Here is a 71,829-nt window from a genome sequence, read left to right as displayed (position 1 = left end):
TATATAGGAAGTCATATTCCAAGTTTGGAAATGATCCGGTGCATTTATGGAAGGTTCTAGAAGGTTCTAGAAAAGTCCGGAAGAAAGGCACTATGGAAGGAGGGACTCCACAAGCTTGGCCGGCCAAACCCTAAGGGGAGGAGTCCCAGGTGGGATCCACCTAGGGTGGCCGGCTACCCCACCTCAAGGAAAGGTGGGAGTCCCACCTTGAGTAGGACTGCCCCCTTTAGTAGGTTTCCCACTTTTGGGAAGTTTTGGTGTTGGGGTCTTATTCGAAGACTTGGACTACAACTCTTGGGGCTTCCACCTATATAATGAGGAGCAAGGGGAGGGGGCCGGCCAACCCAAGACCCATAGTTGGCCGCACCCCTGAGGCCGGCGCCCCAAACCCTAGCCTCTCCCCAAACCCTAGCCACCTCCTCCTCCACATACAACTCCCGCATCGCATAGGCGAGGCCCTGCCGGAGTTCTCCATCACCACCGCCACCACGCCGTCGTGCTGCCGGGATTCCGAGGAGGATCTACTACTTCCGCTGCCCGCTGGAACGGGGAGAAGGGCGTCGTCTTCATCAACACCGTACATGTGACCGAGTACGGAGGTGCTGCCCGATTGTGGCACCGTCAAGATCTTCTACGTGCTTTTGCAAGCGGCAAGTGATCGACTACATCCACCCCGAGATCTAATCTCGTTAAGCTTTGCGAATCTTCGAGGGTTAGTCTCTTCATCTCCTCGTTGCTACCGTCTACTAGATTAGATCTTGGCTGGTGTTTCGTTCTTGCGGTAGGAATTTTTTTGTTTTCTATGCTACGAATCCCATCACTCGGGACATCACGTATGAGAAAAGAAAAGCAATAAAGTCGCAAATCTTACCAGACTTTGTCACAGAGTGGATGGAGCTGCAAAATACCGGACCCCCAGATCTGTCGATAACCTCGACTATGAACTTTGACGGGTCCAAAAGGCTAGAAGGAGCTGGAGCAGGCGTGATATTAGTATCACCTCAAGGAGATAAGATGAAATATGTGTTGCGGATGACGTTCCCTAACGCGTCTAACAATGAGGCGGAGTATGAAGCACTCATACACGGGATGAAGATGGCGAAAGCCTGTGGTGCAACCCGATTAAAAATCTTTGGCGACTCCCAATTGGTGGCTCAACAGGTGATGAACCAATGTGACGCAGTCAGTGACAGTATGATAGCATACAAGGAGGTATACAATGAACTCGAGAAGCTCTTTGAGGGGTGTGAAGTGAATCATATTAGCAGACTCAGCAACGATGAAGCCGATGTTCTGGCAAACATCGTGTCGCAATGCTTAGCAATACCACCCGGTGTATTTTGGGAGGAGATAAATGAAAGATCAACTAAGGCGAAGAAACAACCAAAGAAAAAGGAGAAACTCGAGAAAGACTCGGGGGCTCCAGCAATATCAGAAGCAAACATATCGGGAGATGAAGAGGAATCACATGAGGTGATGGTGGTGCAAGTTCCTTGGATGCAGGTTTACATCGCATATATCTTAAGGAAAGAAATACCCGAAGAGCCGATAGAAGCAAGGCGAGTTATTCGACGGTCCAAGGCCTTTACTGTGGTCAAAGGAGAGCTGTATAAGCGGAGTATATCGGGAGTATTGCAGCGATGCGTTACACCAGAAGAAGGAAGAGTAATCCTAAAGGATGTGCACGAAGGAGTGTGTGGACACCACGCAAGCAGTCGAGCTATAGCAGCAAAGGTCTTCAGAGCAGGGTTCTACTGGTTAACTACAATAGAAGATGCAAAGGACATAGTGCGTACTTGCGATGCGTGCCAGAGATTTGCGGCAAAACCCCACTCCCCGGCAGCAGAGCTGATGCCAATACCCTTGTCGTGGCCTTTTGCACAATGGGGTCTCGATATGGTGGGGAAATTACACAAGGCGTGGCCAGGAGGATACATGTATATGCTCGTGGTTGTCGACAAGTTTACCAAGTGGATCGAGGCAAAACCAATAACCTCGCCAGATGCAGCATCGGCAATAAGTTTTGTTAAAGGCATCGTCTTTCGATTCGGTGTCCCGCACAGTATCATCACGGATAACGACATCAATTTCACCTCCAAGGAATTCAAGGCATATTGCGCAGAGGTAGGCATCAAACTTCAGTTTGCGTTAGTCGCGCACCCTCATACCAATGGTCAAGTCGAGAAAGTGAACGGTATCATATGCACTGGCATCAAGAAACGTCTGCTAACACCATTTGAAAAAGCTCGACACACCTGGCCAGAAGAGCTGCCTAGCGTGCTATGGAGTATACAGACGACACCCAATACAACGACACAAGAAACTCCGTTTTTCTGGTTCATGGAGCTGAGGCAGTGCTCCCGATAGAAATAGAACACAATTCTCCGAGAGTGGTGGAATTTGATGAAGAAACCTCGAGAAAGGCACTGGAGGATGATGTCGATGCACTCGACAAAGCTCGAGATGAAGTGCTGTCAAGGGTCACCAAGTACCAGCAAGATCTGAAAAATTACCACAGTCGACGTCTGCGACCAAGGTCTTTCCAAGTTGGCGATCTGGTTCTTCGGCTTACGCAAGATAGCCATGAAAAATTCGAGTCGTCATGGATAGGCCCGTACATCGTCACCGAAGTAATCGAAGGAGAAGCATACAGAATAAAGGACAAGAAGACAGGGATCGCAGAGCCAAACCCCTGGAACGTGGTGCAGCTTAGGCGTTTTTTACGCATAAGTCAAAAATAGTCATACATGTAAACATACAATGTACTGAAAAGCCCGCGAGTTTTCAGACGCACTCTTTTCCTTTCAGGGCATCGAGTGGGGCTGAAAGGTTTTTAATGAGGCGGACTCGCGATGCTGCAATATAGTAAAGATAGTGGTGATATATATCTTTTTCTTCGACAGGCTCGGGGGCTTGCAACCCGCGGATTCAATATACACACAAATCTTCACAATATACAACTTACAAATTATTTGCCTTGGTTCAAGCACCTCGCAAAGCAATAAAAACATAAAAATACAGCGACCGAAATACTTGGGGGCTAAAAAATATATAGTCTCAACTATATACAGTCTTCGCAATATACAAGATGTTCTTTTTCAGGAAACAAGCTCGGCAGCAGAGATAAGTCTTCAGTCAATTCTCATATATATCATCTATGTTATTCTATCACCTTCCGCAGAGGCACCCATGAAATCAGCATAATGGCCTTCCAAGAAGAAATCAGCATCCATCCGAAGTAAATAATCAATCATGTCCTCGGCTACGGGTGTCACCACATCGTTGATTTTGTCGACATTTCTTCTTCGCCTCCTTAGTTTAACGTGGCAAGCTTCCACAATGTTGGTCATATCCAACTTCAGATAGCGGATCTGCAGCATGATCATGGCAAACCTAGCACCAACCATTAATTGAGCCTTCACAAATCCATAAACTTGATGGGCACTTTTAAATTTTCCATCAAGTCGGGAAGCGTTTTGGGCTGAAGATTCCGAGGAAACATAGCATTATAGACCATAGCCAACGCCTTGGTACAGAACTCGAGATACTCTCGAACCTGACCCGCACTGTCTTGAAATCTGACAATCTGTCGGGTTCGATCCAGAGAAGACCAAAAGCTAGAATCATTTTCCAAGGCAAGTTTAATGAGAAGGTTGGATCTCGCATCAACCCGTTGATCTTCAGCAGCAGCATCCAAAAAAGAGCCTATTCAGGGGACAGGGTACAATAAGATGAAAAGATAGTGAAGGAAAAAAGAAGAAGATTCATAATTGCGAAACATGCCCGCCATATCCAGACTTGCGTCAGCCATCAAGTCAAACATATAATTTTCTCGGGATACAACTTGTGCAGCTTCGGCAGTCGCAGTTTCTTTCAATGCTAAGGCTTCTTGGGACTGTTGGAGAGATATTTTCTCCCGCTCAGACGATTTGCGGGACTGTTCCATGACGATAAGGGATTGTTTCTTCATGGCTTGGAGCTGTTGACGAAGTTCAGTTAATTCCAATTGATCCGAGACAGCACACGAAGAATCGTCGGGGAAAACGTCGTCAGGTATCTGGTTCGAGCGAGACGTAGCAGGGAAAGCAGACGATGGTCCAGCAGTCTTAGAGTGATTGTCAAACACCAACTGGAAGAAAGGAAAGGGCGACATCAATTACCAAACAAGGATCTTTTCCTTTTTCCATTCATAAATTGAAATATTTACATAGGCGAAGGTTCAGTACAAAAGATCGACTCCTAGTGAGTCAGCAGAAGCAGTCGCACATCATAAGGATATCGACATCTAACAAAAGAGAACAAATGGAAGAGTGGTTTGGTCTACTCGACCTCCGTCTTGGCGGAACTGGAGGAAGCAGCTGGTTTGTAGCCAAGGAAGGAGAGAATCTTCTTCGAGTGCGGCTTGGCAACCTTAATCAAAGACTTCCACTTCTCCTTTTGTATCCCCTTTGTTTCACCAGCTTTCGCCCAGTCGACATTCTGCTGGCTTTCGGCAACCAGGGCTATGGTACCTTCAACGCCAACCTTTAAGTTTTCTTGCCGAAAGGCCAGCCCAAGATCCTCCTCAGGAACGAAGTGCTTGGCAAGGTCGGAGAAGGTATCTGGTTGTTTTTGCTTTGGGAAGAAGTAGGGGAAAAGGCGCGTAAATGCGGTCTGCGCATCGACAATACAGCGGCGCGCCAGATCCCCATGAATTTCAAGGAGGGAGAGGGTGTCGAGAAGACGATCTTCCTCAGCTTCCTGAAGCTCAAAATCTTGACCCATTTTTCCTGCTGAAACAAAATTCGGGTTATCAACAAGTAGGAGTAGAGCTGATCCTGAAAGAAACTTGAGCAGAGTGGTCAATGAACTTACTGACAAAATGCTGGTCGCGCACCCGATAAAGATGGAAGTATTAGAAAAAGTTGACAATATAGCGACAAAGATACTAAAAAGGTGAGCCTACAACCAAGTACAAGCACTTGGTTGTAGCCTCGGGGGCTACTCCCATCGGGAACACTGTTCACGTACCCGATGAAATTGAAGAAGTCATGGTGAGCATATTTCGAGTTATGATATAACTCTTCATATACTCCCATCGGGAGGACAAGATAAAAAATATAAAAGTCATCATATGACTCGAACAAATGTGCTATTCCAGTAGCCGAAAAAGGCACTCAACAATATATTCTCAGAGCGCCTCAGTCGCGACTTAATCTCTGAATGCCGCAATACTTTGCGAAGGTCGTAAGACCCCATGATCCGTCCTGCGTGGCGTGGCATCGCACCCGAATGCGCTCTGCTACTTTTTTCCGTATCAACAGATGCAAAAAAAAAAATCCTAATGGACGCGTTAGGTACCCGATAAAATATGACTGGAGTTCGGCATATGGTAAGACCTTAAGCGGCACATGTCGAATTACGCCAGTATACCGAGGTCATGTCCAGGGACTTGATCTTGAAGTAGGTTTTTGCGGGATTGCCACGAGAGCAGTTAACTGATACCTCATCCATCAGATGAACCAGCCCCAACTACCATTATCCCTGTACAATATATGGTTGTTTTATGAAAGTCATAAAGTGACTCAAAGAAATCAGGTGTTAATTGTAATGATGGAGATTTTCCTTGATTCTTCGATTCAAGCAAAATCTCGGGGGCTACTGACATATGCATCCCCAATGGGCCTGCCGAAGTTGGTACCCGGGTTTTACTGAAGGCCCACGACCCGAAGTTTATGAACCCCGGAAGCCTAGTTAAGAGATAGTTTGGAAATATATAGTTGTATTAGGAATAATGACTTGTAACTATTACGGGACGAACTCAAAGAGTCTCCCGATCTTTGTAACTTGTACATCACGAAACCCTCGACTCCGCCTCCTATATAAGGGGGAGTCGAGGGAGAAAGAGAGGATCGATTTCATTGTCAACACAACCCTAGTTTTCTAGGAGTCGAGTAATTTTCCGGCTGAACCCTCGAGATCTACTTGCCCTCTACTTCCCTGAAAACCCTAGTCTACAATCTGTAGGCATTGACAAGTCGATACCTTGTCAGGAAGCTTCCGAAGCTTTGGCTCCCGCAACAACTCCTGCAACTCAAGTTTTGATAGCTTCTTCCCTTTCTAAAGGGAAGGAGATTCCTTCGACTGCTGTTATCACAACTTCTCCCCTTCCTGAAAATCCTGTAAGCTTTCTTATTAACACACCTACTGTTGACAGCTTCTGAGTCTTTATAAACTTTTTGAGAAGAATCCCATTGCTATTAACAACTACTTCTATTCGTTCCTTCAGGATATTCGATCAGTCATTTCCTCCTTGGAGGCCTTCGCCTCTCAATTTAATTCACTCGAAGCTGACAAGGTTCGGCTTCAGAAGGAAACTGAATCTACTTCCTCAAAGCTCGATAATGCAGTTAAAATGGCTGCCGACGCTTGTCAAAATGCCAATTCTCTGAAGGGAGAACTTGAGCAACTGAGGAAGAAGCTGAAGGATGAAGAAGTTTTGAAGGCCACTTATGAAGCTCAAAGGAATGAAAAGGACACTCTTCTTCGCCAATCCATTTTGGCCCTGCTCAGTAATTCTCGTCGGCTCACCTTTTTTTTTAATTTCTCCTTTCCTGACTTAATTGTAACTTAACAAATTTTTCCTTTTCGTTCTTCGCAGAGGCTGCCGATATCCCTGTTGACGCCTTAGAGAAGCTCCCAGATAATTCTCCTGTCGATGCTTTGTCATTGACCCTTGAATCTAACAAACTCATTCAAGCTCTTCTCCAGAAGAATAAAGGGGTCATGCTGAAGATGCACTCGATGATTTTTCCCAAGGCCGACAAAAAAAAAACTCTGGAGCAGCTAACAGATGCTTTTGCCGTTGATACGAAGGAAGTTATCGAGGTATTCAAACACACTTCACGCACCTACGGCGCTCTCCTAGCTTTTCAACTTATGATGGGTCATGGCTTCAAAGCCGATATTGAACAAATGTCCAAGGAACTGCCAAAGGAACAAGATGGGAAACTTATTGACTTAAGTGTCCATAAAAATTCAACGCTCAAGTGTGCTCGTCAGCTTCTTGAATTGGTTTCAGCAAACAAATCAGCTACTGGCCCAAGCTTATCAACTCAGACTCAAGCCCCTTGACTTCTTTGTTGGATTGTAATCTTGTTCGTTTTAAAACAATTTCTTGTCATAAGACCTTTTTATTGTAACGAATTCCGTATTGGCAATGTTGCCAATACCCTCTTGCTGTAATGCTTTCAACACTTTTAATTGCGCGCTCCCGATGGGAGTGAATCCAACTGATAAGCTCACATATTCCATTATGTTTCTTAATGGTATAACTTTGCAGGTAGTTCCTGTACCCTCCTTTACCGAAGGTCCTTCGGATGGCTCTTCTGAAAATGATCGCCTCCAACGGATGAAGTCTCGGATCGCCCAGATGGAAAAAGATATGTGTGGTATTCATGCTATGGCCGCTATTATAAAGAAGAAGGGCGAACTAGCCACCGACGCAGAAAGATATGCCCTTACTGAGTCGCACAAGGCAACATAAAGTTTGAATTGTAAGTATCATAACTTTTTTCCTTAGCCTCTTGAATAATATTAAAGATAATCTCTTGACTTTACTTCCTTCATTGCTTCTTATAGTCATAGCTCTGAACTTATCAGAAGATAACAAGCGTGTTCATGAACGCGTAAATGTCTTGGCCCATCTTCATATTTGGATGAGGTTTTCTGGAGAAATCAATCAAAAGCTTCCACTGTCGTGAAGTTTCAAGATCAGGTGCAACAAGTGCACCAATTTTTCACCAAGTGCTATACTATCTTGAGAGTAATGTGGAAGATAATGTTCCCCCTGGATGAGGTTCCTCGTACGTTACTGACTTTGATGTCACAATTTAGTAACGTCAGGAAGATCCGAGGCTTGGTTCGTGCACAACTTGTTGCTGGAGCTCAATCTGCCTTCGCCCTTCTTCTGTCAAAACACCCATCCGAAGACCTGATGGCCATCGCAAATGCCGATGGTGATGTAGGACATCTTTTTTACCATTGTAGTCGAGAGGCTGGAACATAGTTCAAAGGTTATCGAAGAAGCAAGGGTTCTAGAAGAAGAGTCCTAGAAGATAATTATGCTCCTGTAAAGAAAATACTTCAATGCTTGCTGCAGCCGATTGTTCGGATGCATTGATTCGATGGAAGGTGTATATATGTACTTTCCTTTTGCTTCTAATTGCGTTTAAGTGTTGTTGGCAAGAATTAGTATGAATAGAGTAAATCTTAATTACTCGTGTTACATCCGTATTATGATGTATATGTAAGTTTATCGGGAGCAAATTCTTTGAGTGATCAGCTCATGTTGCAGGTTTGTGAAACCTGTCGTAAGTGCAACTTTGCTTTCAACCGACGATGTATGTCTTGACAGCAGATCCCGAACGAATCGATGGAACTAAGCCTGCTGATGACTTCGTCGCTCTTTAGTACTTCTGTAGTTTAAAGTACTGGTCATGGGTCTTTTTGTAAGTATGTGTTTATTATCCTTGCTATCTGGAGCACTCGCGTATTCTTGAGGCTTTTTTTAGCAAAGGATAAAAGCAGGATTCGCACCAATTTTGCATCGTAGCACTCGTATTTTCAGAGGCTTTAGAGTGCAATCTTGGGTATATTCTCAAGTAAACCAATGTTCGCTATAGTATACGAAAAACCATCTTGATAAACTTGTTCGGGTGTCTTCGGCAGAGGCCTTGCTATCAGCTGCCGAAGGCCCAACTATTGAAGCTTTCAGAGCAAGGTCATCCGGTTTCTTCTTTAATTTATTGATGTTCTCGTCTTCCTTATCTTCAAGTGCCAATGATTTGGAAGGGAAGTCGACAGGTTCTTGTTTTATCCCAAACTTAGCAACAATCCTCTAAAACTCGCGATCACAATTATCTGAGCATGAAAAACTTCCATAGACTGTGATGTCTGTTCCATTGTTCCCTGGCATCTGGAGCTTGAGATACGCATAATGTGGCACAACCATGATCTTGGCGTAAGCTGGTCTCCCGAGTATACCATGGTACTGTGATTCCCAATTTACTACCTCGAATTCGATCTTTTCCTTCCTGAAATTATCAGGTTTCCCGAAGACAGCATTCAGATAAACTTTGCCAAGAGAATACGCTGGTAAGGTGGGGAGGATTCCATGGAAACATGTATCCGTTTCTTCCAACATCCTCATTGCAATTCCCATATTTTTGACTGTGTTCAGGAATATCAGATTTAATCCACTTCCACCATCCATGAAGACCTTGCTCATATTGAATCCTCCTATTTGCGCTTCAACTACCAAGGCAACATGACCTGGCTTTGTGATTGTCATCGGGTGGTCCGCTCTGCTGAACAGAATGCTCTGAGATGACCAATCGATGTATTCTGGAATATTGGCCATAATACTCTCTGCCAGGTTGATTTCTTGAGTGAGCTTCTTCATCTCCCTTCTCGAAAAACCATTTTTGTGGATCATGCTCATCTGTTCCCGTGGTGGAGGGAAGGACTCATTAGAGTTGCGAGGCTGCACTTGCTGAAAGTGGTGTTGAGGTGGTGGTGGTGGTGGTGGCGGACTCGGCTGCTGCTGCTGCTGGATAAACTTCTGCATCTCAATGAACTGTCGACAGTCCCTGAGTAGGTGACTCGACTTTTTATTGTCATCCTTAGGGTCAATGTACGCATGTAAGTAACAAGGAGCGTTTATCTGTTCAGCAAAAGGCAATTCAGGGATCCTTGAAGGTCGTGGTTTGTAGTTGTCACGATTCCTTGAGTTACTGCGATTGTTATCCTGCCGATCATCTCGCCTGTCGTCGTACCGATCATCCCGACGATCAGAATATCCTGCGGCTACCATATTAGTATCATCGTATCGATGGTCCTTCCTTTTCTTACGGCGATCTCTTCGACCGCCCGAGTCATGCCTCGGCTGGTCGTCGTCTTCGTCGTCACTGCGTGGACGAGGCTTTCGTACGTTATCCTCGCCATCAACCCAACTATTGGCGTTTTCCATTAACTTGGTTATGGTCTTCGGCTTCTTACGCCCAAGCTCCTCTATTTAAGATTCGCGTCGAATACCATCGCTGAAGGCGTCGATTGCTCTGTCGACAGAGACATCTTCAGCAGCGTTCAGGAGTTTGGTGAACCTTCTGATGTACGTACGCATCGACTCCTTCGGCTTCTGCTGACAATGACGCAATTCATCGATTCCAACAGGCCTTTTATATGTTGCCTGGAATTTTTTGACAAAAGCGTCTACCAGGTCGTCCCATGATTTGATAGATCCCTTCGGCAGGCCTCTCAACCAGGCTCGTGTCGAGTCCTTCAGGTAGAACTGCAAGCACTGCATCGCCGCTATTTGGTTTCCCTTGTGTAAGATTACGGTATGCAGATAATCGTCTATCCAAGACCTCGGCTCCCGTTGCCCATCATATTTAGCGGCATCGGTAGGAGTAGGTTTGAACCTTTTGGGTGGCATTGTCTCGCGGATCTTGTAGCTTAAACAATCAGCTCCCCTCATCTCGCCGTCGTACTCCTGACTTTCCTCGGAATCATCACTGTCGTATTCTTCCCTTGCCGCTCGCCGTCGCCTGGCTCTGTCGATCCTGCTCTGAGTAATTTCGTCTCGAGCATGTCTCGAACGGTGCCTTGAACCACTAGCTTGAAGCGTAGATTTTTCTTTTCGTGGAACTAGTTTATCTCCAAGGATTGAGAGGCTTTCCAGGGCACCCCGATGAGCTTGGGCTATAGGACCTTCGGGTGCTGGTTGCTGGTTGATCAAATATGCCGTGAGGTTGGCGGTTGCTCCTTCGACGGTCTTTGGTCTCAACATACCCGCAGTGTCTGTGGTCATGAAGGTCTTGGATAGGTTTGACATTATTTCACTGGCATCATCTTTCGAAAGTCGAGACAATCTTGATCGATGCTTCCCCGCACCTTGGCTGCTTCGAGATGCACTTCCTCGTGAGGCCCTCCATCGTTCACTAGATTGATCTACTGCGAGTAGACGTCGATCAAGGGTGGCCTGCTCATTTGATAGTCGCTCCCGATTCTTCTCCAAAATAGAACAATATGCATTGAGAGTTCCAATCGAAGTTCCGGCAGGAAGCAGCGTATTGTTGATTACGGCAGCCCGAGCGGCTACCCACTCTTCCTCTGCGATAGTATAATCGCTATTGTTGTTATTGGCGCTGTTTTCAGAGTTACGTCGCCTGCTGGAATGGGGTGTGCGGTCTCCTCCTCCTTCTCCGTTCGCCGCGTTTCCTGCGTTGAGGGTAGCGTAAACTTGGTGACGCGCCATCCTCCAAGTGGTCATCCTGATGGCACTGTCGATGCTTTCCTCTCCCGATGAATATCTAGCGCTGCAGACAAACGGTGTATCACTTGATCCCAATCCGTGCCTGGTGTCACAGTTTAAGCAGTAGCATGAAGTCATATCGGATGATGTAGAGTCATCGGATACAATCGACATAGAGGATATTGATCGGGTAATCGATGGTGAAGAAGAATTCGTCGAGTTCGTCAAACCGGCCGATAGATCGACTGATGAGGACGCAATCGATCCTGCAACTGATGGAGACGATTTCCTGGCTGATCCGGAGACGAACGGCTCAGGCAGCCGAAGGATCCCTTCCGCGTTGATGTTGTAATGAACACTTCCAAACATCATGCCCAAACCTCCTTGCAGATCAGAAAAGGTCGAGCGAGACGAGTCACTGTGCGGGGTAAACTCGAAGGAGCCGAATTGAATCGTATCCCTCGAGCTTGGTGATGAAGAGGCCGGTGGTGACGCCGGTGGTGTTGATGAAGCTGCCGACGACATGGCCGAATCTGCCGATGATGGATCTTGTGCCAACAGGTTTCCCACAGACGGCGCCAATTGTCGAGGGTACTCCCCGGCAATGCCCTCCGTATGGGGCTTAGGGTAGATGGAATCCTGTAGGCTGACACGAGACATCGATTATCAAACAAGCGGGGAGAGCGATTTACCTAGGTTCGGGGCCCTCGATGAGGTAAAACCCTTACTTCCTGCCTGTCTGATCTTGATTATGAAAATATCGGGTTACAATGGGGTGCCGAAGGTTTCGGCTGTGATCTCGTCGAGAGACTAAGTTCTGTAATGACCTAGCCCTAGACTTGCGGTGGCTATGATTACTATGATTGTGTGTGTCTCTCGGCAGCCCCTCTCTTGATCCTTATATTGGGAGCCAGGTCTCGAGAGTACTGTCCAGGTACGACTAGGTTACAAAGAGCCCTAGATCTAAACTTTCCTTGTATTCTTCGTCTTCTTGCCTTGTCCTTCAAGAATCCTTCTTCGAAACCGACGCTACGGTCCACCTGACCGTCGAGTGCCTTCATGGGCCCCTGGCTGGGCCATAAGAGGTAGTACAATACTAGTTACCCGAAGGGTAATCCCCACATCACCAGTGCTGGTCGAGAAGAAGAAGGAAGAAGACCCAAAGGCACCCAGGGCTTGGCGCATGTGCACTGATGATGCGTGCAGTTAACACACGTCCGTTGGGAACCCCAAGAGGAAGGTGTGATGCGTACAGTAGCAAGTTTTTCCTCAGTAAGAAACCAAGGTTTATCGAACCAGTAGGAGCCAAGAAGCACGTTGAAGGTTGATGGCGGCGAAGTGTAGTGCGGCGCAACACCAGGGATTCCGGCGCCAATGTGGAACCTGCACAACACAATCAAAGTACTCTGCCCCAACGTAACAGTGAGGTTGTCAATCTCACCGGCTTGCTGTAACAAAGGATTAGATGTATAGTGTGGAAGATGATGTTTGTTTGCGAAGAACAGTAAAGAACAATTGCATTAGATTGTATTTCAGATGTAAAGAATGGACTGGGGTCCACAGTTCACTAGTGGTGTCTCTCCCATAAGATAAATAACATGTTGGGTGAACAAATTACAGTTGGGCAATTGACAAATAAAGAAGGCATAACAATGCACATACATATATCATGATGAGTACTATGAGATTTAATCAGGGCATTATGACAAAGTACATAGACCGCTATCCAGCATGCATCTATGCCTAAATAGTCCACTTTCAGGTTATCATCTGAACCCCTTCCGGTATTAAGTTGCAAGCAACAGACAATTGCATTAAGTATGGTGCGTAATGTAATCAACACAAATATCCTTAGACAAAGCATCGATGTTTTATCCCTAGTGGCAACAGCACATCCACAACCTTAGAACTTTCTATCACTGTCCCAGATTCAATGGAGGCATGAACCCACTATCGAGCATAAATACTCCCTCTTGGAGTTACAAGTATCAACTTGGCCAGAGCCTCTACTAGCAACGGAGAGCATGCAAGAACATAACCAACATATATGATAGATTGATAATCAACTTGACATAGTATTCAATATTCATCGGATCCCAACAAACACAACATGTAGCATTATAGATAGATGATCTTGATCATGATAGGCAGCTCACAAGATCTAACATGATAGCACAACGAGGAGAAGACAACCATCTAGCTACTGCTATGGACCCATAGTCCAGGGGTGAACTACTCACACATCGATCCGGAGGCGATCATGGCGATGAAGAGCCCTCCGGGAGATGATTCCCCTCTCCGGCAGGGTGCCGGAGGCGATCTCCTGAATCCCCCGAGATGGGATTGGCGGCGGCGGCGTCTCTGGAAGGTTTTCCGTATCGTGGCTCTCGGTACAGAGGTTTCGCGACGAAGGCTTTAAGTAGGCGGAAGGGCGGAGTCAGAGGAGTCACGGGGGCCCCACACGCTAGGGCCACGCGGGCCCCCTTAGGCCGCGCCGCCCTAGTGTGGCGGTGCCCCGTGGCCCCACTTCGTTTCTCCCTCGGTCTTCTGGAAGCTTCGTGGAAAAATAAGCCCCTGGGCGTTGATTTCGTCCAATTCCGAGAATATTTCCTTTGTAGGATTTCTGAAACCAAAAACAACAGAAAACAACAACTGGCTCTTCGGCATCTCGTCAATAGGTTAGTGCCGGAAAATGCATAATAATGACATATAATGTGTATAAAACATGTGAGTATCATCATAAAAGTAGCATGGAACATAAGAAATTATAGATACGTTTGAGACGTATCAAGCATCCCCAAGCTTAGTTCCTACTCGCCCTCGAGTAGGTAAACGATAACAAGGATAATTTCTGAAGTGACATGCTATCATAATCTTGATCAATACTATTGTAAAGCACATGAGATGAATGCAGCGATTCGAAGCAATGGTAAAGACAATAAGTAAACAACTGAATCATATAGCAAAGACTTTTCATGAATAATACTTTCAAGATAAGCATCAATAAGACTTGCATAACAGTTAACTCATAAGCAGTAAATTCTTAGTAGAAAGCTTTGAAACAACACAAAGGAAGATATAAGTTTTAGCGGTTGCTTTCAACTTCAACATGTATATCTCATGGATAATTGTCAACACAAAGTAATATAACAAGTGCAATAGGTAGACATGTAAGAATCAATGCACACAGTTTACACAAGTGTTTGCTTCTAAGATAGAAAGAAGTAGGTAAACTGACTCAACAATAAGTAGAAGATAGGCCCTTCACAGAGGGAATCAGGGATTACTATTTTTGTGCTAGAGCTTTTCATTTTGAAAACATAGAAACAATTTTGTCAACGGTAGTAATAAATCATATGTGTTATGTATAAGACATCCTATAAGTTGCAAGCCTCATGCATAGAATACTAATAGTGCTCGCACCTTGTCCTAATTAGCTTGGATTAATATGGATTATCATTGCATAGCATATGTTTCAACCAAGTGTCACAAAGGGGTACCTCTATGCCGCCTGTACAGAGGTCTAAGGAGAACGTTCGCATTGGATTTCTCGCTTTTGATTATTCTCAACTTAGACATCCATACCGGGACAACATAGACAACAGATAATGGACTCCTCTTTTAATGCATAAGCATTTCAACAACAGATAATATTCTCATTAGAGATTGAGGATTTGTGTCCAAACTGAAACTTCCACCATGATTCATGGCTTTAGTTAGCGGCCCAATGTTCTTCTCTAACAATATGCATACTCAAACCATTTGATCATGAAAATCGCCCTTACTTCAGACAAGACGAACATGCATAGCAACTCACATGATATTCAACAAAGGTAAAAGTTGATGGCGTCCCCAGAAACATGGTTACCGCTCAACAAGCAACTTATTAAGAAATAAGATACATAAGTACATATTCTTCACCACAATAGTTTTTAAGGCTATTTTCCCATGAGCTATGTATTGTAAAGGCAAAGAATAGAATTTTAAAGGTAGCACTCAAGTAATGTACTTTGGAATGGCAGAGAAATACCATGTGGTAGGTAGGTATGGTGGACACAAATGGCATAGTTTTTGGCTCAAGGATTTGGATGCACGAGAAGAATCCCTCTCAATACAAGGCTAGGCTAGCAAGGTTGTTTGAAGCAAACTCAAGTATAAAACGGTGCAGCAAGACTCACATATGAACATATTGTAATCATTATAAGACTTTACATCGTCTCCTTGTTGTTCAAACACCTCAACCAGAAAATATCTAGACTTAGAGAGACCAATCATGCAAACCAAATTTTAACAAGCTCTATGTAGTTCTTCATTAATGGGTGCAACGTACATGATGCAAGAGATTAAACATGATCTATATGAGCAAAACAATTGCCAAGTATCAAATTATTCAAGACATTATACCAATTACCACATGCGGCATTTTCCGTTTCCAACCATATATCAATGAACGAAGTAGTTCAACCTTCGCAATGAACATTAAGAATAAAGCTAAGAACACATGTGTTCATATGCAACAGCGGAGCGTGTCTCTCTCCCACACAAAGAATGCTAGGATCCGATTTTATTCAAGCAAAAACAAAAACAAAAACAAACAGATGCTCCAAGTAAAGCGCATAAGATGTGACTGAATAAAAATATAGTTTCACTAGAGGTGACCTGATAAGTTGTCGATGAAGAAGGGGATGCCTTGGGCATCCCCAAGCTTAGATGCTTGAGTCTTCTTAAAATATGCAGGGATGAACCACGGGGGCATCCCCAAGCTTAGACTTTTCACTCTTTTTGATCATATTGTATCATCCTCCTCTCTTGACCCTTGAAAACTTCCTCCACACCAAACTCAAAACAAACTCATTAGAGGGTTAGTGCATAATTGAAAATTCATATATTCAGAGGTGACATAATCATTCTTAACACTTCTGGACATTGCACAAAGCTACTGAAAGTTAATGGAACAAAGAAATCCATCAAACATAGCAAAACAGGCAATGCGAAATAAAAGGCAGAATCTGTCAAAACAGAATAGTCCGTAAAGACGAATTTTTCAGGGGCACTTAACTTGCTCAGATGAAAATGCTCAAATTGAATGAAAGTTGCGTACGTATCTAAGGATCACGCACGTAAATTGGCAGATTTTTCTGAGTTACCTACAGAGAACCCTGCCCAAATTCGTGACAGCAAGAAATCTGTTTGTGCGCAGTAATCCAAATCTAGTATTGACTTTACTATCAAAGACTTTACTTGGCACAACAATGCAATAAAATAAAGATAAGGAGAGGTTGCTACAGTAGTAACAACTTCCAAGACTCAAATATAAAACAAAAGTGCTGTAGTAAAATAATGGGTTATCTCCCATAAGCGCTTTTCTTTAACGCCTTTCAGCTAGGCGCAAAAAGTGTGAATCAAGTATTATCAAGAGACGAAGCATCAACAGAGGGGTTTGGAGTTTTCTCAACTATGCATTGTATCTTATCTATGTAAGTTTCAGAGGCTCCTTTTTCATTACTCTTAGGCTTGCTATTCTCATCAAACAAATTTACAGGAACAAGCCAACCATAGTTATTTTCTAGAGCTTCATGCATTCCTAGGAGCTTGCAAGGTATTGATGTCTTAATCTCCCCTCCATCATTAACATTATGAGTGTACTTTATTCTATCAATGTCCATCTTTTCAAGGGTACTAGAAAAGTTGGTGTAAGAGCCAAGCATCTTATATTTAATAAAGACTTTTCTAGCCTCTCTTGCTACACCACCAAATTCTTTAAGAAGGGTTTCTAAGACAAAATCTTTCTTTTCTCCTTCCTCCATATCAGAGAGTGTAAGAAACATATGCTGAATTATAGGATTGAGATTAACAAATTTAGTTTCCAACATGTGTACTAAAGAGGCAGCAGCAATTTCATAAGTAGGAGCAAGTTCTATCAAGTGTCTATCTTCAAAATCTTCAGCTGTACTAACATGAGTGAAAAAAATCTTCTATATTATCTCTTCCAATTATAGACCCTCGTCCTACCGGTATGTCTTTTAGAGTGTACTTAGGAGGAAACATGATGAAATAAACAAAAGGTAAATAAAGTAAATGCAAGTAACTAATTTTTTTTTGTGTTTTTAATATGGAGAACGCAAACAAGATAGTAAATAAAGTAAAGCTAGCAACTAATTTTGTGTGTGTTTTGTTTTAGTGCAGCAAACAAAGTAGTAAATAAAATAAAGCAAGACAAAAACAAAGTAAAGAGATTGGAAGTAGAGACTCCCTTGCAGCGTGTCTTGATCTCCCCGGCAACGGCGCCAGAAAAAGAGCTTGATGCGTGAAGTTAACACACGTCCGTTGGAAACCCCAAGAGGAAGGTGTGATGCGTACAATAGCAAGTTTTCCCTCAGTAAGAAACCAAGGTTTATCGAACCAGTAGGAGCCAAGAAGCACGTTGAAGGTTGATGGCGGCGAAGTGTAGTGCGGCGCAACACCAGGGATTCCGGCGCCAACGTGGAACCTGCACAACACAATCAAAGTACTTTGCCCCAACGTAACAGTGAGGTTGTCAATCTCACCGGCTTGCTGTAACAAAGGATTAGATGTATAGTGTGGAAGATGATGTTTGTTTGCGAAGAACAGTAAAGAACAATTGCAGTAGATTGTATTTCAGATGTAAAGAATGGACCGGGGTCCACAGTTCACTAGTGGTGTCTCTCCCATAAGATAAATAGCATGTTGGGTGAACAAATTACAGTTGGGCAATTGATAAATAAAGAAGGCATAACAATGCACATACATATATCATGATGAGTACTATGAGATTTAATCAGGGCATTACGACAAAGTACATAGACCGCTATCCAGCATGCATCTATGCCTAAATAGTCCACTTTCAGGTTATCATACGAACCCCTTCCGGTATTAAGTTGCAAGCAACAGATAATTGCATTAAGTATGGTGCGTAATGTAATCAACACAAATATCCTTAGACAAAGCATCGATGTTTTATCCCTAGTGGCAACAACACATCCACAACCTTAGAACTTTCTGTCACTGTCCCAGATTCAATGGAGGCATGAACCCACTATCGAGCATAAATACTCCCTCTTGGAGTTACAAGTATCAACTTGGCCAGAGCCTCTACTAGCAACGGAGAGCATGCAAGAACATAAGCAACATATATGATAGATTGATAATCAACTTGGCATAGTATTCAATATTCATCGGATCCCAACAAACACAACATGTAGCATTACAGATAGATGATCTTCATCATGATAGGCAGCTCACAAGATCTAACATGATAGCACAACGAGGAGAAGACAACCATCTAGCTACTGCTATGGACCCATAGTCCAGGGGTGAACTACTCACACATCGATCCGCAGGCGATCATGGCGATGAAGAGACCTCCGGGAGATGATTCCCCTCTCCGGCAGGGTGCCGGAGGCGATCTCCTGAATCCACCGAGATGGGATTGGCGGCGGCGGCGTCTCTGGAAGGTTTTCCGTATTGTGGCTCTCGGTACAGAGGGTTTCGTGACGAAGGCTTCAAGTAGGCGGAAGGGCCGAGTCGGAGGAGTCACGGGGGCCCCACACGCTAGGGCCGCGCGGCCCCCCTTAGGCCGCGCCGCCCTAGTGTGGCGGCGCCCCGTGGCCCCACTTCGTTTCTCCCTCGGTCTTTTGGAAGCTTCGTGGAAAAATAAGCCCCTGGGCGTTGATTTCGTCCAATTCCGAGAATATTTCCTTTGTAGGATTTCTGAAACCAAAAACAGCAGAAAACAACAACTAGCTCTTCGGCATCTCGTCAATAGGTTAGTGCCGGAAAATGCATAATAATGACATATAAGGTGTATAAAACATGTGAGTATCATCATAAAAGTAGCATGGAACATAAGAAATTATAGATACGTTTGAGACGTATCAACTGACTACACACAGTTGAACAAGGCCTGTCCCAAAGACCCGTTCCCACTAGCCCGGATTGGTCAAGTGATCGATTCCACTGCTGGGTGTGAATTGTTATCATTTCTGGATGTTTACTCTGGCTTCCACCAGATTCCCCTGAAAAAAGAAGATCAAATAAAATCTGCTTTCATTACCCCACACGGGGCTTATTGCTATGTCACCATACCCTTTGGTTTTAGAAATGTCGGTGCAACATACCAGCGTTGTATGCAAAAATGCCTTCACGATCAAATCGGCAAAAACGTGCAAGTCTATGTCGACGATGTCGTGATAAAAACTAAGGTAAAAGATACTCTGATCGATGATCCGAGACAAACATTTGATAACTTGCGAAGGTTCCGGATGAAACTTAACCTGGCAAAATGCACCTGCGGCGTACCTGCCGGAAAACTGCTAGGTTTCCTGGTCTCAAGCCGCGGTATAGAAGTTAATCCGGTAAAGATTTGGGCCATCAAAAGGATGGAGTTACCTCAATGCCTTAAAGATGTGCAAAAGTTTACCGGATGCTTGGCATCTTTAAGCCGGATTATAAGCAGACTGGGAGAAAAAGCCTTGCCGTTGTATGCCCTAATGAAAAAATCGGATACTTTCGTATGGACCTCACAGGCAGACGCGGCATTCAAGGAGTTAAAGAAAGTGCTAGCCACAGATCCAGTGTTGGCATCACCTTTGGAAAGGGAACCCATGTTGTTGTACATAGCGGCAACGAACCGGGTCGTAAGCATTGTGGTTGTCGTGGAAAGAGAAGAGGAAGGAAAAACCGTGCAAAGACCGATATACTTCCTGAGCGAGGTGCTCTCCCTCTCAAAGCAAAACTACCCACACTACCAGAAAATGACTTATGGCGTGTTTATGGCCGCTACCAAGCTCAAACACTACTTCTAAGAGCATCCGATGAAGGTGGTGTGCGAGACACCTATCTCGGAAATCATCAGCAACAAAGATGCCAGCGGCCGGATCGCCAAATGGGCTATCCAGCTATCGCCTTACGTACCCACCAACAAAAGAAGGATGCCATAAAATCACAAGCTTTGGCGGATTTCCTGGTTGATTGGGCTGAGATGCAGTATAAGCTGCCTAAACCGGAAATTGACTATTGGAGGATGCACTTCGATGGATCAAAGCTCAAATAAGGTCTCGGTGCAGGAGTGGTTCACACCTCACCAAAAGGAGACAACTTGAGGTATGTGCTGCAAATACACTTCAGGGCATCAAACAATGTCGCTGAGTACGAGGCTCTAGTCCATGGACTCAAGGTCGCAAAAGAAGTCGGAGTGCGCCAAATTGTTTGTTACGGTGATTCGGATCTTGTGGTGCAGCAATGTTCCGGAGATTGGGACGCAAAAGATGCCAACATGGCCGCATACCGGTTCTATGTGCAGCAGATCACCGAATTCTTTGAAGGATGCGAATTTCACCATGTGCCACGGGCGAAAAACGAAGCATCGAACACTTTGTCCAAGCTAGGCTCATCCAGGCAAAAAGTACCTGCCGGGATAGCTCTATCTCACCTGAGGAAGCTATCGATCAAACCAAGTACGGAATCCGAGTCAATTTTTGTGCCGGAGTCACATATCGTACCGATGGACATTGACAACGTAAACCCATGGATTGCTCCCTCTATCTCGGGGACTGCTCCATCTAACCGGGGACTTCTAGATCGAAGCCAGAAGAAAATATGTCGGTGGATTGCATGGATATTTATGTGCCGGTCATTGTGGTTCGAGAGGCACCAACCTGGGTAAAACCTATTAAGGAATTCCTAGTAAACAACGGTTTGCGAGCCGATGAGGTCGAATCAAGGAAAATCCAAAGGATTTCCAAAGCTTACACCATCATCAACGGCGAGATGTACAAAAGGAGCGTAACAGGGGTGTTGCAACGCTGTGTGGAACCGGAATAAGGAAAAGAGATGCTCCGAGAAATCCACCAAGGAGAATGTGGGCACCATGCCTCATCCAGGGCGCTGGTGGAAAAAGTATTCCGGCATGGGTTCTATTGGCCCACGGCTCTGGAAGACGTTGAGGACTTGGTCCGGAAGTGCAATGGGTGCCAGAGGTATATCAAGCAAAATCATACCCAAGCATCCGGTTTGAAAACAATCCCGATAACTTGGCCCTTTGCGGTTTGGTGCCTATACATGGTCGGACCATTCCGGCAGGCGAGAGGACTAATGACGCATATTGTGGTCATGGTGGACAAGTTTACCAAATGGGTGGAGGTTAAACCGATCCGGAAATGTGATGGGCGCACAGCCGTCAAGTTTCTGAAAGACATCATCTTGCGGTATGGTTACCCGCACAACATTATCACAGATAACGGAACAAACTTTGCTCAAGGGGAGTTCAAGTGGTTCTGTGAGGATAACAATATCCAGTTGGATGTGGCCTCAGTGGCACAGCTCCAAGCAAACGGGCAAGTGGAAAGGACAAACGCACTCGTGTTGTCCGGTATAAAACCGCGGCTTATCGAGCCACTTGAAAACACGCCAGGATGTTGGCCTGATGAATTACCATCTGTATTGTGGAGTCTAAGGACCACACCAAACCGATCAACCGTTATACACCATTTTTCATGGTATATGGAGCAGAAGCGGCCATACCGACTGACATCATCCATGACTCACCACGAGTCCAACTCTATACAGATGAAGAGGTCAAAGAGGCCAGAGAAAATGATGTCGACTTGCTCGAGGAACAAAGAGAGCTAGCATTGGCAAGATCAGCCATATACCAACAAAATCTCAGACGCTATCATAGCCATAAGGTAAATCCAAGGGTAATCCAAGAAGGAGACCTAGTGCTACGTCTAGTGCAACGCACTGAAGGACGACAGAAACTCTCACCTCCATGGGAGGGACCTTTCATTGTGAGAAAGGCTCTACACAATGATGCCTACTACCTGATAGATGCACAGGATGCCAGGAAAGGAAAGAAGGACATGTCAGGAGAGGAAACCAAACGCCCGTGGAACATAGCTCTACTTCGCCCTTTCTATTCCTGAAGATGTAATGTAAGGGGTTCTTTTTGTACCTTATTTGATATCAATAACATGCTGGCACCTCGAATGTATCTCGGGGACTGCCTTTGCCGGAATCGCATGCAATGTGTTTATTTTTTTGTATACCGGTTTGTTTGTTGGAGATTCTATTTTCCGGTTTAGTAGTGTGTTCAACATAAAGGTGAATCTTCGACTTAGATGTTGTCCGCAACCCGGCTTCATGGCAAGCAAGACAATCCGGAAGGATTTGAGCACATGAAAGGCAAGAAAGAAACCGAAAACAAACAATCTGGGAAAAAGTTCAACTAACCCCGGTTATACCGGTTTTTTGTGATTTTTTTTGAGTTTTTTCTAAGTTCGAGAAAGTGTCTGCTTGGAAAAAGAACTATGGGCCTCATACGTCAAACACCCAAAAGAGGTAGACAGAGCCAAAGTAAAAGAACCAAGCATGCATTGCATTGAACTCGGGAACGAATCCGGAGTCTTCACCATGCAAGTTGAAAAGAAAATAAACCGAAAGGTTTCCGTCAAACCAAACTTACCGGTTTAGCATAACAACCTTAAAGAGGTTCAAACATCTCAAACCTAGCAAACTAAAGTAGTTTAACATACCAAAAGGACTTAACTGTATATTACATGTTGCCACCAGGCATACCGGGGATTTCACGAATTGTTTATGGTGAGACAGGACCAGAGTTTTTCATACGTATTCCGGAGAGGAGCTGTCCGGAACTTGGCCAGTGGGGGCAGTTTCGTTGTTGGTAGCCGCGGTTTCTTCAGGGGAATTTCCCTCAGCTTCTTCTTCTTCTTCGCCATCATCGACTTCTTCTTCTTCATCGGTAAATTCATCTTCAATATCAGCGGGAGGAGGAATGAAGGTGCCGGTGGAGGCATAACATGCTATGCGGTAAGCACGATTGCGGCGTGCGGCAGTCTTGGCTGGATCGGTATCGGTGGGAGCGTCACTACGCATGGTGTTGAGGCTAGCCAGATCCAAGGACTGGTACCACGAGCAGACAAACCAAAGCGTTGTGTCAGCTCTAGCCCGTGCAGCAGAACGCCGCCACTCGCTCAGCCGCTTGCCGGCGTCCAGAAGCCGGTTCCCAAGGGAACCGACATTGTCCGGAATGGTTTCTTCGGGCCAGAGGCACTTGAAGACTTGGATTGAGGTGTCCGGTAGCTGAGCAAGATGTCGGTCTATGATCTTCATGTGCGTGATGCGGGAGGAGAGAGCCGTAAGATAATCCTCTGTGGTCCAGGGCGGGCTGGCATCAGAAGCCAGATTCTCGACCCGGACCTTGGCAACGGTCGCTTCGGCACGTACATGAGAATCCGGGAAGATTTATGTGAAATGATCAAAAGAAGCCGGTGTAAGAATAAACCGGTAAGAAAAGAAAGCTTGTAAGCAAAGGCAAGAGCACATACTCTGGGCTTTGTCATCCAGGTCCTTGATAAGCTGGCCAACCGAGGCCTGGACCAGCGAGAGTTCATTGTTCCGCTCCTGCTCCATCTTCCGCAGCTTCCTCTCCTCCTCGAGCTCTTGGCGCACCTGCTCCTGGGCTTCAGCGAGTTGCTTCTTGGCCTCCACCACTTCGGCTTGGCCGGCAGCGATGGCCTCCTTCAACGCTCCAGCATGCTGCAGTCCGGCCTGGACCAGCTGTTCCTTGAGATTGACAGTTTCAGTGCGCTGGGCCTGCAGGTCACGCTGGTGCTGGAGGGACAACTCTTCCTTCTCGGCTGAAATCCGGAATGGATGGAGTTAGTAGAATAAAATAACAAGGGAAAAAAGAAACCGACAGATGCGGCTTACCTTTGAGCGCAGCAACTTGGCTGACGAGGTCGTCAAGAGAAGCTTCCGGAAGAGCGATTGCACAAAAGAAACCGTTTAATAAAATTCATCAAAGGAAAAACCGGTACAAAAGAAGCCAGTTGGCTCAAACAAACCTTGGCACTGTCTGTGGGTAAGCTGGAGCGCAACGAAGGCCTCAGTGAGGTCGCGATGTTCCCACAACAGGTCCTCAAACAACTTTTTGCGTGAGTCCAACACGCCCTGTAAAAGTTAAAAGAAACCATGAGGGATGCCGGTTTTTCGACAGTTTTGCGCCAAATGACGCATGCTTAACCCGAAACTCGGGGACTATGTATGCCAGTTTTTTGGCAGTTTCGCGCTAAGTACTATGTGCTTAACCCAAAACTCGGGGACTATGAGGATATATCTACAAGATCTAAGTTGGAAACAGTTCGGTATAAGGATAAAAGTTCAAGTTCGAATGAAAGACTTGCCAGCACGTTCTTGTCAACGTCGTGCTAGGCATTGTCGAACTCACGCATGCTGCGCTTGAGCCGCGCCAAGTGCTGCACCGTGCTCCGGGGGCCGCGGGTGTCCATCACAACCTGCCCGTCCTTGATGGTGAGGGTGGATTCAGTCATGTCGGAGGTGTTACAGGCGTCGAGATACTTCTGGAGCGCACCCAAGTTGTCCGCGCCGCTGTTCAGCTCGATGATCCGACCTGTTTGTGTCGAGATCTTCTAACAGGCGTTGCTCGCGGCTCGCCCAGCATGTAGTGTGAGGGCCTGTGAGCCGGTGGGCTGAACCATCGCAGCTTGTACAGCGCCAGAGAGCTGCTCCGCAGTGATGTTTGCGCTCTTCCGGGAGAGTTTCTTGCCGGAAGGAGCAGGAGGAGGCTTGCTGGAGGATGCCGGCGGTGGCGCAGCTACGCCCTTGGCTGGAGAAGATGGCTTCGATGGTACAAAAGAAGAAGTCTTGATGGGGGAAGCAGTTGGTACTTTACTTGTTTTCTCAAGGATGGGCAGAACCAAAGGTTCCGATCGCCCGGTTTGTTCTGAACCGGCGCCCATGCTGCTGGCGCCGGTGTCTTCAAATTCTGGAGGGGAAGAAAAATCTTCCTCGGCGCGGTGATCGTTCCCCTCACCTGTAGTACCTCCCCGAGGGGAGGAAGGAGCTTTGCCGGCACCAGAGTGTGCCAGACTTTTCCGAGGCGTGCCTTGGGTCGAGCCGGTATCCTTGGGGGCTTCCGACCTCATACCAGGCATGCTCCTCGTAAGTTCAAGAGCAGGTCTGAAAAATGAGAGAAGATGGAAATTAGCCGTAAGGGGTGCAAAAAGGGAAGGTATAAAACGGAAATATGCGTTAATGAAATTTACCCGGAGGAGGTAGGAATGGTGTTCTTCTTCTTCTTCCGGGGAGGCCCGGAGCTTAAGATCTTTTGGCGCTTGGAAGCTAGCGCACCGCTTGAACCGGCTTCGGGGGCGGGAGCCTTCCAGACTCGAGAGGCCAGAGGATCCCCGACCTCGGCAGAGAGCGGAGTAACATGCTCCAGCACCTGGCGATACCGATCAGCTGAATCCGACATTGCAGGGAGAGCATAAGATAAGGGAAGCGGATCAAATACCTCAAGTATTATGCAATCATCGTCCTCGCTGCCAGAAGCATCGGCTCGGGCCCTCGAAGGGCGAGAAGCAGGATTTTTACCGGAACGTTTGGTGTGCGTGGAGCCCATCTCGTGCGTGTTTCCGGTCTTGAAAGGATCCGTGTCCTCTTCGTTCTCGTGAGTGCGTCGGGGTGCTAATGACTCCGGCTCCTCGGCACTGATGCGGGGAAAGTTCTGCAACACAAAAGATAAACAAGTAAGATAATGAAATTGGTCATTCCGGAAAAGATATTCCAGAGTCCCCAAGATCTTAGTTGGGGCACTGGCGGGCGTCTGCGGCAGTGAGGCTCCAAGTCCCATTCCCATTTGATTGGCATCTTTGTCTTACAAATCTGTTTAGCCTTGGCGACCACGTCGACTCTAGAAAGCCGGAAGGTAGTGATCCGGGTGGCATCAAACCGTCTGGTCATTTGGCAGATTTTGTGAGCGCGGCGCTGCAGCGGAAGAACCCGGCGCGAGATAAAAGTGCGCACGATATCGTCCGCTGAGAGATTGGTGTCCTTCTTCAGCATCTTGATATACCGGATAATCCGGTTGGTCTCTTCGTGGCTGTTCTTGGGGTTGAACTGCCAGTTGGTTCTGGCAGGTGCGCCGGGAACGTCTGCCGGGAGATTGATGAAGTCAATCGGCCCAGAGTTCTTGACATAGAAGAAGGTTTGTTGCCACTTCCGGAAAGACTCTAAACCGGAGAGCTTGTAATAGGGGCTCCCCTGGCGGGGCGTGAGTATGCACGCCCGACACCGCACTACAGGTTTTGGGAGAGGGAGTTCTGGATCCTGGATCGAGTTGATCCGGAGGTTGTAGAATCGAGCGAAGGTTTCAACGGTAGGCCAGAGGCCGACGAAACCTTCCATAAAAGATACAAAGGAAGAAAGTGAGAAAACGGCGTTGCCGGGGAGATGGTGGGGCTGAAGCTTGTAGAAGTTAAGGAAGCGCCGAAATAAGTCCGATGCCGGAAGACCGAAACCGCGCTCAAAGTGGGCGGTGAAAACTACCACTTCGCCTGGATTGGGCACAGGCTCGCGCTCGTCACCCGGAATCCGGCAAGACACCTCTTCAGGTATCCTCTGAGACCGGTACAGCCAGTCAATCTCTGCCTGGCTCACGTCAGAGCCCCTCCAGGCGCCGCGCGTGTACGCCGCGAGGTTTGGGCTGGCACCTTGATCCTGTCCGCCGGCTTCTTCCTCCAGCCCATCGAGCTCCTCTTCCAGCTCGTCGACTTCTTGATCTACGGCATCCTACTCACCCAAAGAAATCTCGGGTTCTTCGCTAACCCGTGAGCTACCGGAAAGATCTAACCTGGATCCTTCTAAGGCCACTGTGCAAAGGTACCGGAGCTACCTAACAACAAGATTCTGAACTTCTACTCGATTCGTGAGGATCTAGACACAAGAGAAAAAGAAAGAAAAAAGCGTAAATAAGTCTACCGCACCTATGTTGAACACGAACAACATAGAGAAGAGAAAGGGAGTGGATCGAGATGCACTGACCTTAAACGGGTGGCGGAAGTTCCCCGCGGTAGCGCTGCAGAGGTTCGCCGGAGGAGATAGCTTCGACGGCGAGCGGCGGCGCGGGAGCTCGAGGGGCATTGCATGTCAGAGAGAAGGGAGGACGGCGGAAGCAAGAAATGGTGAAGGTGAGAGATAGGCGGCGCAGTGTCAGCAGAGATTCACCGTGGGAAGTGCCTTCGGCGGCGAGCAGCGGCGCAGGAGCTCCAAGCGCAGTTCTTTGCAGAGATGAAAATGGCAAAAGTGGGAATGTGATGGGGATGACGCTGAACCGTCGCCCCTATATAAGCGAGGGGGTTAGTGGGCCGGAAACCGCTCGGCCCACGTCCCTTTGGCGGATGGGACGCCACGTGGCGCCGCGATACACGCATTTTTCGAGTGGCCACACCAAGGGTCACACGGATCGGATGCGGCGCATTAAATGTGCGCGGGAGACGAGGGATTTGACCCTCCTAACACTGCGGCGTCAGTTACAGTGCGCATGTCACTGACATGCACAATTATCGAGATATTCTCGACTTCGTCGAGGAGAACTTAATGACGAAGAAACCGTCGGAAAGAAGCCGGAAGGGTTTCGAGGAATCCGGTTTATCGGTATGAATCTGATATGACACCGGTTAAGTATAAATGGAAATCAGAATGATTAATCCGGTACATTCGGAATAGGAACCTGGCATGGTCCATCGGATGAATCAGCCGAGCCACACCAGCTTCGGGGACTAATGTCGGGGGGATGGCCCCCGGTAGGCCAAGACTATGGCAAATATGCCATAACATCTCATTTGTATACCGGATTATAAATTAATTCGGATCCTGAGAGTTAGGCTTAACTGTGCTAAGTTAGTACAGTCCGGTATACCAGGAGGGGTATGCCGGAGTGCCGGAGTACAGAAGAGATTGAGCCATAAAGGCAAAGAAGCCGGAGCTCATAGGTGAAGATACCGGAGATCCGACATAGGCTCAACTGTAGCATGTCGGCACCCCGGTCAAATATTCCCTCAAGGACTAAAGGACAAGATGAGCGAAGCACTTCAGCTTTAATCGAAGCCCTGACGCCAAAACTAAGGATGACGTAAAAGAAACCAGACGAGGTCATCAGCCTCTAATTAAAGACAGAAGCGTCATCCCTGGAGCTAAAGAAGCTTTATAAAGTAGCTTAGGTCATCAAAGATGCTATTAGGGTTTCTTCCCTTGTAAGCCACCTCTCCACTATATAAGGAGAGGAGGGGCACCCCTGGGTGGGGGATCGATCGTTCAATAGAGAATCGGCCCTTGTGCTGTAGGTTTTCACCTTGTAGTCCGTATCTTCTTCAACCTCTGGCCATTTTAGCCAAGTTCTTGAGAATCAATACAATCTTGAGTTCGATCTCTCTTTTCCTCTTAACCTTCCCCTCACCCGGATCCTCAAGCGCACATCCGGCCCCAACTTAAGCCATCCTATAACATCTACCGTTCCACCACGACGACACTAAAAGACATCTCCAATCTTTTCATCAAGAAATCAAATAAAAATACAAATATGAACTAGTCGACTAAACTAAACGAATCAAAAGTAGACAACAAGTTAACCACCAAAAGCATGTCGGTCACAACTCACAAATTGATAAGGCATAAAGGACACAAGGGATCAACACCATTGAACGTTGAAACTTGCATAACAACACAAATTACTAAGCAACTTAGTCACATTGACATGGGTATGCCATATCGGGTCCTGAACATTGTCATCCCTAGTATAAAGCCCATGAAGAAATATAAGAAATCCCACGAAGAAATCCAGATGAAGCCAAAGATATCACGTTTGAGATTTGGGTTTAGTGGAAAATAGGATTTGAGAGGGGTCAAATCAGTTCGGACTGCTGCAATTTTAGCACATAACAATTTTAGGAGACGAACAATTTGGACATGCAAACAATGTCCGATTGAGCTGATTTTTGGTCAGGATGTTAGGAACTCATATGTCAGCTTGTCTACCAAATTTGGTGTTGATTGGATTTGTTGTTTGAGATGAGTTTACTGGTATATCTTACCTTTTTTTAGTTGCCGTTGTTGCCGCCGGTGGGCAACAAGCTGAAGTGTTGTATTCTCTGGATGTTCTAGAGAAGACTATGTACCTTAGATTTCTCATAGTGAAGCTTACATGGACCGATTGGTCCACTCCCGTGGTTTTGCCCTCCTCAACCTCCCGTTGAGGAGGTTTTCCACGTAAACCCTTGTGTCACAGAGTGCTCGTGTTTGTTTTCCCGCTGCATATCTACTGATTGGAGCTATCCTCGAGGTTTACCATTTCACACAGCCTTAGTGGGGCTATGAGGTTGTCTATCATCCTCTTTGTATGCCCCAACATTATGGTCAACGTGGATTGTTGTTGCTTTCGCCTCAAAGATCACAAGCATTAAGGTCAATTTCGACCAACTACGTGCTTCGAAAAAAGAGGTCGATTGCTTAATACAACTGTGCAAAAGCATGGCGAAGGTAATAGTCGATAAAAAAAGGTAGAGTAACACATGGAGTAGCCAATTCATCCAAAATCTCACGGTGATGTGGAAGGATGAACAATTCATTACTTCAACAACATGCATCAAGCGAAGTGAGTAAACCTTTATTTCTAGCCATTACCAGCAGTGACTAGTATCTAACAACACATTCATGCAAGGGTTCTAAGATAAAAATACCTAAAATATACCAATATTTCTTCTAGAATGCACCCGGAAGGTGTTCCACATATCATAAAAGAATTGCCAACTGACCGATTACAACACCGTTTAGAAGGGCTAGAGTTTCTGAAAGACAACGAATGATATTAGGAGGATACATTAGCGTTATAGATCGAGGGCTTAGCCATTTGAGGGTCACACAAGTTTTAGAGCATGCAACCGATTTTTTTTCGAAAACAAGGACGACCCCTTGTTTCTACATTGGTTGATGCACATTGCAAAATTATTGGTTATTCAACAATGCCAAGCAAAACCACACAATGATGCAAAAAAGAAGGCAAATAAATAATGAGGAAAAGCCAAGACTATCCGGAATGGACCTTTACACGACAACATCTCCATGATCCTGCCACAACCCCTATGGCAATTGACCAAACAACCCCTATGGCAATTGACCAAACAACGAAAAGCACACTACTTCTAGATAAAACCTTCAAGACGGCCGGGTTCGTCGCACATGCGTCGATGTTGAAGAGTCAAACTAAAGGTTGAACTCGAAATTCTTATCCCAAAAACCCATCTTTGAGCCACCACCTTTAGCAACGCACAACACATGCGTGTCGGTATTGCCTAATTTGAGATCTTGTGTTTCCACTCGAGGTATGCACGTACTTGTCGAAGTTGTCACTGTGGGCTAGCAAATTTTTGCTAGCCGGATCTCAGCGCTAAGAGAGTTTGATAGGGAAGACGCAGGATGAAGAGCAGCCCGATACACAGGGACATGTTTGCTAGTGCAATCACAATACTAGTTGATATGTGCTTGTACAAACTCTTGTGAGCTCATATATATGGTCATGTTTGGCTACGACTAGACAATAGACACCCACCCTATCCCTATAGCAACGGTTTTGTATGCACTCAGGGTCTTAGGTGCACTCATGCTCGTGGAGGGTAGTGAGATCTAGATGGTTGGGACAGTGGGGTTAGCATACGGCATCACCACTTGGTACAGCACCACAAGCCCACATCGGCACCTTTAGCTTTTGTTTGCTTTCTCCAACTTGTTTCTTTGCTTACCAGCTACACACACAGTACCGGGCCACCGGGCGGGTTTTGCATGGATCCTCTCCGATTCGATCGGTGTTCCGTAACACGACTCGTGATTCGGCTGCGTCCCCGTCGTCTTTGCGTCAGGAGCCGGCCTGCAAGATGAAGCATGACTTGCCGGAGCGGAACGTACTTTTGTTGTGGTGCGAGCGCGCGTCTGGTTGCCGTAAAATGTGTAATTACTGAAATCATGAGAAGCTCTTGTCTTGTGGGTAATGGAACGATCACGATATTATTGTTGCTAGACATGGAATGATCACGATCTATCTTGCTGCCAGACATGGAGCTCTCTTCAGGGGGAAGCTAGAACCTCCTGACGTGTTTCATCGAGTTTCCCGCCGAAAGAGAATTTTTGGAATTCTCACTAAGCAGTCTTCTTCTATACAAATATGCCACCAGAAGCTAGTCCTGGTTAGTCGCTGTTTTGTGTGTGTGTTTAAGTGAGTTTTTTTTTCGATAAAGATTTGAGTGAGTTTTACACTGGTAGAAACTCCATGGAGGTGTTCGACAACGAGGTCGTCCCGTCCACGCTCAGCAGCATCGCGCCCATCCTGCGCGTCGCCGCCGAGATCGAGCCCGAGCGCCCCCCGAGTCGCTTACCTCTGTACGTGCATTCGTTTTCGCGGGGATACGTATGGTGCATTTCGCATGCTGTTTTGATGCGTTTGGGTTTGGATTTTGTGGCAGAGCGAAGGCTCCTGGTGAATTTGTTTGGCGTCGGATCAATGCCGCGTAGGCTGTGTGTACTTGGAAAAGTTTTGTGTTCCCACGTTAAAAAATGTTTGTTCTTATATTTTTTTGGGGGGCACATGCACGCCTTGATTCGTTGTTTTCAGGATGTTTTAATCTCGGTTCGCAACCTCCATTAATACCGGTTGCGCAACCGGGATTAAATATGCGCGACTAAAGGCCCGTCCACGTGGGCGGCAGGCGAGCGTCAGGGCGGAGGACCTTTAGTCGCGGTTTTCCTGGCCAACCGCGACTAAAGCCCCCCCCCCCCCCCCTAAATCTGGTTTCTTTTTAATTTGTATTGTTTTATTTCTTTTATATTTTATTTTGTGTTTTATTTTAATTTTGAAGAAGTTTCAGTACACATATTCTACGGTACTATATACATGCATATGAATGTACAATTTCAAACAAATTTAAAATTAGAACCAAGAAGAATTCAAGAAGAATATACAATATATATTCAATATCGGATGACCATATACAATTTTGAACAAGTTTCCATACATAATTTACGGCATCAGAAGTTCTACGTCCTCGTAATAGTGTTCTCCTTTAGGATGGAGGACTTCCCTCATGAAAAATCCTGCTAGTTCCTCTTGAATTGGTCGGAAGCGAGATTCTGGACTAAGCGTCTTTCGGAAGTTATTCCTCAGCACGTTGTTTTCCGACGGCTTCCGCTCAGAGGTGTATCTCCGGATGAACTCACAAACATAGTATCCACATAGATTGGTCCCCGGTGGCTGAATATCCCCAGTCAGTGACCTTCTAAAGTCTAGCTCTTTTTGGAATTCACCGACCGTTTCATATGTGAACCGTCTCCAAACCCTACGAGGCAAAGAAAATTAAATGAACAAGAGAGTTATTAGTTACTTGATATTAGGAAATGAACGAAAGAGGGCGATCGATATAGAGCGCAAATGAATGAAAATAATTACTTTTGCAGCATTTTTCTCATGTTGACCCAAAGCTTTGGATTCATATTCAGAGAGTCCATGATGAGAACTCTGGAGGTGTGAAATTCAATTACTAGCAGAATCCAGTGGAACCTGCGGACACGATACATGCACAATCATGCATAACTCATCGATTAGACATACCATGCATGGAGTAAACAAAAGAGAATGTGCTCAAGACAGAAACACTCACCCAAAATGGTAAGGAAATAGAATTTGACTTTTGAGTTGCTGCTTTGTAAGAAAAAGCCACAGGTCTTGCTCCACGTCGGCGGGGTGTTGTTCTTACAATTTGGCAAATGTACACTTTCAGTCTCATGTAAGCAGTGCGTGCATGTATTGTATCCCTTATTTGTCTGTCCTGAAAGTTACTAAGAGCAGGCCAATCGTTGATGGTTACGAAAAGTAACGCTCGTAGGTCAAATTCCTCTTCTTTGTGCTCATCCCACACACGGACACCAGGTCTGCCCCACAACTGTAAAAGTTCATCAACTAATGGCCTTAGGTACACATCGATGTCGTTGCCGGGTTGCTTCGGACCTTGGATGAGCACTGACATCATAATAAACTTCCGCTTCATGCACAACCAAGGAGGAAGGTTGTAGATGCATAGAGTCACGGGCCAGGTGCTATGGCTGGAGCTCTGCTCGCCAAAAGGATTCATGCCATCTGTACTTAGACCAAATCTTATGTTCCTTGCGTCAGCTGCAAAATATTTGAACTCTCTGTCGATCTTTCTCCATTGCGTTCCATCTGCGGGGTGTCTCAACTCCCCGTCCGACTTACGGTCCTCTTTGTGCCATCGCAATAACTTGGCATGCTCTTTGTTCCTGAACAGACGTTTCAACCGTGGTATTATAGGAGCATACCACATCACCTTGGCGGGAACCCTCTTCCTGGGTTTCTGGCCCTCAACATCGTCACCAGGGTCATCGCCTCTGATCTTATAACGCAATGCAGTGCATACCGGACATTCATTCAAATTCTCGTATTCACCGCGGTAGAGGATGCAGTCGTTAATGCATGCATGTATCTTCAGAACCTCTAAACCTAGAGGGCAGACAACCTTCTTTGCTTCGTACGTACTGGCGGGCAACTCGTTATTCTTTGGAAACATATTCTTCAACATTTTCAGCAAGTTTTCAAATGCTGAGTCAGCTACACCTTCCTGTGCCTTCCGTTTCAGCAAATCCAGTGTGCAGCCCAGCTTTTTCAGACCATTATCGCATCCTGGGTACAGCGACTTTTTATGATCCTCTAACATGCGATCCAAATTCTCCCTCTCCTTTTCAGTTTCGCAGCGTCTCCGTGCATCAGCAATGGTCAGACCAAGATCATCAGCGGGCTCGTCACGTGCCTCTTCTTCACCTTCCCCTTCACCTTCCCCACCTTCAGCATCCTCCATGAATGTATCACCGAAATGATCAAGATAGTTGTCATCGATGAAATCATCCCCTTCTTCATCTTCTTCCATTATAACCCCTCCTTCTCCATGCTTGGTCCAACAATTATAGCTTGGCATGAAACCGTGCCAAAGCAGGTGCAGGTGAACTTCTCTTGAGGAAGAATAACCCTTCTGATTCTTACAGCCAACACATGGACATATAACAAAACCCCCTTGCTTGTTCGCATTAGCCACTACGAGGAAATCTTTCAAACCCGTAGTGAACTCGCCGGAGAGTCGGTTACCGTACATCCATTGCCGATTCATCTGCATTATTATTATATAAAGTATATAATTAACCATCATGCATTTGTTAAACTAACTAGCTAGAAATAATAGAAATTAAACAATGAACTACACACATGCATATTTTATCAATGACACATGAAAGGTTCAAGTTGCTAACCGCGATCGAGGAAAAATAAATGAGAAAGCTCAAGTGTGGCTCGGACACTTCATATCATGTTTCTTTCAATCTCTCGGGCATTTCATCGAACACCTTGTGTGCATAAGAGGAACCAAAATCAAACCCACCACCCACTTGTGAAGATTGTGAAGAAAGTGGCACCAAATGGCTAAGTGAGTGTGCTGAACGGGTATATATAGGGGAGGGGCTTTAGTCGCGGTTGGCCTGGCCAACCGCGACTAAAGCCCCTCCCGTGCACCAGCTGGCCACCGAGCGCCCTGGGCCCAGGTCTTTGGTCGCGGTTCGCCTCCCGAACCGCGACTAAAGACCCCATTAGTCACGGTTCGTATATTTTAGGGACTAATGGGGGCGGATGGAAGGCTCTTTTTCTACTAGTGTTTTTTTTTTTGCGAGGAAAAGAGTCATATATTAACTGGAGACAGGATTACAATCACAAGCAATGGCCTGTTCGATTTCCTGGGGGAAATCCACATACCATACTGCTGTCCGATGATTAATCCTACCTAGTTTTGCAAGCTCATGACTAACCATATTGGCATCACGGCTAATTTTAGTTACACATATGTCTCTTTCCTGTAAAAGCTCACGAATTGCAGAAATTGTAAAGGCGTAGACTGAAATGTTTTGGTTCTTGTCCTTGATCAGCTCTATGGCTTCAGAGCAGTCCATCTCAAGCGTGATCGGCAGCGTAGTCCAGTGCATGGCTAACCGCATACCTTCCTCAATGGCTTGTAACTCGGCCTCCGTCGCATCCCCACACCGATCCAGGTACCGGCACGCCGCAGCGATGACACCACCATTGTGATCACGCAGTACCATTCCCGCTCCAGCAGCTCCATTCCTGGAAAACCCTCCATCAACATTCAGTTTCACACGTCCCTCAACTGGTTTTTTCCACCTCTTTTTGACCTGCTGTCTCCCAGCGACCTGCTTGTCCTGTTGCTTGAAGCCTCCACTTTGGTTGATCACCATCTTGCCTTTCTGCACATCAGCATCAGGAAACTGCTTAATGATTAGTAAAGAATTCAAATAACTCACCAGAAATCTCCTAGATCCCTCAATAGATGGGCAAGGTTTATCATGTGTTAATTCATTGTGGTTATGCCAAATCCTCCATAGCGTCATCATCGTGCATGCTCGTTGCATCATCGGTATGGCATTGAGAAGCTGGAGTAACCACTCTTTCCCTGTAGGCTTGATCAGTGCATCCGCTGGCAGGTCCCACTCTTCTCTCATAGCAAGCCAAAGAGAACGTGCATGTGGGCATCGTACAAATACATGAAAGGTATCTTCATTCTCTTGCCCACAGATTTGGCACAAGCTGGTAGTAGACATTCCCCTGGTGGCCATATTTTGCTGCGTAGCGAGTCCATTTCTGCATATCTTCCACACAAGCAATTTTATCTTTGGTGGTACAGGGGCTTGCCAAATCACCTTCCACCAGGGGCGTTCGCCATCAGGCCTAGTACTGGAAGCACCCCACTCCTGGTGCTGCATCGCCCTCTCAAAGGCTAGGCGATATGCGCTGCTTACTGTAAACGTACCCTTTTCTCCGGGAACCAGGCAACAAAATCTGCTTCATTTCGTCGAGACAGCCTTAATTTTGAGGATCTCGATCGCATCTTCAGGCTGGAAATATTGATGAACACGTAGTGTGTTCCATGTACCGTCCGTCAACAGAAAATCAGCCACCCACTTGTAGCGGCATCGTCCTCTGGCCGTTCTGGCGTGGTGGTTTGAGCCTCTAGGTATCCAGGGGTCACGCCAAGCACGTATTTGCGCCCCGTTACCGACTCGCCAGATGACCCCCTGCTTTAGTAGCTCCAAGCCATATTCAATAGCGTGCCAGGTCGTGGATCCATTACCTGAAAAGACCGTGTCAATTAAAAAACCATTAGGATAATATTTGGCTTTCAGTAATTGTGCACATAGAGTATTTGGGAATTGAATGAGCCTCCAAGCTTGTCTGACCAGTATTGCTTGGTTAAAGAGACGCATATCTCGAAATCCAATACCCCCATGGGTTTTCGGCCTCATCATACTGTCCCAACCAATCCAGTGTGTTTTCCGTTTCCCGCCTTCTGCTCCCCACCAATATCTTCTTATCATTTTCGTGAGCTCATCGCACAATCCCAAAGGGAGTTTAAAGACACCCATCACATGAACTGGTAAAGCTTGGGCAATGGCCTTGATAAGGATCTCTTTAGCTGCCTATGATTTATGATTATCGTCCCATTCTACCAAGCATTTGGCCAACTTTGCCTGCAAGCTTTGGAACTTCCCCTTACTGATTCTTCCTTCAGGCGTAGGTAATCCCAGGTATTTCGCTTCAAAAGTTTCTTGTGTCACTTGCAGCTGGTGTTTTACCTCCATACGTCTTATCACTGGACAAGACTCCCCGAACATAATGGAGCATTTAGTCGGATTTATTAGCTGTCCCGTGCTGGAAGCATACAACTCCAAAATTTGTTTAACTCGGATTGCCTGGTCCTCCTGTGCTTTAAAAAATAGCAAACTGTCATCCGCAAATAAAAGATGTGATATACCTGGTGCTCGCCGACATATCCTCACTAGTTCAATATGTTTTGCATTTACTGCTATTTGTAAAAGAGTCGACAACCCATCAGCGACAAACAAGAACAAGAATGGAGAGAGGGGATCACCTTGTCGGAGGCCCCGAGAAGGCGAAAATGAATCTAGGAGGGTCCCATTAAATTTTACCTTATAACTCACCGAGGTGACGCATGACATTATCCAGTCCACCCATCGATGAGAGAAACCCAACCTTTGCATCACTTTCCTTAAGAAATCCCAGTCCACTCTGTCATATGCCTTAGATAGGTCTAATTTATATGCACAAAAGTTTTTCTCATGGTTCATGTTTTGTTCAATAAAATGGAGACATTCAAAAGCTACCAGGGCGTTATCAGTTATTAATCTACCAGGGATAAAGGCACTTTGATTACCAGATATGATATCTCCTAGCATAGGTCTTAGTCTATTTACTAGGCACTTCGCAATGACTTTATAGATGACTGTACATAAGCTAATAGGGCGGAAGTCTTTTAAAGCCTCTGGTTGTTCAATCTTTGGAATTAGTACAATGGCCGTATCATTTACCCCATCAGGCATGTGACCTGTAGCAAAAAAGAGTTTAACTGCGTTTATTACCTCCTCCTTTATCGTGCCCCAATTCCGTTGATAAAATCTGGCCGGAAAGCCATCTACTCCTGGTGCCTTTAGAGGTCCAATCTGGAACATAGCATCGCCTATTTCTTCATCCGTGAAGTCCTGGCATAAGACGTCGTTCATTTCCATGGTGACCTTTTCCTGCATCAAACCAACTAAAGTGTCCGAGTTAAGAGAAGGGTCACGGGTGAAGAGTTCTTGGAAATAAGAATAGTGAGTTAGATCAGTGTTATCTTGCTACAGATAATGTAATAGCGAGTTTTAGATCAGTGTGCTTAAGTGATAAAGTGTGTTTAAGTGAGTTTTAGATCAGTGTTATCTTGCTACAGATAATGTAATAGTGTGTCCCAAGCTTTAGCGAATGAAGGTGTTTTATATCAGGATGCCGGTCCAAACTTTGTGAGATCTTGGTGGTCGGCGATCCGGTTGTACCACTACCGGATGGTAGATGAACACATAGAGAGGCTCTCAGTATTCAGGGGACATGTGGGAGAAAGGCACAATGCACAAAAGCATGGAAAAGTTAGATGACATAATTATCATGTGAGCACTCACTCTGAACTCATGCAAAACAGAACCCAGAAATAGAATAGGTCTCCCTTGCCCGCAAGAGAGGGCTAGAAAGGTTTGCTTTTGCTGCAACGCAACATGTTTAGTGATTAATAACAACAATGATAACAAATCATTATGAACATGTTGCATCCAATCACCGAGTTGTTGGATCTAGACCTTCCCTTATTTTCACTTCATTTGTGTCTTTTCTCTTTCTTTTTTTGCTGTCAGAAGAGAGAAGACGGATCTACCTTTTTTCTTTAGCAGTAGATATGTTTGAAGTAAAATCTGCTTATATCTAGGTAGATTCAATCTGCTGAACAAGGGAGCAGTGCATCACATGTTGCAATGCTCATGGGCTCAACTCCTGCTGCCAATCTCGATATATCCAAGAATCAGCTGCTGCAGAGGAGATCACACCAGTTGTTTTAACCAATTTCCCATGGCACGGTAATGCAGTAACTGTACAACTACTTGTGATGATTCAATGATACATCACGAGTATATATTGCCAACCCATTAGGACACAAATGTCAGCATCATATATAATTAAGCATCCCTATCTCAAAAAAGAAATATCAGAATGGTAGGCCATGCAGAGGTGTGGCATGAATGGGCGGCCGCATGGAAATGTTTGCCTGTCGCTGGTCCATGGACTTTGGAGCTGTGTGTAGCCTGGTACAAGCAATGTGCGTAGTAGTCCTTAATTCTCGGTGTCGTGTTTCATCACATGTGAAATGTAATGTTACCTTTTTTGCCGGGAAACAAGTAGTAGTAGTATGACTTTACTGCTGCAATACTGTGCTTGGATTGTGCAAACTAGTTTAGATGAAGCATCGATCTATATGGTGCGTTTCAGGCTTTCAGCACATGTAAAATAGCAAGAGCAGATGGAGTTAGGTGGTTTCAGTAATGACATTTGATTAGTGCACCTGCCACGCAGAATCTCGATGCATTACATTAACGCCCATCTCACCAAACCAGAATATCTCTTTTTAGACCAAACCAGAATACCTTATCCTGACAATCAAAAGCTTAAAATCATTTCAAATTTTACCGTTATCGTGTTCATGAACAGGCCGCAGCTCCTGCCAAGATTACTGAAGTCACATGTTTGAGTCTTTGAGAAGCCAACATCCGCCCAATTTACATGGTTCCAAAATAGCTACAGGACTGAAGTCATTTCATCGCCAGCAACTTACTACGGTATCAGCAACTTACTTCCCGTCCAAAAAAAAATTCTGAACTTACTCCGACATTTATCCGATTACTGCCAACATGCAGTAAGAGCTAAGCACTTCCTGGGGATCTGAGCTTATTCTCTGAGCTGAGAAGCCGAAAAGGACTGGGGTATAGAACTGAGCAGCTGCTCACTGAAACGGCAATACCGACTGGGCAGTATGACATTAGACACACTGATATACGACAATTTATACAGCATGTGGCATTGATCTGTGTTAGGTCCATTGAACAAGGTCCAACCGATAAAGTATTATGAATATAAAACATTTCAGACTTCTGAACATAGCACTGAAAACAACAAATAATTGGACAGTTATTTCGAGGCCATGACTGGAACTGTACTCTTAAGCAAGCAAGAGACTGATTATGGGGGTAACATTATACATCAAGAGATTCTCTTATGACACTGCTGTTGAAAACAACTCAGGCACGGGATGTCCATGGCTACTAGACCTAGAAACTCTCCTCCCTTTGGAATAATATTGATCCGATCATGACGGCAATTCCAGTTACAGCAATCGTGAAGAGAAGTCGCTTGTTTTGTGCACCTTGCACAGGGCGCGCTGGTCGAACTGGTGGAGGAGGCCGCACTTCTCTCTCTGGAATGGTTCTGGCACTGAAATTTGAAGAATCTTCATCAGATAAAGAGGTCTACAGATTTTGACTAGTAAGAATATTAGTACTCCTATATATGCATGTTCCATTACTACGCCAGACTTATCTTCTTGAGGGAAAACTAACCAAATAAGAAATACTATCAAACTGAATTGATTTTGAGTTACATTCTTTAGAAACAATTTTGAATTACATTGATTGAGCTTGTATAGATCCATCTAGGTATACTATTTGCATATAATGGATTGCATACTATAGTTTGGCAAAAAAATAAAGTTCACAAAAAATAAACGGTCAACAAAGTATGTAATAATAACCTTTAAAACAGATCATGCATTGTATTATAACCGAAATAACAAAATTCAGCATTCTTTTGGACGTGAGGGAATGCCTTTACCTTGATGATGCCGCAGAAACATTTGAGTTAACCTGGCACTGCATTTCATGCCCTATCCATTCACGAAGTCTAACGTACTTTTTGCATGTTTGACATAACTCTGTTCGGTTGCCACATACATCCTGCATCTCAAACTACTATGATCAGAACACATCGACATGCATCAAACAAATTTATGTAAATAAGTAGCTTCAAAGCTAACGACAAACTATACCTGATGTTCATGAAGATCAACCGCAGGCAATTCGTACTCACAATATTCACACGCAACCATCCTTTGTGTGCACTGTTTACTTTTATGAAGATCCAACATCTCCCGCTGTAAGGTTTCTTTGCAAAGAGAGCAATTTACCTGCATGTGATATGATGCGCTTAGCACAGAAAAAAAACAGCAGCTGTTATAACAATTCTCGAATATGTGCATTTTACTCCTCTTGTTCCTATGGAATGCGATGTCGCATTAGCTCCTGGTTTCAAATGTGCTAAAAGTATCATAGCAGAAGTAATTTGCTTTTCTAACTTGCAAGCACAAGAAAAAGAGAACAGGCTAAGGAAATGTGTTGATTGTGTGTATCCAATTTGCATGTGCAAGAAGAAACTAACACATGGCGCTGGAAGAAAAATACAATTGCCTATACTTTGATGCTTACACGTTTTGGTTTCTTTACTTGCCGCATCTACTACTAGCTTATAGTTCCTGTTAGATTAGCTTCAGTTTCTTTTGGTTAAGTCCGCCACTCTTCTTATTTCATACACAAGGGTGGTCTTTAATGTTTTAGACTCTGTTATGTATTGTCATAGTCACTATCCTAATTTATCACTTGCGAAACACAATCAAATCACTTCATGCAAAGATAAAACACTGCCGCTTCCTCAAGTTTGACATTGCGGGTGCTTTTGAGTCCGCCACTCTTCTTATTTCATACACACGGGTGGTCTTTAATGTTTTAGACTCTGTTATGCGTTGTCATAGTCACTATCCTAATTTACCACTTGCGAAACACAATCAAATCACTTCATGCAAAGATAAAACACTGCCGCCTCCTCAAGTTTGACATTGCGGGTGCTTTTGAGTCGGTGTCTTGTTAGTATATGCTGGAACTGGTGGAGAGGTTGGGTTTCGGCCAAAGGTGAGGGACTTACTATCTCTCATTTGGAGCTCCTCCTCCCGGATCATGGCCAATGAAAGGACTGGCCGGCAAATTAGGCACAAAGGAGGGCTGAATGTTACAATCCCAATTGCTCTGCTGCATTGGATGCTACCACTGGCTGATCGCATGGCTGCTCTGTCCCCGGTAGCTTTGCTGCCAGCACGCCTTGGGACCAGTTTATATGTATGCGGATGATGCGTCATTGTTCGTGAATCCAAACCCCTCGGACATTCACCAAGTGGCAGAGATCTTGAGGCTGTTTGGTCAGGTGTCTGGACTGCAGGCCAATCTTCAGAAGTGTGCTATTTATCCCATTCGATGTGTGCTAGCTGATATAACCCCTACCATGGATCTGTTGCCAGTCCCAATCTGTCAATTCCTATGCCAATATCTGGGCCTTCCGCTGCATCACAGGAAGAACACTAATGGAAGGACTGCCAATGATCGACAAGGTGGCAAGTCGTTTGCCAAGATGGCGTGGAAAGCTCCTCAATGCTGCTACAAGGCTAGCTCTTGTTAACTCTGTATTGTCAACAATCCCTACCTCTATGGTAACAGTGTTTCACCAGGGTAAATGGGCTCTTAGAAGGATTGATAAGATACAGAGGGACTTCCTGTGGAAATTCAAAAATGATGGTGACAAAGGTATCTGCTTGGCCAACCGGAAGGTGGTGTGCAGTCCAAAATAACTTGGGGGACTTGACGTTATAAATCTCAGCAGGTTTAGCAGAGTCCTTGGTCTACGATGGAAGTGGTATGAATGGAAAGACTAAGACCATCCATGTATTAGGACATCCGTGCCTTGTGATCCTATTGATGTGTTACTCTTTGATGCCTGCACCAATATCTCGATTAGGAAGGGTGATGTCGCCAATTTCTGGATGCCAAGATAGTTACATGGCGCAGCCCTGGCTGAGCTTGCTCCTAGTTTGTTCAAGATATCCAGGCTAAAGAGGCTAACAGTTTCTCGAGCAATAACTGATGACAAATGGATGACTGGCCTTCATCGTATCAACTCTGCTGACCACCTGAGAGAATTCACAGGTTTGTGGATTCGTCCCCAGGATATCATTTGACCACTGAGGAAGAACTCATTAAGTGGAAATTCACTGCCTCTGGGTTGTACAGCTGCATACAAGTCTCAGTTTCTTGGGTCTTTTCGGCCATTGACTACTTCAAGCTCTGGAAATCTAAAGCTCAGCCTAAATGCAAATTTTTCATAAGGTTATGGCTCAGGGACATTCTTACCGATGATATGTTACAGGTCAGGGGCATGAATCATGGGGATGTTTGCAGCTATGTGATCAAGAGATGGAAACGGCTTCTCATATGGTCCTTTCATGTTAAGCAGTTTGGCAATCTGCTTGCTGAATGGACTGCCACCGAGCTCTTGGATATCCAACCTAATCAATTTGGAGATGCTAGAGGGAGGCTAAGGAGGGTGAGTAGTCCACCAGCAATTCTGTTTGGTTGTGTGGTTCTTGTTTCCCTCTTTTTTTATTTTTAAAAAGTCTCTCCCTAACTTGTACCTCAGACTTTTCTGTCCCGCTCAAATGAATTGGCAGAACAACTGCCGTTTTTACCTCAAAAAGTAATATATCACTTGCAGCCACCCTGCAAAGGTGGGAGCTACAAATACTTGTTGCAGCTAACATGAATCAAATCTGTCTTTTATGATATAGAAATATACACCACCAAAATAAAAGCATGTAGAATAGACCACACGAAGAGAACCAACACTACGGCATAATCTTCTGAACATTGAAACATTGGCATTTAGAACCAGTCCGCAAACATACCGGAGCGTGATATTCATCGTAGTGTTCTTCCATAAGCTTCCTGGCAACCATTTCCCCGCAGTGGTCGCACTTTTGAAGGTTGCGAGCACAGTGTACAGAATGCAAGTCAATGTTCGACGATGGAATTTCTCGCTGGCTGGAGAGAAAGAAGATGCAACATTAAAACTCGTTAGAAGCTATGATATCAATCAAACTACAACTGTACACATAGTTCGGAGCATTCTGGAATGAAAAGCTACTGATCACATGGTTGCACCAACTAGCATTGTGTTCGTCCTGTATGGACACGATTAGAATATGATGATGCCAAGAGGCGGGAACAACATAGAATGCAGCTTTGATCTCATATAAAGGTCACGGTTTGGTATGTTCTTCTCTACTAACGCTAACAATGGATCACTTGATTAAACAACAGTTGTCCAGACCTACTCCAACCACTTCCAGAGATAAGTTAAAAAAAGTAAGCCTCAACGTGCTTTCCCCTCCATTGATTTTGATAGCTACCCATGTGAATTAATAGCAATTACGGCTAGACAATGGTGGCACAAGATGGACTGGGACATCAAGGATACTGCACCGGATGCTAGTGCTGACATTTTATAAATAAGTTGCAGGAGCACCACTTTTTAGAGGTACCGATGGGCCACCTATCCGGCCGGCTCATAACTATGAATCGTGCAAAATCCTGTATGTAGAGTTCTTCTAATCGTGCGACAGAGAGTTCAGAATCGAAAACACGACCGGTCTATCGGGAGTCAGGAAACTATCGCCGATCAAACTAGCTCAGATCCAAAACGAGGAGAGAGAGACCACGGTAGAGGGCCATCGCGTCACCGACACGCACGCACGCACGCACGCACAGGACCAAGCAAGCAAACAGGTAGACGGGGACAGGGGGCACCAACCAGTGTGCGCAGGTGGAGGTGGCGACGGCGGGGGCGGGATCGGAGCCGGCGTCGACCGCTGCTGCCATGGCGCTCGTCGCGGGGCGGGCGGATCGCAGTCTCCTTCTGCGTGGCGGGTTCCCGATCGGGGCGGCGAGCGGTGTGGTGGTGGTGGGCCGGCGGGGCGGAGGTGCGGGCGGGCGGGTGGGTGGCCGGAGGTGTGGAGGAAGGAAGGGGGCGAGGTCGGGGGAGTTTGGTGAGGAGGAGGAGGAGGAGGGGCAGCTGGAGAAGGGAAGGGAGGAGACTCGGAGAAGTTGTGTGATCCGGGAAAGGGGAGACAATTTATGAGAGCATCTCCACTCGTCCCCCGAGGAGGCCCCCGACGAGCGTTTTTTCCATCCGGACGGCAAAATTCGGCCCAGTCGCGCCCCCGGTTCCTCATTTTCGTCCGGATTTGGGCCTAAATTCATCCGGCGATCCCACGCCCCCCCCGGCCCCCCGGGGAGCTCTCGGGGACTCCGGACGAGTGAAAAGCGGGGAAGGGCCCGATCTGTCGGTGACTCGACGCACGAACCCCACCGCCACGTCGCTCAAAATCTCCCCCACTCCTCGTATCTCTCTCGCCGCCGGCACCACCCCGCCGGCTTGTTGCCCAGATTGCGCCGCCACTCCTTCCCCACCTGCCTATATTCCGCCGTGTTTGGACGACGGCCTATCTGGCTGCTCTTCCGCCGGCTTTGTTTCGGCACCTTGCTCGTCGTCGCTCGCGGCTCGGGTTGCCTCGACCACGCCCGTCAGGTGTTCGTCCATTTGCCTCGCCGGCCATGGACTCGGACGAAGAGGAGGAGCAGATGTTCGTCGAGCTTATGCAAGAAGAGATGGCAGCAGCCGCCCAAGACGACGAGCACATGATGATCCTTGGTTGCTTGGCAAGCATGTACGCCGGACTGGCAACTCGTCGGCGTGGTGGGTCGGCACGAGGTCGCCGGAAGTGCAAGCCGAGACAGCGACTGGAGGGCTACTGCATGTTGTACGCCGACTACTTCGCCGACAATCCGTTGCACGGTGAGAGTGTTTTCCGGCGTCGTTTCAGGATGAGCAGAAAGCTATTTCTGCAAATTGTGTATGCCATCCGCCACTTTGATCCCTACTTCAGATGCAAGACGGATTGCACTGGTTTGGTTGGATTTTAAATCCTTTGCAGAAGTGCACGGTGGCTATGAGGATGCTTGGCGTATGGAGCTCCCGGTGATACTGCAGATGACTATCTTCGGATGGCGGAGTCCACCGCCCTTGATTGTTTCTACCGGTTCTGCAGGCCGTCATAGCAGTGTTCGGGGACTATTACTTGAGATCACCCATCGAAGACACTCAGAGGATCCGTGCAACAAATGAAGCTAGAGGTTTTCCAGGGATGCTTGGAAGCATTGACTGCATGCATTGGCAATGGAAGAACTGTCCGTTTGCGTGGCAGGGAATGTACAAGGGTCACAAAAAAGGCTGCACTGTGATACTTGAAGCAGTGGCTACCTATGATCTTTGGATTTGGCACTCTTTCTTTGGTATGCCTGGATCCAACAATGACATCAACGTCCTAAACTGCTCCCCGGTCTTTTCCAAGCTTGTTGAGGGTCATGCTCCCCCGGTGGACTATGTGATCAATGGTCGGCACTACAACAAAGGATACTACCTTGCAGACGGTATCTATCCAAAGTGGGCAACATTTGTGAAGACGATCTCCAACCCTAGCACCCCCAAACTTTGCGAGTTTGTCAAGAAACAAGAAGCTTGCCGAAAAGACGTCGAGCGAGCATTTGGTGTCCTACAACAGAGATTTGCTGTCGTCCGGTTCCCCGCTATGACTTGGTCCAAAGATCAGATGTGGGAGGTGATGAACTGCTGTGTGTGCCTACACAACATGATTATTGAAGATGAGCGAAAGCATCCGGTTCCTCTGGCTGAGCAACAAGCACCATATGAGAGAGAGGGTCCTCTTGCACAGCCTAATCACCAGGTGCCTCCATCATGGGCCGCCTTCATTGCTATGCGCCAGGAGATTCGAGACTCTACAATGCACCAGCTGCTGCAAGATGATCTGGTGGAGCACATATGGAGGCTCCGAGGCAACGCCAACGCCGACGCCAACTAGTCTGTCTTAATTTGTTTGAAAAATTGTGAAATTTGTGTGCTTCATTTGTTTCACCACTTGTTAAACATTGTACTGTTATCGCCGAATTTGTTTCAGCAATTTTCGTCCTCTTGTTTGCCCAACTTGTTAAATTTTATGTTGAATTTGTTTGAAATATGTCAAATGGTCGAGGTTGGGGGTTTCCTGCCGGGGGGACGGCTGGAACTTCGGCGCTCCCCACGCCAAATCTTCATCCAATCCGGACGAAAATTTTGCCGGATTTGGGCGTGGGGAGCGCCAACGAGTGGGGATGCTCTGACGCTCGGGCGGAGGAGATCGGGTGTCTGTGTGGAGGATGAAACGAGGCAAAGGAGCGCGCAGGTCAAGCGTGGCACACTACCAGTTTAACCGCTCTCATACCCAACACAACGGAGCTCGCCCAGTTTGCATTGTTGCGCTTGGAGCTCGCTCAGTTGGTTGCTAACCGAGTCGAGGAGGCGTCTCGCCCCCTTCGTGAAGAGGTGGCAAGTCTCAAGCTGTTGTTGGCACGTGTTGGTGTTTCTTTGGAGTCGACGGAGGCGTGCTCTTCTGGTGGGCAGGACCTCGCCATCATGCAGGCTTCGTTTCCGCTTAGCTCCACGGAGCAAAAGTCATCGGTGGTTGAGGTCACACCAGAGCTACATGAGTTGTGTGTGGATTCATCTGTGGTGCCTGAGCTCCTGAAGTTGGGCAATGATGAGGTTATGCCTCCTTCCGTCGAGGAAGTGAAGCATGTGGTTCCTTTTGGTGATGGGGCTACTAAGTCAGAGATGCTGGCGACGGGGCCTGGAGGTGTGGTCGCTCGAGAGGTTTGCGATTTTCTCGCTACCTTGGCTGCTACCTACCATGCATCCGCAGTTGATTGATGGGTGCCCCCAATATCATGGCATGCCTTTGTCGGCGCTCGCGTTTGGAGTTCGTTCGTGTCATCTTGTAGTCCCCTATGTTGACTAGTGTGGGTGTAGCCGTGTTGTTTGGATCTTTGTTAGGCTTGGTTGGGCTTGTGGGCGTGAGTTTTGTGTAGTCTTGACAATGTTGTTGTTGGTTTTTGCCCGGTTTTCTCCTAAAAACTGGACACCCTCTTCTTAATTAATGGACGAGGCAAAGTTTTTGCCTCCGTTTCAAAAAAAAAAAAAAAACCCAACACAACGGTGCTCGCCTGAATTGCTACTGAATAAATTATTTTTTTGAGGGGTGCTACTGAATATTATTATTTCCCATAGAAACATAAATAGATCCTACTCCTACTCTTGGATTACCTCTAGCTAGAAGCAGTCTTCATTTGTCCTACACATCAAACCGTCAATTCAGACCTCTCATTATAGGCCAATAAATAATGTCGCACATCACATCATGACTACTAATTCCGAAATAATCAAATCCATTAGAATGGATTCTTTCGAAATTTTGATTACTGACGTACATCATCAGTTAGCAATTAACTCTCCTCGGCTGAAAAGCACATGTGACAAGTATTTTCCTCCCTCCGTCCCATAAAACATATTGAAAATTTCGAAAACAGAGCAAATATTATTAATTATAAGTAAATTAGTCGATATGTGCATGATTATTAGTCTATAGAAAGAAGTCAACAAACCTCCTTACCTATTCAAATTGGATAGCTTCGCACTCTAATCTAATAAGCTGCACGCCCACGTACCATCACCTAAATTTTTCAAAACGAGACAATTCATCCCTTTATCCAGATTAGGCAGTTTAGGAGGAATGTTTTGTTCTCGTGCAGAACCCCAGTAGCATGATTGATAGCGATGTCACTAGGGACCTAAAAGGATAGAATAATTTTTGCATCAAATCCGGCTCGAATCTGTATTAAGGTATCCATATCCGATTTTAGAGAATACAACGGGTAAGGATATCTGATTTCGAAGTGGCGTCCGAGATATGATGTAGGATATGGTACTTCAAATATCATGCGGATATGAATTATCCAAAGTTTGATTAGAATTATCGAATATTTTAAAACTGGATGATCCAATTTTCAAGCCAAATGTGAGGTCAATATGCCAAAGTTAGTAATTATAAGGTTATTTGGTGAGAATATCTACCTCTGAGTATAAGCACGGGGAGGCTGATGGTTTACATATTCAATTTAAACTAATGTCATCTTGTGAATTTTCATGTTTTAGCCTATATTGTCTCTGTTTCTTAATAAATTGCTTCCTAAGGTTAAATCCCTCTTAGGTTTGGCTACAAATATAATTATTTGTCTATGAGAATATTTTTGTTCAAATTCGCGTTCGAATTCGCAACCGATTATTATCCACCCCGCTCCGAATCTGAAAAAAAATATATGGTACGCGCAAAATCCAATCCAATCCGATCTGTTTACGCCATTAGGGCTTGTTTGATTCAAAGGAATCCTATAAAAAAATTTGTAGGATTTTCATTCTTAGAAATTTTTCCTATGTACACCGTTTGATCTGTAGGATTGAATATTTAGGCATGCATAGGAATTTTTTCTATAAGATTGCATTGCACTATGTTTTGCAGGAAAAATCCCATCCACTCAAAACTCATGCTACAATTTCTTTAATTTTCCTGTGAATCAAAAGCCGCCTTAAAAGAAATTTCTGTAGGATTCTGCGGTTTTCTATTCCTGTGTTCTAAGAATCCTGTGAATCAACAGGGCCTTAGATGTCACACTCGCCTGCATGGGCACCCGCGCGAGCGCTCACCAAACAGAGCGCCGCGTACTTTGTTACCATCACGCTACCACCTAAACCCACAGTTGTGTTAGATCCGACAAAGACATTGCAGCACGAGCCAAGCGGCAGAAACTGAAAGATGGGCACACGAGTCTCCACGTGAATGCGACTTCTCTGCACCTGTAAATGAGAAGGTAAGCAATTTTGGTGGCTAGGACCGAAACATCACATTGAAGGCGTGCAATTTTGTGACTGACATTATTATAAAACGGTTGCAGAGATCGATGTACAGTACCCCAGTGAAGAAGGTCTTTACAGTAGAACATTACAATCTTTTGGGGCATAAAGTTGACGAGACTAATTGCGGAGTCAAGAGCAGAACTACGAAGTTACAGCTCAGGTCCACTCTTCATGGTCTAACGAGAACAACAATTATTTTGCTCCACAACAAACACATGCGCCTTAAGAGTTGCGTGGCCACAGCTACCCGAAGTACTTTGCGAAGAGTGACCTGGAGATCGCCAAAGCATCACCCGTGGCTTTTACAGGGTACAGATCCTTTGCTGACTGCCATTCGTTGGAGTACGAGATCCAGTCTCGCCTCCATTCCTCCAGTTGGAAACTCCGGTTCTCTTGCAGGCTTCTCGACAAGCGGGAGAAGTATTTCGATGCCCTTGGAAGGTAGTAGCTCTTCAGCAGCCCACTCCAGAATTTATTGGCTGGCAGTGAGCATTTGGGGATCAAAGCGTCAGTTAGTAACACAGAGGTGGACTGTCACATTTGTATGGATAGCCGGAGTCGTCTAATTCAAAAGTAAAGTACAGTACTATGAATTACCGTAGTCGTGTAGTTTGCTCTGCTCGGTCTTCGTGACATCGTACCACATTGTCACCTGTGTTCTAGCATTCCATTCGTACTGATAAAATAGTTTGATTCAGTCCATAATAAGAGAAGGATTGATCCAGTCCATGATAAAAGAAAAAAGATTGATTTCCAGGATCTAGACGCTAGATAAATTGTGTGAAAGAAACCCAACCTGTGTGCGTTCATCTTCAGTCATACCAAGGCTTTTTGCACTTTCCAACCAAGGGCCCAGCAGGAAATTATCATCGGAAGCTAGTAGTGTATCAATATCCACAATGAGTTCGAGAAATTTCTTTGTATGGAAGTTCAAACCACTTGAATCCTTCATTTGGTAAGAGTTCATAGCATCAAGGTACACTTTATTTGCTAATTTTGACAGCGCCTGCCTTGTCTGATCAACAAGGTCGTACCTGAGATAACAGTTACAATTAATACTTATCAGTTATTAGTAAGGAGTCGAGAACCATGACCATAACTGTACCATGTAGCTATTTCTTGTTAAAGACTATATTCAAGTTTTTGTGTCTCTATTTTTATTGAAGCCCCACTTGTGCCTTGATCATTTGATATGCATCAGAACAAGCTAAAGCATGGACGCAAGCAAGCTAGCAAGGAACCAATACAACGGTGAAAAGGCAGGAACTAATGGCACGTTTCTTTTACTGGGGTAGAGAGGTAGAATTTTGGATACCGTAAGGGCATAACAAAAGTACTTTCGAAATATCGTATGGTTCCAGTTAATTCTGGTAACCCTATGTGATGGGAACACCATTTAGTAAACCTTCTTTGTCACTTGTTAGCGACTCTCCCAGGAATGAACTAAATTTTACCCCTGTTTCGTGCATAAGTTGATATGATCTACATGAATCCAGATGAACAGGCTAAATGCCACAACATTTAATAATTTCTAAGTTGTTTAGAAATCACCAGTTTATTCATTTATAGAGCTGACAATGGCTCAATTTTTAGAAAACTTGATACTAGAAGTTTAAAGGATCATGCCCTCAGAATGAGGATACATGCCATCCGTACACTTGAAGAATCAATGATTAGGATGAGACGTACCTAAACGTGAGACTTTTTGAAAGATCATTGCCTGCATTAATAAATAGTTCAAGGGCTTTGACAGCCTCCTTTGTAGAATACCATAGATGTGGTTGTGGCAGGCTTGCAGAGACCTCACTTAAGAAGAACCTTGGATGTTTCCTCGGAGGTGAGATACTTCTTTGTTTCGAAAACCGGGAGCTGAAAGAACTTGGACTCATGTCTGGGAATTCAACAATGTAGTCCTTATTATGATCCTGCAATTAACATATGTAAAGGATATATGAATATGTCAAAAAACACTGTATGATTGCAACAAAGTAGCATCTGTATGAAATCGAACCGCAATTCCATCTGTGCAATTGTATATCGTATGATACAGGATCCCCCAAGCTTTCTGTATTTCGACATTTGATTGACCATATCGTCTATAGGAGTATGTTTTTAACCAATCCTGGACGGTAGACATAGATTAGAAGGTAATCAAGAACTTCAGCAAATGGGAATATAGACAGAATCAAAGCAGCAGCAAAGCTGGCAAGTTTCAATAAAAGAAAGACTTGGACACTATAACACTGATATGTACAACAGGTTGTGTCTCATTCACCGCATGTTCACATGAACGAGTAAAAGATTTTTACCTAGGAATAACTAATAATTAAATAAAAATATGACGTTCTTTGTAAAAAAAAATTTTATAACACCTGTTAACATTGACCTTGTAGATATAAAATATCAACAAATTCCATGGTGTTACTGAGACTAAGAACATAAGGAAAGCCTTAGCAGAATCTAGCTCCAGACCATATTAATTATAACTTAGTATTTCAAGTTAAAACCTTATGCATTAACACACAAATTCACATTAACACTCTACTATATAAAGTTAAAGGGCATAAGAGGAGTAAACCATAATTTACGACACACCAGGGACCATGCGTATTTCTAATGCTTACCTCAACTTTAACCTTTTGACTACGGAATGCCATTTCAGACATAAGATCAAAAACAACTGGATTATGCTCTATTCCCTCCATGCACATGCCAACACCAACCTAAATAAGAGAAAGGGTAAACTATAAGTACCCCCATCAGAGAGAACAATAAAATGTGCTTTTCTAGGGAAAAAGCAAAGGAGACTCCTACTGTTAGTAAATATACATAAGGTATGAAAGTAAAGTGTACCATTGTTGAATTGTAGCTTGTACGTGCATCAATAGGGCCGGATGAAATTGAATCTAGTACTCCATACATTTCAATATTACCACCAAAGTTGTGTAACATGCACCTAGTTTAAGCAATATTCATTAGTTTACTACTTAACCTGGTTGATACAATGTATTCTTGAGAGCTAGAGAGTGGGACATACCAGATGTATGGTACACCATAGAATTGGGAGGACATTTGCCATATGGGCTTGACATCGGCAAATAAATCAAGGACCATCATCTTACCAATTGGAACAGAATGAAGTAGTGCCTGCAAGAAAACGAAGCAAATATTATCCACATGTAAAGGATAGGCAGTCGCTTTACATACCGAAACTAACATGTGCGTGTTTTTTTCCCACTGATGTGTATACAGATGTGCATATTATTATTTACAAGATTTTCTACTTTGTTTTCATTAGAGCTTAAATGTTTGCATACACTTTCCTGCTGCAGGTTAAAACTAAGGTATGCAGTAACCTTTATTTTACAAGCAACCTCATTTCTGTCAGTGCTCAAGATACATAAAATCAAAGCCAAAATAAGAACTTACTTTCATTTGAGGCTCCTTCCAGAAAGCTGCATCTGAGTAGAATAACCAACCCTGAATGAAGTAAAGGAGATTAGGAGATTACAATACTCTTTTCAAATTAGCCGATTTTGTGCTCATGAAAATCATGTCTTCTGTTATAAAGTGCAAACTATGACTTCGAGTAAGTGACTTTTCACTGATAAATCATAGGACCACATTTAACATCACTTTGTTTAACTTTTCTACAAACTGGGACATGGGACTATGCACGGGGCTTGTGGGGCAGGTGCTCTGTACTTTAACTTGATAAGAAATGCATGAGGTATCCTCTTAATTTATAGAGTCTCCGTAACAAACATAGTTGAGAGATAAAGGCAAACAATAGCACCAAAATAGGGTAAGGCAAGTAACATTCTTGAATGTCAAAGAAGAGTTGGATGCAGAGGCTGGGGCAACCCTTTTCGAAAAAAAAAATGTCAAAGAAGAGTGCAAGCGCACCTGCATTAACCACACTGCATCCTTGTTACCTCTTAACATTGCTTCATAAATAGCAGAACCAAGCGACGAAATATATGCCGGTTCATTTGTCGGTGGTGTATTCTCATTGAATGTGTCACTGAAAGCAACAACTCTGATTGTAAAGGATGCAAAGTGCACCTGCTTTATAAACTAAAAAGCCAAAGCAAGTAAGGAACATAAATACCATATATAAATAGAATGCCAAACAGGTGAACATGTTAATAAATGTCAGACATATTGGACCAAACATGAATGTGTTGGTGGACTAACTGATGGTAAAATGTTCCCAAGTTTTAATCTCGAAATGCTATGGTAGTATATTGTATCCGAACCGTGTAATCCAACAAGCAACAACAAGACATAATCATGCAGCACACTGTAAAAATATCTCAGGGAAGCAGATTAGGAAGAATTACCAATTGTAGATGCTGGTGATGTCACCATATTCTGCATGTATCCAAAAAGAAGAAAAAACATAAGAACTCCATGTACAGGTTGAAAACATACATAAAATGTGCCCTTTAGTTATTTCATTCAGCAGTTTTATGAAGCTACAGGGGAAACAGATGCATTAAATTGGACCAAATCAACTCTAGTGAATTTCCACTGAAAGAAATGCAGACCCTTTATTTGTTGCTTGATAAAAGCCTGTCCCACATCAATAAACAATGTATCCGAAGGATCAAGAATATAAGTGCAGCACCACCTAGGATCAGCATCAACAGTGTTCCTGAAGAAGAGGAATGCGAGTCAACTAATAATTTGTTGCGTAAAATCAGACACAATACTGTCAGTACATGCTGATTTGATAGCTCTAGTCTTCTGGATCTTTAGAATGTAGTGTGAAGTTCATTTTTTTGCACTTTTTTTTGCAACAATAAGGATATAACAGCCATACAACTCCAAGCTACTTTTCAGGCAAAGTTGCCCCTTAACTAAGCATATTATGAGAAACTGTGTCCATAGCCCCAAATAATGGCAACTAAGTCAAATGGAAAGGGCAAGTTCATAGTTGTTACAATTTAACAAAATAATTATCTGTCTCAAATGTTCTAATACTACTTAACACTGAAATTACTTTGCAAGAGACATCATGAATGTATCGGCACCAAAGCTGGACTTTTTGCTCCATTGTAACCACATATATTTTCGAGCGATAACAAAAAATAGCTACAAAAATGACAATTCAGTAACTTCTTCAATTACACAAATTGAAGGAAAATCCTTTGTGTATGGGTAGTAAAAATCCTTTCCTACAACAAACTGAGTACGAAACAAAATTTCTAGAATATCAGCAGCACATGACAGTGTGTATTACCAGTCACCGAGTCTGGTTATGCTGGCAGATGGAAACAACTTTCTAAACACGACTGGTACATTTCCTGAGAACGATGGCAGAACTGAAAATGGTAATGTATTGTTAGTATACAATCTAAAGAAAATATTTAGGGTGTTATACCAACAAGATACCAATATAATAATATATTATTGAGTCAACTGAAGCTCAGAAAGCATGGTTTAAAAATTAGAAGTAGATGGCAATAATAAAAGTGTGAGCGGATTTCAGTGCTAGAAGGAAAACCAACCTTGGATGGCATGTCTAAGGTTTCACTAGCATAAACACTAAATAGGGAAGACAACAAAAGGTGATTGCTGGACTCCAAAAGAAACATACCTGGGACCATTCCAAGCTCAATCATACGAGACAATATTTTCTTCTGCAGTGCCAATTGTTGATCCAACCAATTTTTTGAAAGTGGTCCACCCCATCTAAGAAATGGTTTCAACAAATTATGAAATGTTTATAGCAAACCATCTAATATACACTATCGAATGAATCCCATGTACAACACATTCCAAGTGTAACATACAAATAAAGAGTTAAAGACACAATGTTCGAAGCAGTGCAATAAGCCTAGGGGAATGTGATATAAATTATTTCATTATCTGTCATTCAAAAACACTCATGCAACAAGAAAATATTCAAGTAAAACGAAAGCCTTTTCAAGTAAGTATTCATGACTATCTAATTTAGCAACATGAAGAGGATCGTTTTGAACTGAATCCAAACAATGGACAAAAGGATATTGATTCCAGAATGGTGATGCTATGCTGGTTGCTATAAAAACACATAATACCACTATTTATCCTGTTTGAGCTAATCACCAAAATGCTAACACAGAGACAATACATCCTTATTTATGTCGTAATATTGTGATTTATATAAAGTTTCGATTAATTCATCTCCACTAAATTTAGTTTTAACTTACGCATGCAAGTTCCCCATTCTAGCCCAAGCAAGGAAAGCTGGTCCGCCGAAAAACTCATCCAAATCACTGTCAGTGACATTAAAACTCTGTAATAGAATTAAATAGTCAACAAGGGCTCAAATGCAACAATAAGATTAAAGAGTAGACTGCAAAATAAGATCATAGTTAATTCCACTATGATATATAAGGGAAAAAATAAAAATAGTGGTCTTAACAAAAGATAAATTTAAGGTATGTTATGTTTGAAGGTTCCAAATTGGTCAGCAACCGTAAGAATTGTGTTGAGTAGCTACATTATGTACATATAAGTTTTCTATTTTTTGCAGAAAAGTTGATGTAAGATTATATATGAAAGGTATGAATGTTGGTACTTATCAAGCTGCTATGCCAATTCCCAAATAGAGTGGTAGACACTAAATAAAGGTAAATGATTATCCAATTTACTATTCTTCTGCAGGAGCATTCAATTCTAATTGTAGTTCCACATTGTAGACACAAGCAAAAAAAAGTCAGGCACCACCTATTGGACTGAACCAGCTTAAATGACCAGGCCAGGCCAAGTCAGGAAGCCTGAACGAAGATGAGTTTTTGGTTGGTCCAGCTTTCGCTCGGATTTGAACATAGGGTACATCATCAAAATTATGCTGAAAGTACTAGAGCCAATGGACTAGTTGAATCATGTACTCCCTCCGATCCATATTAGTTGCCACCAATATAGATGTATCTACTATCTAGACATATTTTAGTTGTAGATACATCCATACTAGTGGCAAGTAATATGAATCGGAGGGAGTAACAAAAGTAAGCTCCGAATTTTGAGAAAACATTTCAGAGTTATAGGTGCCGATCACACTACCTTAAAAACCTTTTGCCAAATAGCTTCCTGTCCAGTAAATGCTAAAGGCAAGTTAATTCCTTGAAGTGCCATCCAGTCAATTTCTTTTTCCCATCGTCTCCAATCCCACCACACAAAGGAGTCTACAGAGATACTACAGGAATTTCATCAGAAAAGAATGTTGGAATCCAACAAAGAATGGAAACTGGCAAGATTTCGTATATATATTTCTAAATTATGAAATACATATACATGGAATTTTTTTGTAGCAACATAGACTTCTTAGAACATAATTGCATTAGACCAAATAATTTGCCATGTGTGGCTGCATTAGCAGATATATTTCTGTTCCTTTCTGCATCAAAACAAACGGCCATGATAGTAGAGACTGAACAGTGCATTTAGTTTCCAGTACCCTAAACGATCAAGAAATCAGCAACAAAGGGAGTAATGCATAAGAGCAGTATGTGATGAAATAGATCAGTAAATCAACTCGGGCATGAGAGGTGTATATAATGAAGGACTTGAACCTGGCTGTTCAAGACATGAGTAAGTATGAACAAAATAGAGATTATGAGAGCTGGAGAAAAATCTAAACCGCGAAAGAACTCACAGCTGGAGGTGACGACATTCTGATAGTAGTTCCATGGAACCGGGCGCTCAATCTTCACTCCTGTCCCCTTCACTCGTGGCAGAGACCCAGGCGGAGGGACTGACGCCAGTTGTGCACCACCAGTCTTGTCCCACGAAATGTGCACCCCACACGAGTATTTGAGGTACCAATGGAGTCCAGATGCAAGCTCAACAGCGGTGGTACCCTGGATCCTGGACACCACGAAATTTTAGTAGGTGCATCCTGACGAATTTTCAATCCATTCATCTCTCCATGCTCAGTTAAAGAACCAAAGAGTTGAACACACTTTGACCCTTCTATTTTAGGGAAATGTTTTGAAATTTGACCAATATTAAACTAAGAGCACATTGCTATTAAAGGTAAAGGCGCAAAGCACACACTGTAGTGTCAAGGTGGAGATCATTTGGAAACTGCCCTAACCTAATCCTAGACAATCACAACCACTAACTAATATATATAGCTTCACTTTTTTTTATCTAAATTTGGAAACTGCAAAGCAGGCAAATGATTCTGTGCACACAAAATCATTTTGGACCAGAGCTTGTAGGCCTAACAAAGTTAGCCTTGTAAAGTTTTAGCTTCTTGTTTTCTCTGAACTTTTTGTAGCCTTGCTACACCGCGTATGCTCCCGTCTTCTTGCCGACTTCTTCTAATATATAATGGTTCGAGAAAAAAAAAAGATTCCGTGCACACAAAAAGAGAAGAAGAGAAGCGTACAGGATTTCTGCTCCGTCTTTGCGCGAGCCATCTACATTGCTTATCTTGAAGCAGCTGGATTCGCCACAGACTCCGCCCTGGAACGACGAAAGCAAAACAAGCGCTGATCATACGAATCAAAGACTCAAAGTAGTACCGCTAGTTGACACTGGGACAGCGAGGTCTCGTCTTCCGAGTTGGCGTGCTCCAACCTTGTGGTCGATCTGGAACCGGAAGCTTGGCGCATGTGTGGGGAGGAGCCGGCGGAGTACCCCGGCGGCTGCCCCCTCCTGCGTCACCGGCGACGCGGCCCTGCGGCCGGCCGCCGCGCGGAGCGCTTCCCACGTGGCGGGGCCTGCCGCCGCTGCCGCCACTGCCAGCGGCGACGGGAGGAGGACGAGGAGCAGGAGGAGAGACGGAAGCGGCGGCGGCGGCCTCATGGCGAATCCGGCTGGTGGCTTGGCGGTGCTCCGGCCCGGTTGCTTGCAGAGTCTTGGCCTTGCCGCAGCAGCAGGAGTGAGGAATCAGACTGACAGCTGGGGCCACGGTTTGGGTTTGGATAAGTAGGAGAACTCCCAGTTGCAGACCTTGTGCCCCCAAGGCAGTGGCGATTTACACAAAAATAACCCAAAACTGAAAGAAAAGCACAGACTGACCCTCCGGCGAAACTATTTCACGGATCTAACCCTTTTGTGTGGCGCCCCCCTCACGGGCGCCACACATGTCCATGTGGCGCCCTGGCCCTGGCGCCACACACCCATCCGACGTGGCCCGTGGACGCCCGAGGCTAGTGACCCGGTCCGACGTGGTAAAGCGACGAGTGGCGCCGCTCTCGCCGGCGCCACACTTTGAAAGTGTGGCGCCGTGGCAAGGGCGCCACACATTCACTTAAGTTTGGGCGCGCGCGCCCGGCCAGGACCCTTCTTCTTTCTCCTCCCTCTGTTCTTCTCCTCCCTCTCCCCCCAGCCCGGTTCTCTCTCTCCTCCCTCTCCCCCCCACCAAATCCACCACCAAATCGTCAGATCTGTCCGTGGAGATCGTTCCCCATCCATTTGTCAAGATAATCTCCTTCAAATCTTCTCCATTCATCCACTAATTTCATAGATCGGGCTATATTTGGACATGAACCCTAGATATGTTTTTTTTCTTTTGTGCACTCTATATTGTATTGTTTGTGTTGGAGATGGTAGCCTCATGTATGCATGTGTTTGAACCATAGATTTGTAGAAATCTACATATGAAATTTCACATGTATGTGTATGAACTCTATGTATGTATGTGTATGTATGTGTATGAATCCACATGTATGCCTAGTATTTGTGATGGAGTAACTCATATTTGTTAGTGGAATGGATCGTAATATGGTTCAAAAATGTAAACATGTAGGATGGCAAGTCCCGGTGGCCGGGGAAGGGGCCGCCGCGGTCCGGGCGCCCGGGCCGGGAAGGGCCGCCGCGGTGGAGCGGCAAGGGCCCCACGGTCACCGTCACCTGCATCCTCCTCGTCTTCGCATGAGGAACGGCGCCGAGTTCCTCCTCCGCATCGACAACGACCCACTCGGCATCAAGCGGCTCACAGGACAAGTTTGCCGAGTTCGTCGACGACCACGAGCCGGCGCACTTGCGGCTACGGGAGGCTAGGCGCAACTTCGCCGGCAGTCCGTGGAGGTCCTGTTCGATGGGCGGGGCAAGATGTACACGCACACGGGGTGGGACAAGTTCGCCGTGACCTCCACCTCGAGCCCGGCCGCGCCTCACCTTCCTGTACGAGGGGGACGGCGAGATGATCGTCAAGGTGTTCGACGACACCGCCTGCCGTGTGCACTACCCCCACACCGGCGAATCCGGCTCCGACACCGATAGTTAGATCGTCGAGTGTTGTCAACTCTATCTTCGTTGCTTCGTGTTGTTTGAATGCTATCTTAAATTGTATGAAACTATGTGCTACGATGTTAGGTATGATGATGTTATGTCCATGATGTGTGTACAAAATGGCTGTTGATATGATGTGTGTATGACATAGCTTTTGACATGATGGCAGTTTTGTTGGAATATGGTAGGATTTTTCATGGTTTTAACACACAATGTGTGGCGCCCTTCCCACTGGCTCCACACTGCACTGTGTGGCGCCCGTGGCATCGGCGCCACACATCCATGTCTAACTGCCCAAAACATACTGTAAGACAAATCGTCTGGGACTTAGCCATTTTGGCGAGGCTCTTTGTGTGGCGCCGATGCCACGGGCGCCACACTAGCATGTGTGGCACCAGTGGGAAGGGCGCCACACAAAGAGCCTCGCCAAAACGGCTAAGGACTTATCGTCCGGAGCCCCTGGATGTTTTCGACCCAATAGTTCATATAAGTTGGCATGTGTGGCGCCGATGCCACGGGCGCCACACTAGCATGTGTGGCGCCAGTGGGAAGGGCGCCACACATTGACTTGTGTTAAAACCATGAAAATCCTACCATATTCCAACAGTTTTGACAACAAGAACATTGCACTGAATATGTACCACACATTGACACAGCATAATGGTTCAAATGACAAATAAGGTTCGACGACATCAAGGTTTCAATTACAATAAGGTTCAACGACACGAAGGTTCAAGAAGATCAAGGTTCACACAACATAAAGGTTCGACAACAAGAACATAGCCAAAGGGACATCACTGCGTCGCAAAGGCGCCCTCCCCCCTTGCCTTCTTCTTCTTAGCTTCTTCAGCCAATTCTTCCTTCTCCCTTAAGTCACGAGCCAACTGAACGACCGAATCGAAGAAGTGGTGGCGCTCCTCCGTCTTTGCAGCTTCCGCTTGAGCTCTCTCCTCCTTGATGCGTTCAGCCTCCCTAGCCACCTCCTCTAGGTGCATCCTATTGGCCCTCTCCCTCGCAATTTGCTCAAGTTGGCAGCTCCTCAGGAATTTTATCCGTGCCTCGCGGTCCCGTTCGGCCTTCAGCTTAGCATTCCTCCTCTTGTGGAACAATATGTATTCGTCATACTGTTTTTGCATACGGGCACGCTCCGCCATCTTGTTGTCTTCCTCCTCCTTCTTCTTCCTCTCTAGTTCTTCCTTCTCCTTCTTCCGCACCATCCTTACCGCCTCCTCCCAAGCGGACTCCTCCTTCTCATTGCCCTCCCATGCTCCCTTCCCCTTGGTGGGTTGAGTTGCCATACCTGTAAACCAAATTGAAAAACCAAAGTTAGTCATGGAATATGAAAATAGAAAGTACAATGCAATTAGTAACTTGGAGACACATACGGATAAGGCCCCGCTAGGTATCGTAGCATACTAGCACCGCGACGGCCACCTCTACTAAGCCCTACGTGAATCCTTTGTTGCCTTGGAGCTTGTCGCCATTGTGGTTGATGCCTTGAGGCTTGTTGCCTTGGAGCTTGTTGCGTAGGAGCTTGTTGCCGTTGGGCTTGTGTGCTTGGGGTTTGTTGCTGTTGGGCTTGTGTGCTTGGAGCTTGTTGCCGTTGGGCTTGTGTGCTTGGAGCTTGTTGACGCGTTTGGCTTGGAGGAGGTTGACGCGTTTGGCTTGGAGGAGTTTGACGCGGTTGGCTTGGAGGAGTTTGACGCGGTTGGCTTGGAGCTTGTTGGCTTGGAGCTTGTTGGCTTGGAGCTTGTTGGCTTGGGGTTTGTTGGCTTGGAGGTTGATTTGAAGCTTGTTGGCTACTTGATGCTTGACTTGTGCTAGCATCGTTGCCCTTTGATTTTTTGCCGGATGTGCACTTTCTTTTATTGTGGCCCTTACTATTGCATGATCCACAATTAGTTGGCTCGCGAGACTCTTGGAATAACTTGTTTCCCGAATGACCCCATCTATCCATATCTCCGTGATACCTCTTGGTCTTTCTTCTTCCACGTTTCACAACCTTCCATTCCGGATCTGGCCAAACTTGCACTCCATGATACTCCGGCCATTGTGATTGATCCAAGTAAGGAGAAAACCTTGGAGCCCATGTCCTCTTTGTGGCTTCGATTGAGAACTCGGACTCCCGAACGGTGAGCGGGTTATTGTAGTCGACACGTCTAGTGCGTGCCGCTGTGAGCAAGTGGGAGCAAGCCAAATGAAGCAAAGAGGGCCTCCTACATGTGCATTCACATGTCTTTAGGGACACACGGAAAGCCCGGCCTCCATGTTGGACACCACCTTGTGTGGTGCCTCCCGGCTCATTCACTTGGTAAATCCATTCAACATTGTCATAACATGTAGCTGTTTGGGAGTCCGCCTTCCTCGCCTGAAATTCCATGAACTCTTCAACCTTCGTAGGGAACTCGCAATTCCTAGCAATTTCCTTCTCCGTTTCATCGGTGTAGTTCTGGAAATAGACATTCAACTTCTCGAATGTGTATTGAATGATTGCCGTCACGGGCAATGCACGGACACCCTTCAACACATTGTTGAAGCACTCGGCCATGTTGCTTGTCATTTGGCCATATCTCCTCCCATCCTCATCATAAGCTCTTGCCCACTTTGAGTTAAATATGAGGTGTCTATGAAGAAACTCTTGACCACCCGCGTTGAGGTCTTTGTGCTTCAGCAAGCCGTTGTATAGGTTTGCGAAGCGGCGCTCAGAGTAAGCGAGGCAACAATCTTGAAGGAGGTCAGACAACTCTTTGCTCTTGCATGCCCGGTAAAAGTTTGCACAAAAATGCCTCATGCACCATCGGTGATGCAAGGGAGCATGCCCGGGAATTGCAACCTCCACCGCATTGAGAATTCCTTGATGACGATCGGAGATGACACACACTTCCTTTGAGGGTGGTATGACCCTCGTCCTCAATATATGGAAAAACCATTGCCAGTTATCATTGTTCTCAATCTCTACCAATGCAAAAGCCAATGGTACTAAACGGTTGCTCGCATCACTTGCTATTGCCACCAATAGTGTGCCCTTGTACCGCCCGGTCAAGAAGGTACCATCCACGGCTATGACGGGCCTACAATGTTCGAATGCCCTCGTGCATTGCTCGAATGACCAAAATGCACGGTGAAATACCCTCACTCTTTTACCATCATGCAATGTCATTTTGGTTGCGGAAGGCTCCACCACATGCACCATGCCCGGGTTAGTTGCGGCCATCGCTAACAACAACCTAGGGATACGGTTGTATGCTTCCTCCCAATCACCGTACAACATCTTGAATGCGGCTTGTTTGGCCTTCCATGCCTTCCCGTACTTGACGTCGTAGGCAAACCGGGATTTGACCGTATCTTGCACGGACCTAATGCTCATGATAGGAAGTGATGAGATCTCCGCCGAGAGCTTGTATGCAATGAACTCGGATGTGAGTTGACGGTGGTCCGGCTGCGCATCCTTGCCATCAAGCTTCGGCCCCCGGCACATGTGAGTGGCTACACAACTTGTTATGTGCCAAGAGGGCCCTTTTTTGAAAGGTCGTGCACGGACAACCCATGGGCACCTTTTATCCACACATTTTAGCGTGTACCGCTTCTTCAAGTCCGAGTGAACAACGATGTAAGGGCGATGATGCTTAATGGAGAACTCCTTCAACCATATCTTCAATTCCAAGAATGTATCAAACGTTAGCCCTTTAGAGATCATAGCCGTCCTACCATCCACATCTCTCTTGGATAGTGGCCTAGCTCCAAGAAGTAAACTTTTGCCACCATCAACCACGGCTCCATCCGCAAGACTAACATCACGGAACAATGGTACCGGATATCCCGTCCGGTTACCTTCTTGAAGATCTCGGCTCTTTCGGCTTCCTTAGCCGTGAAGCCATCCTCGTCAACCTCCTCTTCGGGTCCATCATCATCCGAGTCCGACGCATAGCATCGGGAATAAGGAATGGAGTGGTCCATCTCCTCTTGCGTCCAATATTTATCCAAATCACCGATATTGTTGCAATTCATCTCGAAACCATCATCACCATCGTCATGCTCATCATACTCATTATCCAACGGAGGTCGTTGGGCAATGGGAGATTGGACAATGGAAGATTGGGTGGCCTCTTCTTGGCTCATGGGTGGAGGAGTCCTCTCTCGAACGGGGGAGGAGGGCCGGTTAAGGTCAAGCTCGATACGAGCCTCAACCGTCTTGGTTGCAAACAACTCCAAAGCCTTATCTTGTGACCCGGCCACCGTCTCCTTGTAAATGGACCAACGTTGCTCCGAGTTGATACGCATTATCTTCCAACGGGTGTGCATTCCAAACCCCACATTATGCCTTCCCTCTAGCTCAACACCATCATTTGGCTCATTCCAATTCAACTCAACCCTAACTTGTGCTACCACCTCCGCAAAGCTAGGGCTAACGTCAAACACCAAGTCAACCTCTTCCGGGTCCGGCTCTATGTTTCCCTTCAAGAAAGCATCCTTCTCCACATGATGAACATGAACAATTCTTTCCATCCCCCTAGCATAATGGGAACACATACACACATGTGTTCATTAGTTACCATAATCAACATAATCTACCCATACAAACTAGCACACTACCATTTCTTCTACTTCAACAACCCTAACATCCAACCAAATCCATCTCCACCCTCAAATCAACCAAATCCACATCTAGGGTTTCAAATATAGATTGGAGCAAATACACAAAATCAATGGATGAAAAGAGGGGAAACGGAGGAGTTTACCTCAAGCAACGAGTTGGGAACGATCTCCACGGACAGATCTGACGATTTGGTGGTTGATTTGGTGGGGGGAGAGAGGGGGGAGAGAGAAAACCGGGCGCCCTGGATGAGAGAAGAAGAACAGAGGGAGGAGAAAGAAGAAGGGTCGGGCTGGGGGCGCGCGCGCGGCCCAAACTTAAGTGAATGTGTGGCGCCCTTGCCACGGGCGCCACACTTTCAAAGTGTGGCGCCGACGAGAGCGGCGCCACTCGTGCTGCCACGTCGGACCGGGGTCACCAGCTCAGCGTCCACGGGCCACGTCGGATGGGTGTGTGGCGCCAGTGGGAAGGGCGCCACATTGGCATGTGTGGCGCCCGTGAGAGGGGCGCCACACAAAAGGGTTAGATCCGTGAAATAGTTTCACCGGGGGGTCAGTCTGTGCTTTTCTTTCAGTTTTGGGTTATTTTTGTGTAAATCGCCCAACGCAGTTGAGATGTCGATGTTTAGAGTGTTTTTTTTTCTTTATTTAACTGGTCGATGTTTAGCGTTGGAATCTCGCACTTGGACTGCGTTCTGTTACAGTCATTTCCTCCCGATACGCTAAAACTCAGGTGGCAAGATTTTCCCAAATTGCACTATAACTTATGCGATTAGTTTGTGCTTTGTGTTTATCGATTATATTCGAAGACGGCGACGGCGCGGCTGAGGACATGTGGCAGCGACGGTTGAACATGGACAGGTTGTGAAAATGAACATAACTGACAGGGGGGCGGTCCAAAAGGACCGCGAGCTTCCATTCATTCAGCGGTGGCAACAAAGTTTTACAGAAATGGCCCTAGAGAAACTAGAAGTTACAGTCAAACCCTTACATTTTGCACAAAGGACCTCAGAAAGAAGACTGAAAAAGCGACCAGGTCCAGCTCCTTCTCCACCGCAAGCAAGCACGACACAGCCAACCTCAGCGCCGCCGGGGACATAACCACTTGGTGCGGAGAGGCGGGAGCCAACTGCGTCGTCGTTGGAGGGCCTCCGTAGCAGCAACTTGGCCTGGAAGTTGTTGGATTCCATCGGGCGTTGGCCGGAGATCACCTTCACCAACGCAAGATGTGGGAGAGGTCACCATTCGACTCTGAAGAACGACGGCGAGCTCGCCGCCGTGATGAATCTCCCAAGTGAAGCAGAGGTTCTCCCCTGCCGCAGATCATGCCACCCACCACCGAAGGAGAGGACCCCTTGCATCTGCTCGCCACCACGACGAGAAAGAAGAAGGGAAACGATCCCTTGAGCAGCCGCCGCAGATCTGCAGAAGACCATACCGGAGCTTATTAGAGGAGATGCCGCCGCTGCAGCTTCCGGTAGCCCGTGACACCATGCCGCCACCACCTGGAATAGCATGAGAGGACGGCACCACTCGCCGCTCGAAGACGGCAGTGACACACTCCCAGACCATGGCATATAGCCAACACTCGGCATGACGTCAAACACTCACCCTAAACAGGGGAACAAACTACAAACCCTAGATCTACACCTATGTACTCCGGCACCACTCCTGGGCAAACTCTGACCACCTATTCCGGTAGAGAGGCCACGGATGGCCCGGTCAGCGGAAGAGAGCTCTCAAGATACTTTAGTTACGTGAGAGAGGAGAGGGGGGATGAGTAAGTGTTCTATTTCCAAAACTTCCATGTAAAATGAACCATATTATGTAAAAGTTTCACAACCTGGCCCTTTTACACAATGCTCACCCATGGGAGTCTTGACTCTTTGATGCGGAAAAGACGGGGCATCTAGCATCTTTCAGGATGACTTCCGTTTCCTATCATAGTCTTTCAAGATCGGATGACTTTCGTGGACTCGTGGTATGCATGGCGCCGTGACTTATGTGATTATGTTAATTTTTGACGCCATGCGAGACCATGTCGATAGACCCATGGCGTAGCGACTTACTTCATTTTTCGGCCTACGCATGCCACTATGCAAAAAGGGCCAAATCCAAAAAAAAACCTAATTCATTTTGTCATGAAGCCCCAGAAAAGGGTAAAAAATTTCTATTTGACATGGAGGTTAGGCAGCGGTTGCGGGGTGAGGTATTCTCGTGACCGAGATTACTTGACTTGGAAATAACCGACGTTGGTGACTGACACGCGTATATCACGTGACCGTTGGGAACCTCAAGTGGAAGGTGTGATGCGTACAGTAGTAAGTTTCCCTCAGTTAGAAACCAAGGTTTATCGAACCAGTAGGAGTCAAGAAGCACGTTGAAGGTTGATGGCGGCGAGATGTAGTGCGGCGCAACACCAGAAATTCCGGCGCCAACGTGGAACCTGCACAACACAACCAAAGTACTTTGCCCCAACGAAACAGTGAGATTGTCAATCTCACCGGCTTGCTGTAACAAAGGATTAGATGTATAGTGTGGATGATGATTGTTTGCAGAGAACAGTAGAACAAGTATTGCAGTAGATTGTATCGATGTAAAAGAATAGGACCGGGGTCCACAGTTCACTAGAGGTGTCTCTCCCATAAGATAAATAGTATGTTGGGTGCACAAATTACAGTTGGGCAATTGACAAATAGAGAGGGCATGACAATGCACATACATGATATGATGAGTATAGTGAGATTTAATTGGGCATTACGACAAAGTACATAGACCGCTATCCAGCATGCATCTATGCCTAAAAAGTCCACCTTCAGGTTATCATCCGAACCCCTTCCAGTATTAAGTTGTAAACAACAGACAATTGCATTAAGTATGGTGCGTAATGTAATCAATAACTACATCCTCGGACATAGCATCGATGTTTTATCCCTAGTGGCAACAGCACATCCACAACCTTAGGGGTTGCTGTCACTCCCCCAGATTTAATGGAGACATGAACCCACTATCGAGCATAAATACTCCCTCTTGGAGTTAAAAGTATTAACTTGGCCAGAGCCTCTACTAGCAACGGAGAGCATGCAAGATCATAAACAACACATGATAGATTGATAATCAACATAACATAGTATTCTCTATCCATCGGATCCCAACAAACACAACATATAGCATTACAGATAGATGATCTTGATCATGTTAGGTAGCTCACAAGATCCGACAATGAAGCACAATTAGGAGAAGACAACCATCTAGCTACTGCTATGGACCCATAGTCCAGGGGTAAACTACTCACTCATCACTCCGGAGGCGACCATGGCGGTGAAGAGTCCTCCGGGAGATGATTCCCCTCTCCGGCAGGGTGCCGGAGGCGATCTCCTAAATCCCCCGAGATGGGATTGGCGGCGGCGGTGTCTCTGGAAGGTTTTTCGTATCGTGGCTCTCGGTACTAGGGGTTTCGCGACGAAGACTATATGTAGGCGGAAGGGCATGTCAGGAGGCGTCACGGGGGCCCCACACGCTAGGGTCGCGCGGGCCCCCCTTGGGCCGCGCCGCCCTAGTGTGGCGGCGCCCCGTGGCTCCACTTCGTCTTCCCTTCGGTCTTCTGGAAGCTTCATGTGAAAATAGGCCCCTGGGCGTTGATTTCGTCCAATTTCGAGAATATTTCCTTACTAGGATTTCTGAAACCAAAAACAATGACGACAAGCGGCTCTTCGGCATCTCGTTAATAGGTTAGTGCCGGAAAATGCATAAATATGACATAAAGTATGCATAAAACATGTGGATATCATCAATAATGTGGCATGAAACATAAGAAATTATCGATACGTCGGAGACGTATCAGCATCCCCAAGCTTAGTTTCTGCTCGTCCCGAGCAGGTAAACGATAACAAAGATAATTTCTGGAGTGACATGCCATCATAACCTTGATCATACTATTGTAAGCATATGTAATGAATGCAGCGATCAAAACAATGTAAATGACATGAGTAAACAAATGAATCATATAGCAAAGACTTTTCATGAATAGTACTTCAAGACAAGCATCAATAAGTCTTGCATAAGAGTTAACTCATAAAGCAATAAATCAAAGTAAAGGTATTGAAGCAACACAAAGGAAGATTAAGTTTCAGCGGTTGCTTTCAACTTGTAGCATGTATATCTCATGGATATTGTCAACATAGAGTAATATAATAAGTGCAATATGCAAGTATGTAGGAATCAATGCACAGTTCACACAAGTGTTTGCTTCTTGAGGTGGAGAGAGATAGGTGAACTGACTCAACATAAAAGTAAAAGAAAGGGCCCTTCGCAGAGGGAGGCATCGATTGCTATATTTGTGCTAGAGCTTTGATTTTGAAAACAAGAAATAATTTTGTCAACGGTAGTAATAAAGCATATGTGTTATGTAACTTATATCCTACAAGTTGCAAGCCTCATGCATAGTATACTAATAGTGCCCGCACCTTGTCCTAATTAGCTCGGATTACCTGGATTATCATCGCAATACATATGTTTTAACCAAGTGTCACAAAGGGGTACCTCTATGTCGCATGTACAAAGGTCTAAGAAGAAAGCTCGCATTGGATTTCTCGCTATTGATTATTCTCAACTTAGACATCCATACCAGGACAACATAGACAACAGATAATGGACTCCTCTTTTATGCATAAGCATTCAACAACAGTTAATTTTCTCATATGCGATTGAGGATATTTGTCCAAAACTGAAACTTTCACCATGGATCATGGCTTTAGTTAGCGGCCCAATGTTCTTCTCTAACATTATGCATGCTCTAACCATTCTAGCGGTAAATCTCCCTTACTTCAGACAAGACGAACATGCATAGCAACTCACATGATATTCAACAAAGAGTAGTTGATGGCGTCCCCAGGAACATGGTTATCGCACAACAAGCAACTTAATAAGAGATAAAGTGCATAAGTACATATTCAATACCACAATAGTTTTTAGGCTATTTGTCCCATGAGCTATATATTGCAAAGGTAGAGGATAGAAATTTAAAGGTAGCACTCAAGCAATTTGCTTTGGAATGGCGGAGAAATACCATGTAGTAGGTAGGTATGGTGGACACAAATGGCATAGTGGTTGGCTCAAGTATTTTGGATGCATGAGAAGTATTCCCTCTCGATACAAGGTTTAGGCTAGCAAGGCTATTTGAAACAAACACAAGGATGAACCGGTGCAGCAAAACTTACATAAAAGACATATTGTAAACATTATAAGACTCTACACCGTCTTCCTTGTTGTTCAAAACACTTTACTAGAAATTATCTAGACCTTAGAGAGATCAATTATGCAAACCAAATTTTAGCAAGCTCTATGTATTTCTTCATTAATAGGTGCAAAGTATATGATGCAAGAGCTTAAACATGAGCACAACAATTGCCAAGTATCACATTATCCAAGACATTATAGCAATTACTACATGTAGCATTTCCCGATTCCAACCATATAACAATTTAACGAAGAAGATTCAACCTTCACCATGAATATTATGAGTAAAGCCTAAGGACATATTTGTCCATATGCAACAGCGGAGCGCGTCTCTCTCCCACACAATGAACGCTAGGATCCATTTTATTCAAACAAAACAAAAACAAAAACAAACCGACGCTCCAAGCAAAGTGCATAAGATGTGATGGAATAAAAATATAGTTTCACTAGAGAAACCCGATAATGTTGTCGATGAAGAAGGGGATGCCTTGGGCATCCCCAAGCTTAGACGCTTGAGTCTTCTTGAAATATGCAGGGGTGAACCACCGGGGCATCCCCAAGCTTAGAGCTTTCACTCTCCTTGATCATGTTGTATCATCTTCCTCTCTTGATCCTTGAAAATTTCCTCCACACCAAACTCAAAACAACTCATTAGAGGGTTAGTGCACAATCAAAATTTACATGTTCAGAGGTGACACAATCATTCTTAACACTTCTGGACATTGCACAAAGCTACTGAAAGTTAATGGAATCGAAAAATCCATCAAGCATAGCAAAACAGGAAATGCGAAATAAAAGGCAGAATCTGTCAAAACAGAACAGTTCGTAAAGACGAATTTTATTGAGGCACCAGACTTGCTCAAATGAAAATGCTCAAATTGAATGAAAGTTGCGTACATATCTGAGGATCACTCACGTAAATTGGCATAATTTTCTGAGTTACCTACAGAGAATTAGGCACAGATTCGTGACAGCAAAGAAATCTGTTTCTGCGCAGTAATCCAAATCTAGTATGAACCTTACTATCAACGACTTTACTTGGCACAACAATGCACAAAACTAAGATAAGGAGAGGTTGCTACAGTAGTAACAACTTCCAAGACTCAAATATAAAAAAAAAGTACTGTAGTAAAAACATGGGTTGTCTCCCATAAGCGCTTTTCTTTAACGCCTTTCAGCTAGGCGCAGAAAGTGTATATCAAGTATTATCAAGAGATGATGCGTTGACATTCTTACCAGGAGCGTTGCTCTTACCCTTCTTACTCTTATTCCTACTCTTTGGTTTAGGAATACATGACCACATCCGGGTGTAGAGGTAAAATTTAGAGTGCCTTTCCCCACATCTATGATTGCTCCCATGAGTTTCAGCAGGGATCTTCCAAGCGTAATTTGTCCTGTCCCTACACATTCAATAACGAGATAATCAGTGGATACCGTCCTTCCAAGAAAGGTTGTGAAAACACCTTCAGCTATACCCTTAGGAATTATAACGGAGTTATCAGTAAGGGTTATTCCTTCTCCCCCTTCAGTAAGTTCCCAAAGTGTCAAAGATTCATAAATACTTTTAGGCATAAGGCAAAACTCAGACATAATATCACAACGAGCAGGAAAAGTTTCACCACCAATAGCAACTTTAACAGTAGGCACCCACATTGAAGGCTCGAAGCTTAATGGAACATAATCATAGTTGTCAGGTCCCTGATGGAGGACACCGACGATCTGCAGAAAAAGGAAGAGGGAGAGAAGAAGGAGCACCCCGGGCTCAGACCGTCGACTGGGGAAGGAAGGAGACAACAGATAAAGTAGTGATATTGTATTATGCTTGATCCTCCCAGCCACCCCACCTGCCCCTTATATAGATAGGGCAGGCTCAAGCTTAAGTTTGCCATTACAATTCTAATAAAGCATCAGCTAATTAACAAGGAATTAAATACTAATCTTAAGGACTAATAACCACCACTTCAACAGGTGCACTCTTCTTAGCCCTTTGGTCAGCCAGGGACCTTTGGTTCTTCTCATACTGTCTTGCACACCAGTAAGCTGTTAGAAGGGAATCTGGGCGTTGGCATTGCACTGCGTGCCTTATATTGTCATTCAATCCACTGATGAATCTGTCCACAAAGAAGTCCAGGGGTAGGTATGCACGTCCTCGCTTCATAACCTGCATCCAGGACTCATAACCATTGATGTAACTATCCACTGTGGTGCTTTGTTTCAGTTGCTGCAATTGTTCCATTGGATCGATTGTCACTGTATCTGGGAATCGCTCGATTAGAACTTGACATAGTTCCGCCCAAGACATTTGCTGCAGATCTAATCCCGAGCTACTCAGCCATATTTTTGCTTGTCC

The 71,829-nt window shown here is 45.3% G+C and overlaps 3 protein-coding genes across 4 annotated transcripts; all 3 read right to left on the bottom strand.

Moving 5' to 3' along the window:
* Positions 1-34,921: 34,921 nt before the first annotated feature.
* On the bottom strand, positions 34,922-36,010 carry LOC139839335 (uncharacterized). The gene is made up of 2 exons (XM_071829383.1): positions 35,948-36,010; positions 34,922-35,515 (listed from the first exon to the last, which is right to left on the bottom strand). The coding sequence occupies exons 1-2, from the start codon at positions 36,008-36,010 to the stop codon at positions 34,922-34,924; spliced, it is 657 nt and encodes a 218-aa protein (XP_071685484.1).
* A 3,665-nt stretch (positions 36,011-39,675) lies between these two features.
* Positions 39,676-44,551, bottom strand: LOC127332175 (uncharacterized). Its single transcript, XM_051358443.2, has 5 exons — positions 44,364-44,551; positions 43,459-43,594; positions 40,723-40,860; positions 40,509-40,630; positions 39,676-40,112 (listed from the first exon to the last, which is right to left on the bottom strand). Exons 1-5 carry the CDS (start codon positions 44,429-44,431, stop codon positions 39,950-39,952), a joined length of 627 nt encoding a protein of 208 aa, XP_051214403.1. The 5' UTR covers positions 44,432-44,551; the 3' UTR covers positions 39,676-39,949.
* A 4,854-nt stretch (positions 44,552-49,405) lies between these two features.
* On the bottom strand, positions 49,406-58,324 carry LOC127332176 (alpha-N-acetylglucosaminidase). 2 transcript variants are annotated; one of them, XM_051358444.2, is made up of 19 exons: positions 57,990-58,324; positions 57,799-57,875; positions 57,061-57,272; positions 56,469-56,590; positions 55,613-55,698; positions 55,018-55,112; positions 54,661-54,742; positions 53,966-54,072; positions 53,759-53,789; positions 53,322-53,439; positions 52,845-52,895; positions 52,453-52,562; positions 52,269-52,371; positions 52,040-52,138; positions 51,427-51,537; positions 51,105-51,340; positions 50,212-50,449; positions 50,013-50,091; positions 49,406-49,894 (listed from the first exon to the last, which is right to left on the bottom strand). In XM_051358444.2, the coding sequence occupies exons 1-19, from the start codon at positions 58,215-58,217 to the stop codon at positions 49,659-49,661; spliced, it is 2,421 nt and encodes an 806-aa protein (XP_051214404.1). In that variant the 5' UTR covers positions 58,218-58,324; the 3' UTR covers positions 49,406-49,658. The 2 variants fall into 2 exon arrangements, with proteins under 2 accessions (XP_051214404.1, XP_051214405.1); XM_051358445.2 differs by lacking the exons at positions 57,799-57,875; positions 57,990-58,324 and having other exon boundaries at positions 56,469-56,601; positions 57,061-57,229.
* Positions 58,325-71,829: the final 13,505 nt, after the last annotated feature.

The sequence above is a fragment of the Lolium perenne genome, chromosome 4 (assembly GCF_019359855.2).
Source record: "Lolium perenne isolate Kyuss_39 chromosome 4, Kyuss_2.0, whole genome shotgun sequence".
NCBI classification, from domain to species: Eukaryota; Viridiplantae; Streptophyta; class Magnoliopsida; order Poales; family Poaceae; genus Lolium; species Lolium perenne.
This window is presented reverse-complemented; position numbering and strand designations above follow the sequence as displayed.

Coding starts and splice junctions, on each gene's coding strand:
- LOC139839335 (XM_071829383.1), bottom strand. CDS start 36,010: ATGCAGCACCAGGAGTGGGGTGCTTCCAGTACTAGGCCTGATGGCGAA. Junction 35,516..35,947: donor GCGAACGCCCCTGGTGGAAG/GTGATTTGGCAA, acceptor ATCATTAAGCAG/TTTCCTGATGCTGATGTGCA.
- LOC127332175 (XM_051358443.2), bottom strand. CDS start 44,431: ATGGCAGCAGCGGTCGACGCCGGCTCCGATCCCGCCCCCGCCGTCGCC. Junction 43,595..44,363: donor ACCTCCACCTGCGCACACTG/GTTGGTGCCCCC, acceptor CTTTCTCTCCAG/CCAGCGAGAAATTCCATCGT. Junction 40,861..43,458: donor ACGATGAATATCACGCTCCG/GTATGTTTGCGG, acceptor TATCACATGCAG/GTAAATTGCTCTCTTTGCAA.
- LOC127332176 (XM_051358444.2), bottom strand. CDS start 58,217: ATGAGGCCGCCGCCGCCGCTTCCGTCTCTCCTCCTGCTCCTCGTCCTC. Junction 54,073..54,660: donor ATAACCAGACTCGGTGACTG/GTAATACACACT, acceptor CCTCTTCTTCAG/GAACACTGTTGATGCTGATC. Junction 52,563..52,844: donor GGAAGGAGCCTCAAATGAAA/GTAAGTTCTTAT, acceptor GTTTTCTTGCAG/GCACTACTTCATTCTGTTCC.